Below are 68,343 nucleotides of genomic sequence, written 5' to 3'. Positions count from 1 at the left end.
GATTAGTTTATCCCCCCTTTCAAAATACTGTTCCCTGGTTCTAGGTGTTGGACATCAGGAATACAGTTCCCTGGTTCTAGGTGTTGGACATCAGTAATACAGTTCCCTGGTTCTAGGTGTTGGACATCAGGAATACAGTTCCCTGGTTCTAGGTATTGGACATCAGCAATACAGTTCCCTGGTTCTAGGTGTTGGACATCAGCAAAATACTATTCCCTGGTTCTAGGTGTTGGACATCAGCAAAATACTATTCCCTGGTTCTAGGTGTTGAACAGCAATATTGTCAGTGAGTGTGAGTTAGTTTAACATAGCTCACATTAATTATAACATTAGCTTGTTTGAAAACAAGAATCACAATTAAAAGGCAGATCGTTTCAGCTATTAAGCTTTTGTTTTCTGATGTTTACTGGCTTATGATGTCTCAGTAAATGGCATGTCCTCCTCTTGAACACCTATCATTAATGTTTGGTTTGGTTTTGTTAGATAAGTTAGCATCTGGAACAGCAGCCAAAGTGGCATTGCCATATCAGAAGTAAACTGAAGAAGAATGGCTCTTAGCTTCCCAAATTTTAGATCAAACATAGAGCAGTAAAATGCGTGATGATGAGCTGCTCTGGGTATTTCGAACTGAAAATCTAGATTTCACCTACTCCACCAAAATAAATCAACGCAATTGGCTAATTAAACCAATGCACCAATCAAACAAAATATAACGTCACAATGTAATGTGCCAGGAACTGCTAAGAATACATTGAACGTCTGATCCTGTGCTTTACAGAGAATTTGATTGGTTAAAAGCTACTGTCTATTTCTCCCCATTGGTTCTCACACTGTCAATCAAACCACTTAGTGATTATAGAAGTGTGAAGTGATTGAGAGAACAGAGGCAGACTCAAATAATAAATGCTTAATTGAAACAATATTAAAGAATCCATGATTTTTTTCATCCGTTTGAAAAGAGAAGGCCTAGCAGGTTCGCCTCTGATATGTGTGTGTGTGTGTGTGTGTGTGTGTGTGCGTGTGCGTGTGCGTGTGCGTGTGCGTGTGTGTGTGTGTGTGTGTGTGTGTGTGTGTGTGTGTGTGTGTGTAAGTGGTGATTTACTGAGCCGCTGCAGAAGGTTGACTACAATAACAAACGGCAGTTCTTCCTGCACATTCAGCTCCCGCTCCAAAGCACACAGACAGACACAGTCATAGAACACTACTCTACACACACACACACACACACACACACACACACACACACACGATGCATACAAACATTCACAAAAACCCACATATCAATAAATATAATATTTAGGAATTTACATGAAACAGAAGACATACAGGCAAATATTGATTTAATGTTGATTTTCTCTTGACCAATATGTTTCCTCTGACTGAAAATGGTACTGCCACATGGCCAAAGGTTGTAAGACAATATGGTAAAAACATGGAACCAAAAAAAGAGTTTTCATCTTTATGAAAAATGGCATGTCCAAAAGTATTAATTCCCTTTTTAAATAATCAATGGAAACATCTTTATTTGCATTCACAGCTCTCAAAATGTTTTTTATAATATCTACCAAGCCTCTCCATGTCTCCACAGTGATTCTAGACACACCTTTTTAGCAGCAATCCGGGTTTTGAGGCAGGAACGATTCTTTGCCATCACTCTGGTCTTGTGCTCACTTTTTTGACAAATTGAGGTCTGGACTCTAGCTGGGCCACTCTAAAATGTTGATATTGTTCTCCATTCCATTTATTATTTAAAAAGGATATTAATAATTTTGGACATGCCATTGTTCATAAAAATGTTTTAAAAAAGATGAAAACGCTTTTTTTATGATTGCATGTTTCTACCACATCGTCTTACAACCTTTAGCCATGTGGCAGTACCATTTTCAGTCAAAACAAGCATATTGGTCCATTAAACCACATTAAACCAATACCTGCCTGAGTTATAAATCATTTGTATTTCTCTAAAATAATATCATGATATATTCCCCCTAACTCTCTCTCCCCCTCTCTCCTCAACTCAGACAGGTGTGATGAACTCTATGCATGCTGGTTGCCAGTGACAGAGATACAGTACATCAATTGCTGATAGATGCATTTGTGAATATGTGTGTGTGTGTGTGTGTGTGTGTGCATGTGTGCGTGTGTGTGAGTGTGTGTGTGTGTGTGTGTGTGTGTGTGTGTGTGTGTGTGTGGGAGAGAGAGAGAGCACTTTGCTGTGTGTTGAATAAGAACTGTCTACATGTATCTGACCAATGTTTGTTTTTGTGTGTATTGACTGTGCATTTCTGCACAAGAGTGTGATAGTGTGTTGTATACAATAAATGTGTCTGTGTGTGTGTCTGTGTCTGTGTCTGTGTGTGTGTGTGTGTGTCTTACTGTAGATGGCCAGTAAGAACTTATATGGGGGTTTTAAGACAGAGACAAATTCAACAACCTCAAACTTGTAAATAAAAAACAGAGAAAAAAGCAAGCATGAGGTTTTTACACAAATAAAGGAAAACCGAAAGACTAGCACATGCTACAAAGCTGTCAACATTCACACACACACACACACACACACACACACACACACACACAGTATCCAGTGTTATGCCATGTGACGGTACTTTCCCTGTCATTTAGAACTGACAGGTGAGCAGGGTGAGACCACATAAGTGCTCAATACTGCCACCTTATGGCCACAGTGAGAAAAGTCAATTTATCATCACTGAGGATTCTACCGCAGTGGTTCTTAAAGTGCGGTCTGCAACCCATAACCAAGTGGCCTTTACCACACCTTAACCACACATACAGTAGACACACACACACATACACACACACACACACCTTGCCATGCCACATCTACCCCAGCCACTATTAAGATAGGGTGATCCATAGGGACAGCTTAACAACACACACACACACACACACACACACACACACACACACACACACAAACACACACACACTATTGTGTCCATAGGGACAACTTAACAACACACACACACACACACACACACACACACACAGACACCCACACACACAGTCCATAGGGACAGCTTAACAACGCATACACACAGACACAGACACACACACTATTGTGTCCATAGGGACAGATTAACAACACACACACACACACACACACACACACACACACACAGACACAGACACACACACTATTGTGTCCATAGGGACAGATTAACAACACACACACACACACACACACACACACACACTATTGTGTCCATAGGGACAGCTTCATCACAGGGCTCCTGGAGGTGGTTCCCATGCCACCTCCTCAGCTCTGGGAGTGTTGACCCATGAGTCTGCCTCATGCCCATGCTACACACACACACACACACACACACACACACACACACACACACACACACACACACAGTCTGCCTCATGCCCTTGCTATACACAAACACACACACACACACACCTAAGTATTGACCTACAGTACTGTATATGTCTGTCCCATGCCCATAGAAGGCTGGCATGCCACACTAAATATGTTGCATTTACATAGGCCTCCACGGGACTGTTGGTGTGTGTGTGTGCGTGCATGTGTGTGTGAGAGAATGAGAGAGTCTCAGTGGTGGCCTTTGTGATGGGTTCAGGAGAGTTTACAATGTGGCATTCAGTAGAGGGGTGTGTGTGTGTTGTGTGTGTGTGCGTGTGTGTGTGTGTGCTTGCGTGTGAGACTCAGTGGTGGCCTGTGTGTTGGGTTCAGTAGTGTAGTGTGTGATGTGGGGCACTTGGAGTATTCACAGAGGGGTGACTGCACAGAGGGGCATACCCTCTCATGCCCCCGATGCCCCCCTAATACCCCCTCAAACACACACACACACACACACACACACACACACACACACATTCCCACTCCCTCCCTCCCTTCATCTCTCTGCCACCGCCAGTGCGTCCCTGCCCCCTGAACCCTGTCGCCGTGGGAACAGCACCATGTCAGAGCTCTGGAATTTCACTGCTGGGCTGGAGAATTCCAAAATGTCTGCTGGGAGTTCTGGAATTGTGTCAGATTCCAGACATTCCAGGTGGCAGTTCTCTTATCGCTCCATCAGATGAGAACATGACACAAGTCATCAATCAGAAATGGGAGACAGGGTGACCTGATCCTGATGGCCCACCGAGGGTTCTGGTTTTACTGGGACACCAAAGCAGAATTAAGACATCCGGGATAAGTTACTGAGCTGTGCTCAATGAATCCAAAACAAGACACATCACATTGTCGCATGACAGATCGGGAATGGCGATATGTAAAAGTTAATTAATGATCACAAACGTTTACATAATGACAGTGGGTTTAGTTATATGTGATAACAATGTGTAGTGGAATAACTATTGGTTTCCGTTTGTGGTGACTGCTGACTGAGATAAGGGATAAGATTAAATAGATCCTCGAACTTAGCCTGGTCTGGAGCAGGCTAGCTCCACAGAATAAATCGCCATGGTGATTTATACCATAACATATCTTGCTGCCCCCATCCCGCTTTTGTGCAACTGGATCACGGATAAATTGAGCCAGGATAACCAAGATATCCCGGCTTAATCCCTTATCCTAGTTTTGTGCAATAGGCCCCTGGGGCCCGTTGCACAAAACTAGGATAAGGGATTAATCCTAGTTGTTATTTAATTTAATAACTTAAATTAAATAACATACTCGCCATTCCCGACCTGTCATGCGACAATGTGACGTCACGGGAGTGCCTAACCATTTCGCGCGTGGTGGTCGCGGCACTAGTTGCAATATTCGGTAACACTTTAGAATAACATGTGCTTATTAGGTATTAACAGTGCATAATAAGCAGTTAACAATTCATTACTAACAGTTAGTTAACTGTTGTTATCCTTTAATAACATTAACTAACTGTTAACATGCAGCTTGTAAGTGATAATAAGCAGCCTTTTAAGTTACTTACAAGCATATTTGTTAACAGTTGTAAGTGTTAACAAGCAGCTTGTTAATGCTTGTTAATGGTGTATAAGACAAAGAGGTGGATAACTAATACGCTTATAAGACCTTTCTTACCTATTTGTAGTAAATTTTGCAGCCCCCCAATCTAAAGCGAGGACCATGTAGCCTAAAGTTCCACAAGCCCAACCTTCTATCTCTCTATCTATCTTGGTTTAGCTGTGAGAAATACACCTTCAAAATTGTTGCAGTGAGCAGGAATCGAACCCCGGTCTCCCGCGTCAAAGAGTGCATTGCTACTTGTTGAGCTACACTACTGCTCCTAATTGGCTAGTGGAAAATATTCTGATGTTCTATATCATACTAGCTATGCTTTTTACAAATATGTTTCTGATGGAAAAGTGGTGTTTAATTTCCATAATCTTTGTCCAGTGAACGCATAAAACAGTTTGTCAGTTTGTCAGCAGTCTAAAGATATGCCAGCTTTGTATATAGTTTGGTTACCTAGCAACCGAGGCTTAAAGACGATAAGTGGGTGCGTTCAAAGCTCTGGTTTAAAGTTGCAAACATAGGCGAACGTTCGTGATCGATTTGAAACATGTTTCAGTTTGCCTTGAACAGAGGCGAACATTCGTGGTCTGTTTCTGCATTAATTAAACACCACTTTTCCATCAGAAACATATTTGTAAAAAGCATAGCTAGTGTGATATAGCACTTCGGAATATAGAATCAAAATAAACAATTTCATCAGCAGTACAAGAAAAGTAGTGTAGCTCAATAGGTAGCAATGCACTCTCTGATGCAGGAGACCAGGGTTCAATTCCTGCTCACTGCAACAATTTTGAAGGTGTATTTCTCACAGCTAAACCAAGATAGATAGAGAGATAGAAGGTTGGGCTTGTGGAACTTTAGGCTACATGGTCCTCGCTTTAGATTGGGGGGCTGCAAAATTTACTACAAATAGGTAAGAAAGGTCTTATAAGCGTATTAGTTATCCACCTCTTTGTCTTATACACCATTAACAAGCATTAACAAGCTGCTTGTTAACACTTACAACTGTTAACAAATATGCTTGTAAGTAACTTAAAAGGCTGCTTATTATCACTTACAAGCTGCATGTTAACAGTTAGTTAATGTTATTAAAGGATAACAACAGTTAACTAACTGTTAGTAATGAATTGTTAACTGCTTATTATGCACTGTTAATACCTAATAAGCACATGTTATTCTAAAGCGTTACCCAATATTCTCCTAAACAGAGGTGTTGCTGTTTGTTGCTGTTGTGAAAAGGCTATCGCTATCTACTTCACACCGTAGAAGAAGCAATGAAGCCGCTCTAGTTGCCATGGTGAATCAGTAAATCTGTGATCGGTGGCGGGGTCTATTTGAGGGAGGCGTGAGCGCGCACTTATCCGGGATAGGTTTCACCTGGCTTAATGGATCCGTGTCTGCTCATCCTGGCTTGCTCGTTGTGCAACCAATTAAGCCTGTATGCTCGTGTTTTGGATTCATTGAGCGCAGCTCAGTAACTTATCCCGGATGTCTTAATTCTGCTTTTGTGCAATAGGCCCCTGGTGTGATATTGACACAAACAATAAAATGTTTACATGACTGATTGATAACCACTCTGAATTTCACCTTTTTTCACACAATATTTATGGCGTTGTTTTGATTCCATATTTATGACTTGTTTATGACATGTTCATGACAGTGTCATGTAGGGTTGCCAACTTCCTCAACCCCAAATGAGGGACACTTCACGTCAAATGCGGGACCCCCTCCCCCCCCCAAAAAAAAAAAAAAAAAATATATATATGAAATTCAAGTGGTAATAATGACAAAGTAATTTTGTTTTTATTTTATACATTTCTTAAGAAAAACTACCGATTTGATGCTGTAACTCATTTACAAAGGGTGCACTGTCACTTTAAGAGCTTTTCTACACAGTATTCATAATATTTTGCCAGCTCCATTCAAATATAGCCTATGGCTATTCCACACACACTAACATTGTTTGTGCTCACCAATTCCATTACACAAAGGCAAAGACCACTCTTCATATCACAGTGCGTGCAGACTATGTCAAAGTGCCCTCACATTTTGTAAATGGTCAGTAGCATAGTGTGAACCGGATAATTGCGCAATCTCCTCGCGTTGTTTTTTATTGTTCTCATGATTTCCTTTTAAATGTTTATTATATTAAAAAGTTGAAATGAATTACCAACAATGACAAGCCAGCTGGAAACTTCCACCCTCTCACCCTCTCGTTCCCAATTAAAACGAGTAGCATAACGTTCAAGTTAGATCTGCTGCATAATGGAGACTGAGAGGTCCCAAAAAGTATCATCCTTATGTAAGATGCTGTTTTGCTGCATTTTGACATTGTAATCGTTCTCTAAGAAGAGTGAAAAGCAGTTTGCAGTAAAGCTTCTCTGGCTAAATTGTGGTGCCCCTTCTGTCCCTTGGTGTCGTGCGCACAGAGGTTGCAGTGGCACTGGACACTTTGTTCCAGGTGCGTTTACAGTAGCCTACTATTGACAAGTTAACAAGGCCGATGAGCTGTGATTGAAAATCGGGAATAGAGCTGTCCCTGACGGGACAAAATCACCCAAAATACAGGATGTCCCGCACAATTCGGGGCGGTTGGCAACCTTAGTGTCATGTCACTCTTATGTCGACACTGTCAAGTAAAGTGTAACCATGCATTCTCTCACTTTCAGTAATCAATCAATTTAATTACTTTAAATTTACGTTAATGTTAAAGTTACCTGAGCCAAAGTACAGCTCCAATCTTGCTCTACCCCACCCTCTACTTTCAGCATCCAATAAGGGTAGAGCATTACCCTCCCTTACAGAAATTTCAGGTTTCTGGAGAACAGTTTCCGCAAATTTGCGGCAAGGTCATATTTTCACATGCAAATTAGGTTTCTGGCAAACAGTTGCGGTTAACTTTTGGCAATGTTGCAGCACATTTGCCGCAATGTCATTATGCAAATTAGGTTTATCATCAGAAGTTCACTGTAAGTTTGCCATTATTGGCTAAGTGTAGTGGCAAATCACTGGTGAACACATTTGCCACTAGTGGCAAACTTCTAATTGTTGCCGGAACTTTGCTGGAAGTTTGCCTCTAGCGGCCAACATTGGCAAACTTCTGGCAATATTTTCTAGTGAACTTATTTGTTTCCCACAAATCACCCACAAGTTTGCTGCAAATCTTCCGCAAACATTTAATTTTTGTAAGGGCTGTTCTCATCATTCATCATTAGTATCATTAGTAAATCATCATGTGTTAATGACCCACATCATCATTAGTATACTCAGTGTATTAATGAATCAATACATCTCCTGGTTTAAGTGTATTACATTCAGCACACCTTCACAACCACACCTAGTGGCCTTATGAGAGTCCTGTCAGAGACACCATCAGCTCCATCAGTGCTGCTCTGCTGTTACTGAGGACTCACTGGTAAGATCCTCAGAAGAGAGAGACTACAGGCAGTATTAAAGTATGGAAACACTCTCTCAGTAAAAGCGTGTGTGAAAGTGTGTAGGTGTGTGTTATTATCAGGGTCAGAGAATGACAGTTCTCCTCTGTCCCAGTCCAGCTGCACTCTGATCCTCTGGAGTTTCTGCTTCACTGTGAGGAGAGTGTTGGGCCGTGGTGGAGCACATGCTTTATATTTACCATCATTATACCAAACAAACCACCGTCCACTCATAGATCCCAAATTTCCCTTCCTCTGGAGGGACTCTGTCATCAAACCCACAGCCCAAGTTGTGTTCTTCCCAACCTCCACATCCCAGCAGTGAGTCCCTGAGTTAAAGCCCTCAGAGCCCAGGACACTGGTAAATTGATCAAATCTCTGTGGGTTATCTATAACATATCTCACACTGGTCAGATCCTCAGACAGGATGAGATCTGGGTGTGCAGTGTTGGGATCCAGAGTCACAGGAGCTGCAGAGAGAAAGAACACACACATGAACATGTGTAGAACACTCATTTTCACACTGACATGAAATCTATAAAATATAAAATACTAATAGAATAGAATCAGAACAGAATAAATCTGTTCATAATAATCATAATTGTGGTGTATGTATGTGTCTGTGTTTGTGTGTTTATTAATACCGACCAATCATTCTCTTCCAGACTTTGACCTTCAGGTTGCCCAGGTGCTTTGCCACATTGATCAGAGGTTCTGAAACCCTCTCTGGATCCTGCAGTGTGCACTGGGCTCTGGAATAACATTCAGGAGTCAGTACTGCTGTGGGTTTGGGTTCAGAACACAAAGAGAAGAGAGAGATGAGGCAGATCACTCACCTTTCCACTGTGCTCTTGTAGTTCTGTAGAGTAACAAACAGATTAGGTCCATACTGTAGACTCATACATGAACACCAATGCCAAGTAATTACCCAAAGGCACAATTAGCTATGCTCAGTAATCATGCATGAATATATGAAAGAACATCCAGTTAGATGGTAACACTTTATAATAACTACACACAATTCATCATTTATTAAGCCTTTGTTACTTTAATTAGTTAATGGTTTGTTCATCATTAGTAATTTCCTGTTCATACATAATTTATCATCAGTAAAGCATTTGTTCACACATTTATAAATGGTTTGTTCATAGTAAATAAGCCATAAGTAAATAAGTTATTATAAAGTGTTACCAGTTAGATTTGTTCTTACCTGCAGGAATGTGACATCATCAGCTCCCATCTTCTCCTCTATGGCTCTGATTGTGTCTGAAAGAGATGAGATCTCTCTGCTCATCTTCTCAATCTTCTCCTTCATCATCTGACTCTTCTGCTCCTCTTCCTCCCTCAGTGTAGCTATCCTGGCTGCCTCTTCATCTCGTAGAAACTGGTGAAGCTTCTCAAACTCCTCCTTGATCTGCTTCTCTGTGTGCTGGGTCTGAGTCTGGAACAACACACATAATAAACCATCATAAAGGTGCAGTCTGTCATTCTTATTGAATGAAATGTATATTTAATTTGCACAGCCAATCAAATATGCTCCTCCCCTCTGTGCTCCTTTAGTAACATGCTGATTGGCTGAGAGTGTATTTGAGTGCACACACAGGATAGAGAATAGAGGGACCTTATTCACCTCCCTGCTGCTGGTCTTAGTCCTGGCACAACATGAATGACTACTGATATACAGTATGTGTTTAAGTAGATTGGTTTCAATTCCATTTAATTCAAATAACTTTATCAGCACATCAAGTGTTCATACAATTAGTTTTCATTGAAACACAACGGATGAATTCAAATCATGAATTTAAAATGACTACTAATATGATTGTAACATAGGAACAATCAAAGACATAAAAAGGATAGTATGCATGTTCATTCATGGCCCAGTTAGTTGACAATGTCTATGTATTTGATGAGGCTCTGAATGTCCTCTGCTCTACACAGCCCAGTTTAATGTGCTGTTAACAGGCCTCTAACTGTTACCCTTCCATTCCATGTCCTGCCAACTGTTACCCCCTCCATTCATATCACTCCATTCCACTACAGTTCAACACCAGTCAGTGTTACCCCCTCCATTCATATCAATCCAGTCCACTACAGTTCAACACCAGTCAGTGATGGTCAACAACACTCTCATGCAGCTGCTATGCACATTCAGGAGGACGTCACCTTCACGTGTTTCGCTGTTTCATCACAGGAGAGTTTTGCTTCTTCAAAGACCTTCAGCTTCTTCTGTAAGGACTCTAGTTTAATCCTCAGCTGCACCTGAAGTAAACAAAAAAACAGTGTGTGTGTGTGTACAGTATGTGTGTGTGTGTGAGAGAGAAAGAGAGAGAGAGAGAGAGAGAGAGAGAGAGAGCAGGTGTGTGTGTGTGTGTGTGTGCGTGTGTGTTTCATGACCATCAGTTTTTTCCCACGAACCACCTTTAACATCCTGATTCGGCTCGCGTACCCCCACCCAGAGGCGCACCTTGTCAACAGGCGAGGCAAGCAACTGCTTGGAGCCCCGAGCCGCTAGGGGGCCCCCGACCTGGTTTGCCGGTGGGTCAAGCGAGAATTTCGTCCATAGAGATTGAATGATGTATTTTGCGTGCTCCTGTCCTGTTGTACATCTGTACATATGTAGGCCCTATGCTATGGCCTTATAAACAGCGGATCTGTGTTCAAAAGAGTTCAAAGAATCCGCACATATTTGGGCTACTGTGGTAAACGTCAATCGAGGGTGCAGTGATGACGGAACATCGGCAAGGAGGAGTTTGGCAAGCCTACTCAATGAAGTTACAAATGTATAGTAGGCTAATGTTAATTGGCAAAAAGATTGAACATGGTTTGCTACATCTACGACCGTAAACTTCAGCTAGCTAGCGACAGTTACAACTAGTTAAGCAAGGAGATGGTTAATGTTATGTTTGTGTTAGGGCTGTCAGCCATAACATGTTAATCGCGATGCAGTAAGGACCAAGCATACGCGTTAATTTTTTAGAACCCGATTGACGCAAAGTGTGTCAAAAACACACCCTTCTTTGTTACATTGCTCCGAAACTGTTCATCGCAGCAAGATGAAACATACAGCGGAGAAAATAAGTATTGAACACGTCAACATTTTTTTCAGTAAGTATACTTCCAGAGAGGCTATTCGCATTACATTTTCTACAGACATTAGTATTAACTTAGGTAATCCACACATATTAAAAAATCCAAACATTAATGTCCCTAAGTAGAGTTATGACTAAAAATGTGTAATGGCACAGGGAAAAAGTATTGAACACACTAAGAAAAAACTGTACACAAAGGCAAGGAATGGCAAGGAACGAGCTGGAATCTATATATAGTTAGAGAGTAATTATCTCTCCTATCTGTGCAAATTAATGTAAGCTGGGTTAGTACATATTGATGAGCTATAAAAAGGTTTTTCGTTACCAAGTTGTTACACAAGAAACATGTCATGATGGGTAAAAGCAAAGAGCTCTTCCAAGACCTTTGCAACATTATTGTTGCAAAACATATCAATGGAACTGGTTACAGATGCATTTCAAAACTTCAGAATCATCCAGTAAGCAGTATTGGAGCCATTATCTGCAAGTGGAAGGAACATCACTGCATCATCAATCGGCCATGCACAGGATCTCCTCACAAGATTTCTGACCAGGAAGTCAGAAGGATAGTCAGAAGTGTAGCCTAAGAGCCAAGGACCACTCCAGAAAGACTGGGAGGCAGCAGGTTCAATTGTTACAGAGAAAATCATAGGTAATGCACTCCACCGCCATGGCCTCTACGCATGCTCACCCCACATGACTTTATTACTGAAGAAAAACATGTCGAAGCTCATTGAAAGTTTGCTACACAACATTTGGACAAGCCTATGAAATACTAAGAGAATGTATTCTGGTCAGGTGAGAGCAAAATTTAACTCTTTGGATGTCATACTACACACCATATTTGGAGGAGAAATGGCACTGTGCATCACCCTAAAAATACCATACCAACAGTGAAGTTTGGAGGTGGAGGCATCATGGTGTGGGCTGTTTCTCATCTCATGGTACTGGCAGACTTCATACAGTTGAAGAAATGATGAATGGAGCCATTTTTTCTGGGAGAATCTTGACATCCACCAGAACAATGAGGATGAGACATGGCTAGACCTTCCAGCAGGACAATGATCCAAAGCATTCAGCAAAGGAAACTCTCAATTGGTTTCAGAGAAAGGAAATTCAGGCCCTGACTTAAATCCAATTGAACAGTTTTGGAAGTTACCTAAAGATCAGGATTTACAAGTGGGACCCCTGGAATCTTCAATATTAAAAGACTGTTTAAAAGAATGGGCCAAAATCACACCTGAATACTGCGACTGATTAGTTTCGTCATAGAGGAAATGCCTTGAAGCGCTCATTACAAATAAAGGGTTTTCCACAAAGTATTTAAGAAATTTCAGTAGGCGTGTTCAATACTTTTTTCCTGTGGCATTCCACTTTTTTACTCATAACTCTACTTATGAACATTAATGTTTGGATTTTTTTATATGTGTGAATTACCTAAGTTAATACTAATGTCTGGTGAAAATGTCATACAAAAAGCTTCTCTAGAAGTATACTTACTCAAAAAAATGTTGACGTGTTCAATATTTATTTTCCCCGCTGTATATTGCGTGACAGAGCAGAAGTGTGGCTTTCTACTTGTCTGAAAAAAAAAGCATGAAATTAAATCAAATTGCATAATATTTACAGTCTATTCTTCTCTGCGTTCAACTGCGCACCCATTACTCTCGTTTGAATTACTTGTGATCGCATAGATATGGCAAGCATATCAGATGAAAGAGGAGACACCGGGCTGTCCATTGGTACCATGTATATCGATCCTTCTGGCTTATAAAAACAGACGAAGTGACTGCAAAATAAAAACGTCATGTAGGCTACACAAACCAACGCTGCACACCCATTACTCTCATTTGAATTACTCGCGGACCCATGATCGGATAGTCACAGATATGGAGCGCAGAAAGGACATTTTTCATGTAAATAAAAAAAAATGCCATTTATTTCTGTAAGGCGCACACCACATATGTCTGTAAATTGCTCAGCCCCAGAGAATCCCTCCATGATATTGCCAGATTCAGGACAGTCTGCTCTGCACACACATGTAAGTCAAGTCGAGCTGCCAGCTTGCAGTGGTGAGACACATGTCAAAATATAAGAATTTTTATAATACGCTTTTTGTATTTTTATTATTTAAAATAATAACCTAATGGTGATATAACATAATGGTGATAACACTTTTCGGTTGGGCCCCATTGGAATTTTTGCTTGGGGCCCCCACAGACTCTAGAATCGCCTCTGCCCCCACCATCCGACACATAAAAACGCAACACATTCTATTGACGCATTCCGGCATCGTGTTTAATTAGCCGCCCAACAAAATCAAAATGGGCAACTGGTCTATGAGCTTGCACGCTAAAAAACAGTGTGGAGAACAACATTAGACTGGTTAGATAGCACCTCACTGCAAACCATGCACTGTGGATTTGGGCAGTCAGTCTCCCAATCCACGTGAAGCCTAGGCCTATATGCCTCATCATACTTTCGTTTTCTTCACACAGTCTTTTCTGTCTCGTCCTTTCTTTTATCCCCCTGCTCTCCACTTCCACCTTCATCTTTCTGCCCCCCATCCCATCGTTACCTGTCTCCTGCTCTGTTTCTCTCGCTTCTCCTCTTCGATCACTTTAATTAGGCCTTTTGGACAGTGTCCCTGTTTTTAGCCAGTTTTCCATGTTTGTGTAGCCTTCTACCTAGCCTATATTTCCACAGAACTAACACGTCAGATATTCTGTCTGCCTGCAGGAAATCATGTGCGTTGTGGGTAGCTTATTTTTAATGAAAACATAGCCTACTATAGAGTTTACAAATTATTTCCTTTAATTTCACGTTTCCATATCATTATAATCCAATTAATATTATTACATTATTAATTAATTAATCATTTTTAACTCCTTTCCGACATTGCCCTTTTCATCTCGCGTACCCCCTAGTGGCAGCTCGCAGTTTGGGAATCCCAGCTGTACAGTGTAAAGACTCCACCTGGTGGTGAGTGACATTACAAATACATGGGCAACATACGGCCCGCAGGCCACATCCGGCCCGTGGGCTTTCCCTGACCGGCCCGCGTAAGGTCCGTGAAAGAACAAATAAAGCCTAGCATAGAGATAATGCACGCAAATCAATATCTTTGCTTTTATTTTGAAAGCGACTGCTATTTGTACGCCCATACATTTGTGCGTGGATATATACGATGTAAACACCCTCACTGAATTGTGCTGGTGGATAGAATGTATGCTTCTGCGTCGACACAATGCAGTTGCCTTTAAGTCGGCGTAAACCTTTCAAAGTTTTGTGTGTCTTATGTCTGCGTCGCTCACCACCGCAAAGGTTGTCAGAACGAACTCCTGCTGTTTGTTGGCGATACGAAGTGTTAATTTCAAAACGTTACTGGCAGATAGATAGTGTACATTCGGATAACCCCGTCATTGTAACCAAAATATGTCTGAGTTTATTTGCAAAGCTTATGTTAGCGAACTTGTATGATGCTACTACCCACAGGTTGCTTGAAGCAGCCGGCTCAACACACAGGGCGAGTTGACCAATCACAGTTTTGTGCATAAAGTTAAAGCAAAAACATAGCCTACATTTTTAAAATAGTTTTCTTTGTGCATGTTGATTAACTAATGACCGCCTACTATTGTCTGCTCCACATTTTCATAGTCTAATTCTGCATAAAGTTAATTTAATGATCGTAATGATTCAATGATGAAATATTGCCAGGGTTGCCAACTCTCACGCATCTGGCGTGACACTCACGCTTTCAGCACCAATCTCACGCTCTCACGCACACTCAAGAAATGTCACGCCAAATCCATTCTTTTTTTTTTTGCAATCCGTTCATTTTTTGTTGATGACTAGACTAGCCCACAGCATTGTTTCTAAATTACAGGATACGAGTTTAAGGTATACCGGTACATATGTCTAGACCAACAGCAGGTAGGTCTAATATCCGCCTACAACGTTCTCAGCGCAGTTTTCTCTGATTGTTGATTCGCTGACTAGGGTATTTTAATCCGGTCCGCGACACCTTCACGGAACCTTTTACGGAACTCACGGAACTCGCGAAGTAGCCTCACAGACATCACATTAAATAACTTTTTCTCATCTTTTATAAGGTGCTATAGCCGCTATTTGCTGCGATAAACGGTTCGCGAGAAAAATAAATTAACTTTCAAGAAATAATCATATTAGGCTACTATAGCTCTGCGCTCATTTCAATTCCTATAGGAGGAATATCTCACAAACTTTTCGTTCCACACATGACAAACCGTAAACCAGAATAAACAGCAGACCTTACCGAACACAAAGGTGTAATGCAATCCCCTGTACAATAAGCCATTCCAGAGTAATCCGGTTTTGAAATGGTAGCAAATTTCTATATGGTCTCCAATTTTGGGCTTTAAGTGTCTTAAAACTGAGCTGTGCTTAAATACCTACATATGTGTAAATATTAAAATCTGAGGATATAGCTCATGGCTAAGAGTTTGTCGATGTAGCCATAATGATTTGTTTTCACAAAATGCTAAGCATGCATTTAAGTGTCTTAAAAAAGTGTGCTTATATTGGTCAATGCATAATTTCATAACAGGCCAAATAGAAAATAAATGTTAAATGTTAAATATACTGTAGCCTAGACATAATATTAAAATCAGATGATGTAGGATAGTATAGAGTTAGAAGTTGGATGGCTCCAGAACTCACACCAGTGGATTGGGTCTTAAAGGAGCCACACCACTTTTATGACACTATAGCTGTTCTGTTGACCTTTAGATTTGTTGCTACTGGGCATGAAGGGCAGGCCAATTATGAGTTCTGTCCAACATTGATGGTAGGTTTAGAAGAAAAGTCAGCACATTTTAATCATATTGCAATACCAATAACCGTAATCATTTTGGTCATGATTTTTCATCAAATGTTCATACTGTATCTCTAGTGGCTGGTAGACTTTGGAATCCACCAGCCACAATGGTAGGTGGAAAAAAATATTTTAGGCTATTTCCATCCCTGATACATACATACACTCATACACACATTCATAAGTCTCAATCTGTCCATTTCTTTCCACAAAACTCGCCAGAAGTAATCATTTAAGGGGTTATTTTTCATTTTTTTCTACTGAGCTACTACCTTTTTCAGGTGGGCAGGGGGGCCCTTTTCATGTCTGTGCCCAGGGGCCCAGTGGCTCATAATCCTTCCATGCCACGGGGTTAAAACACTGGCCTTGTTTTCAAGTGCAATCAATAATTTAATTGTACATTTTGAAGAAACTTAAATCAGGGATTATACTGTACATATCAAAAAAGTCAGGGGACAGACATTTTTAAAATTAGGTTTAGGGAAAAATGTAACGCACACGCACTATGACTTCACAAAATCTCACTCCAGCCAATCACCCAAAGTTGGCAACCCTGATATTGCTGAGTGTTGATGAAATGGTGGTACAACAGGCCTATGGTTGTACTGACTCCTTCACATTTTCATGGCCTAGCCTAATTATATAGATATTGTAGTACTTTTTTATATCAGTCTTTAAAAACTGAAAAAAAAAATGTAAATGTCAAAAAACAAAAATTTCATTTTCGAGAATGAGGATTAAATACTGGACATAGATTAAATAGCCTATTTCTGTTTTTCCTTTGTCTCCCTCACATTTCCATCTGTTCTTAAGAGTAGTAAACAAAACCATATGATTTACTTAATGTTATACAAGAACAGAATAGAATTGGACAGAATTGAGTTCAGACTTGAGTTCGGTATTTTGGGTCCGGCCCTCCTCAACAGTCCCAGTTTGTCATGTGGCCCCTTGGGGAAATTAGTTGCCCACCCCTGCTCTAGACAGTGGGAGGACTTTGCACTTTGACTTTGTAGGTGTTTATTTGCAATTGTTTTTATCTTAAACATAATTGCAAAGTGTCAAGAATATGACTCACCTTAAGGTCATATGCTGCCTCATCTAAAGGTTGGAACTTGTGGTTGGTGTGTTTTCTTGAGTCTCGACACACCACACACACAGGCTGTTTATCCTCCAGACAGAAGAGCTTGAGTTTCTCACTGTGCAGACTGCAGAGCACCTCAGACCCTGCTGAAGCTTTCTGACTTCTCTCCTGTAAGTAAACCTCACACAGGTTCCCTAACGCCATGTTAGTAGGATAGTGTGCTTTTGAGCACTTCCTCCTGCAGTAGGGACATTCTCTGTGTCCTTTGCTCTCCCAGAACTGCTGCAAACAGGCTTTACACACACTGTGAGCGCAGGACAAAAAGACGGGATCCTTGAAGATGTCACAGCACACAGGACAGCAAAGCTCCTCTTCAAGCTTTGAAGCCATTTTCTCCCGTGAAAATCTTAACTCTTCTGGTTAGTTTTTACTTTCACTTTCAGAGGGTGAAGAAAGAAAAGGTGGTTTAGTCTAAATGACCCGTGTGTACCATTTCCTGGCGTAGATTTTCCACCTCCAACACATATGTTAACCATAAGAGTTTACATCTCACTCTGTAATGACATCTGTCCAAACAAAAATCTGTATCACTCCTGTGAAAACAACCTGCAGTTGCTCCGTATCTCTCAGGTAACTTCCTCATTCAGAGATGTGGGGCAGGCAGAGGGTGGGGCTTGGTTCTTTTCAGGGGAATCTGATTGGCCAGTCTCAAATGAAGACTCTTTTCCCATTTCTGTTGGCGCCAGTCATTCAAATACTGACCAGGGTGTGGGTGTAACTGACTTTATTTACACAGATTGTGGTTATGAACAGATTTAAACACAGTCTTGTTCCTCACAGATTTAAACCTGAAATCTTCAATGTAAACATTAATGTTACAGAATAAGAGCATTGTGTCTATATCTCTTATGTGGACTGTACTATAGACAAGTTTATGATTAAAAATTGCAGACAGTTTTTTTTTGTTTCCAGATTAATAAAGTGACAATTGCACAATGAAATACAGCACAACACATGAGAAGGACACATAGGTTAGGGAACACCAAGGTCTTCCCATAATGTAGAACTGCACAGTTTGCAAGATGACTTTAACAAATAAATGAATAGGCACAGGGACAAAAACATATACATTATAAGTATGTTTTTTTTCATTTTCTATCTACTGCGGTTCTTGGTGACCGCCACTAGATGGCACCCATTCTTCATGAATGTTTCTTCTGGTTGATCATTCAGTGCTGGGATTCAACTGCTGGTTGTGGCACGTTAGTTAAGTTGAGCGCTCAGTGTTCAGTCTGTGAGCTGTTGTAGTGGACTTGAGCTGCTCAGCTGTTCTTGTGGATTTGATTTGTAAGTGGACACACTGTCCATTCTGGACCCATTCTCCTGAAGCCTGAACAACCTTTGACCCTACAATTAGATCCTTATTGTACAGCTCCTTGCCATTGACTTTTGAAGTCCTGGAGAGACTGATACTAGTACATCTCAGTCTTCAGTTAACCACCCTCCCTAGATGCACTGAGGTGTGTGTGTGTGTGTGTGTGTGTGTGTGTGTGTGTGTTTGTGTGTGTGTGTGTGTGTGTGCATACATGTCTGAGCAGTGGATAAGCAGCACAGGAGCACCACTGGGGACTCGACTCTCACCTTTCCACCTTTCTGCGCCATACACCTCAGACTTCCAGTACATATGCAGAGTTTGACATTTGTGCCAATAAAAAAAAAAAAAAATTAACGTCAGTCGGGCTGCTTCAAGGCCTACCACAGTGGGTGAAAACATATTGATATTATGACAATGAATATTGATGTAGGAACGTGCTAAATAAAGTCTTTCACATCAAACTTTAAAGCACATTTTCACATTGAAAGATGTCCTATTGCAGATGTTATCTGCATTGTGTTGACCGCACACCCTGCACTCACCTGGACTTGATCCAGTAACTTGCAGGACTTCAGATTAGGAGTTTGGCGCACTAGCTAAGTGAGCCAAGATCACACTGACCTGGTTGTGAAAGCCCACATTTTTATACTGGTCTTACTGTAAGAGAGATCATACTGGCTTGGTTCTGATGGCCCACATTTTTATACTGGTCTTACTGTAAGAGAGATCATACTGGCTTGGTTCTGATGGCCCACATTTTTATACTGGTCTTACTGTAAGAGAGATCACGCTGGGCTGGTTCTCATAACCCACTCTGGGTACTGGTTTTAATGGGTTAAATGGTTCTGAAGGTCCACATTCGGTTCTGGATTTAATGAGATTGCAGAATATGCAATCAGTCAGAGATGTGTAAGAGAGACACCCAGACATATTGGTCATGATGGCCCATGTTAGGTCCTGGTTTTAATCAGTGTAAGGGACAGTAATGTGTATACAGGCTTCAGATTCATACTTCTGTCAGTCCCCTAAGAGATTATCCCTCCATCCTCTCCTCCTCTGGTGTCTCACCCCCTCCCCTCATCCACCTGCCAGTTCTACTACTTTATATCGTCCCTGTGTCCTCTCATCCACCAGCACTACTCCTTTATATCGTCCCTGTGTCCTCACATCCACCAGCTCTACTCCTTTAAAGTATATCGTCCCTGTGTCCTCACATCCACCAGCTCTACTCCTTTATATCGTCCCTGTGTCCTCACATCCACCAGCTCTACTCCTTTAAAGTATATCGTCCCTGTGTCCTCACATCCACCAGCTCTACTCCTTTATATCGTCCCTGTGTCCTCACATCCACCAGCTCTACTCCTTTAAAGTATATCGTCCCTGTGTCCTCACATCCACCAGCTCTACTCCTTTATATCGTCCCTGTGTCCTCACATCCACCAGCTCTACTCCTTTATATCGTCCCTGTGTCCTCACATCCACCAGTTCTACTCCTTTTCTTTGTATCTGTGTCCTCTCTCCTTCGTCCCTCTTTTTTCCTTATTTCCTCCTACATCCTCCTCCTAATTATTTTAGCCACAAGCACTTCGCGATGGAGCATAGGCTACAGTGTGTAAAAATTGCAGAATATTTAAGAGTGGCCTTTGTTCTTGTGTTAACCTTTCTGTCTGAATAGAGAGAGGGAGAGAGAGAGAAGATAGAGAGAGAAAAAGTTAGTGATTGCACAGGAGTGTGTATGAATCAGTGTGTTTGACACAGAAATACAGTGACATACTTCTGATCAACTTTTATTGTAAATAGTCATCTGTAAATTGTCATCAAACTGCATTGTTCAAAAAAGGTGAAATTCAAAGTGGTTATCAGTCATGTAGACATTTTATTGTTTGTGTCAATATCACACCATATCACCAGACTACACAATATTTGTCTGTTGGCACACATTTTGAAATACGTGGCTTACATAGAATACATTCTCTCACTTTCAGTAATCAATCAATTTAATTACTTTACATTTACATTAAAGTTACATGCGCCAAAGTACAGCTCCAATCTTGCTCTGCCCCACCCTCTTCTACTTTCAGCATCCAATCAGGGTAGAGCATTACTCTGTTCTGTCAAATGCATCCGTACCACATTCAAGGTTCAAATCTGACCTACGGTCATCATTAGTATACTCAGTGTATTACGTAATGATTTCCTGGTTTAAGTGTGTAACATTCAGCACACCTTCACAACTACACCCACTGGCCTTATGAGAGTCCAGTCAGAGACACCATCAGCTCCATCAGTGCTGCTCTGCTGTTACTGAGGACTCACTGGTAAAATCCTTAGAGAGGAGTTAGTGAAGAAGTATGGAAACACTCTCTCAGTGAACGTGTGTTTGAGAGTGTGTAGGTGTGTGTTATTATCAGGGTCAGAGAATGACACCTTTCCTCTGTCCCAGTCCAGCTGCACTCTGATCCTCTGGAGTTTCTGCTTCACTGTGAGACGAGTGCAGAGCTGAGGTGGAGCACATGCTATATATGCGTCATCATTACATGCCACACACCACAGTCCACTCCTGGAGGTAAAGTCTCCCTTCCTCCGGGCAGACTCTGCCATCACACCCATACACCACAATGTGCTCTCCCCAACCTCCACATCCCAGCAGTGAGTCCCGGAGTTAAAGCCCTCAGAGCCCAGGACACTGGCATACTTATCAAATCTCTGTGTGTTATTTTTAACATAACTCACACTGGTCAGATCCTCAGACAGGATGAGATCTGGGTGTGCAGTGTTGGGAGCTGCAGATAAAGGAACACACACATGAACATGTGCAGGACACTCAGAATTCCACACTGAAATGAAATCTAAACCAGATATAAAATCGTTATAGAATAGAATCAGAATAGAATAAATGTGTTACTGACCAATCATTCTCTTCCAGACGTTGACCTTCAGGTTGTCCAGGTGCTTTGCCACATTAATCAGATCTGCTGACACCCTCTCTGGATCCTGCAGTGTGCACTGGGCTCTGGAATAACATTCAGGAGTCAGTCCTGCTGTGGGTTTGGGTTCAGAACCACAGAGAAGAGAGAAAACGGAGGCAGATCACTCACCTTTCCACTGTGCTCTTGTAGCTCTGTAGAGTAACAAAGAGATTAGGTCCATACTGTAGATTCGATATCTGAATACCAATGCCAAGTAATTAGCCAAAGGCATGATTATCTATGATCAGTAATCAAACATGATTATATGAAAGATAAATTATCATCAAAATATTTTTACCTGCAGGAATGTGATGTCATCAGCTCCCATCTTCTCTTCTATGGCTCTGATTTTCTTTGAAAGAGATGAGATCGCTCTGCTCATCTTTTTAATCTTCTCCTTCATCATTTGACTCTTCTGCTCCTCTTCCTCCCTCAGTGCAGCTATCCTGGCTGCCTCTTCATCTTGTAGAAACTGGTGAAGCTTCTCAAACTCCTCCTTGATCTGCTTCTCTGTGTGCTGGGCCTGAGTCTGGAATAACACACATAATAAACCATCATAAAGGTGCAGTCTGTCATTCTTATTGAAGGAAATGCGTATTTAATTTGCACAGCCAATCAAATATGCCCCTCCCCTCTGTGCTTCTAAAGTAACTGATCAGCTGATTGGCTGAGAGCGGTGTCATTGTGTTTGTCCTGGAGTGTATTTGAGTGCACACATAGAAAAGAGTTCTATTTGAGTGTACACCATATGAACCCTGATCCACCTCCCTGCTGCTGGACTCAGTCCTGACTGACTACTGATATAGTATGTGTTTAAGTAGATTCCATTCAATTCCATCCATATTCCACCTTCACAGCCAACATGGTTCTCTTCCTGAGATGTGTCTAGTGCATACAATTACTTTAATTGAAACACAATGAACAATTGTTTTACCCAAATCATTTAAAATTACTAATAATATGATTGTAACCTAGGAAAATCAAAGCCATAATAAGTACTGTATGCATGTTTATTCATCACCCAGTTAGTTAATGATGCTGTCAGAATGAAGGACTTCTTATATGTCCTTATTTACAAAGTAGTAGTGTTATAGAACATGAATATTACATATAATACATTTTATAGAAAATAAGGAGTTCAGTGTCTACACAGCCCAGTTTAATCTCTGGCCTCTCATTTCATATCACACTACAGTTCAACACCAGTCAGTGTTACCCCCTCCATTCATATCACTCCGGTCCACTACAGTTCAACACCAGTCAGTGATGGTCAACAACACTCTCATGCTGCTGCTATACACATTTAGGAGGACGTCACCTTCACGTGTTTCGCTGTTTTATCACAGGAGAGTTTTGCTTCTTCAAAGACCTTCAGCTTCTTCTGTAAGGACTCTAGTTTAATCCTCAGCTGCTCCTGAAGTAAACAAAAACCAGTGTGTGTGTGTGTGTTTCATGACTACCAGTACATCCATTGTGTAATAACAATGCAATAGAGTACAGAGTAAACACTCCACCTAGTAGTAAGTGATGAACATTACAATTACTCCAGACAGGAGGAGGACTTTGCACTTTGACTTGGTATATGTTTTTTACACTTATACTTCTTTTTAACACAAATTATTGCAAAGAGTCAATAATGTGACTCACCTTCAAATCAGCTGCTGCCTCATCTACAGGTTGGAACTTGTGGTTGGTGTGTTTCTTTGAGTCTCGACACACCACACACACAGGCTGTTTATTATCCACACAAAAGAGCTTGAGTTTCTCACTGTGCAGACTGCAGAGCACCTCAGACCCCTTTTTCTCCCAGAACTGCTGCAGACAGGCTATACACACACTGTGACCGCAGGTCAAAAAGACTGGATCCTTGAAGATGTCACAGCACACAGGACAGCAAAACTCCTCTTCAAGCTTTGAAGCCATTTTCTTCTGTGAAAATCTTCTGGTTAGTTTTTCACTTTAACAAGGCAAAAAAAGTGAATTAGTCTAAATTACTATTGTGTGTGGTGTGTACCTTCAGTAAAGTATCCCCTTCCAACACTGTAATGACTTCTGACCTAACTAAAACCTGTATCACACCTTTTCAGAGAAAATAACCTGCAGGCATTCACCGTCTCTCAGGTAACTCAGCTGATTGGCCAGCCCCTATCAATTTGACAAATGAAATCACTTCTCTTATCACTTCTGGGGCTTGTCATTCCAGTTCATATGAGTGTACTTAGCTGTGCCTCTGCCTCTGTACTTATGCTGCCTTCATGCCCGCCATAAACTCGGAGGACTCGTCTTTACAAGTCCCCACCTCTGAAAGTGTGTTCATGAGATCAGCTCTGATGTTAAATACAGGAAACGCATAAATAAGTTATTAAAAAACGGCTTACTATGGTTGAGCTAGACGGAAAATGTCTCTGGTGAGTGTTTCTATCTGTAGTGTCAATTTCATGATAAATTACCTTACCTATCTGTAATGAGAGTGATATTCACCTCTTTTGTTGTTGAAAGGGAGGCCGCCGTGGTTGGAGAATATGATAGTGACGTCAAGTCAGATTCCTTGGGGCACAAGACTTTCGCACGAGTCCCCAAGCAAAAAATCCAACCCAACTTTGCGTTCAAGTCAGTTTTCCTCTATCAAAGGTCGAAATTGTAGGGGGCAGCGGTGGCCTACTGGTTAGCGCTTTGGACTTGTGGCCAGAAGGTTGCCGGTTCGAACCCCGACCAGTAGGAGCGGCTGAAGTGCCCTTGAGCAAGGCACCTAACCCCTTCCTGCTCCCCGAGCACCGCTGTTGTTGCAGGCTGCTCATTGCGCCGGGATTAGTGTGTGCTTCACTTCACTGTGTGTTTCACTAATTCACGGATTGGAATAAATGCAGAGACCAAATTTCCCTCACAGGATCAAAAGAGTATACTTGAAATTTCTGAATATCTGATGTGGCATGAAGGCACTATTAGATGATTAGATTTAAACACACGTGTTCAAAATAGATTTTACCATGAAAACTTTAATCAAAACATTAGTATTACAATAGAAACATACATTTTTTCAAACAAATCACCACTTCCATGCCACAGTACAATACAGAGTCCTCAGTCTCATTCCAGTGTGGTCCGAATCTGCTGTAGACAAGCTTATGGATAAAGTGACAAACTGACAATTGCAGCACAACTTGCCAAAAACGAGAAGGACAATAGCAAGTTTGCTATATAATGTATAACTGCACCATTTATAAGATGACTTAGATAAAAGCACCTGCTAAATCGATAAATATATAGGCAAAGAGACAAAAACATGAACCACATGACTTTATACCAATACTGTTGAAATATACTGAACAAAGAATCTAGTGTCTTTCAAACCTCCTGCAGTTCTTGATTATCTCCACTCGATGAAGCTATTTTCCACAAATGTTTCTTCCTGATTGACTATTTAATAGGCCTCTGAAGTTCACCTAAAAAAAGCTACCATCTTAGCCCATATAAGGAGATCCGGTATCTTGAGATGGGAAAATAACATGGGGATTTTGAATTATCGTACCTGTTAAACTCTTGCAGGGAAGAAAAAATCGGAAATGCAAACCTTTTGCTCTCTACGCTTGTGTCCTCTGCCTTCGAGTGGATACTGTGGTTAAAATCTCCAGGCACACTCAGGTGTGAGAAAACACTGCAGGTTTATTCACGATACCAGGAGCAGTTCACTGGCAACAGCATGTTCCAGTAACACGACTCAAAGTTCTCTAGGGCAAGGCCCCATCTTATACATGTTAGTTACATCATGGTAATAAAAATCACATGACTACAATGTTCTTTTCCAAAACTCCTCATACATGCAAAAATACAACAATACATGGACACTTCTTGGACATATCATGTGATCCGTGCACCATACACAAGTCATGTGGCTACTCCAAGTAAGATAATTGGTCAATACAATACATATACATCCCTCAGCATTTTCTAGTCATAGTATATTCTCTGTCAGGATGTTCCTAATATTACTGCATCAGGCAGAATACCCTTAACTCGTGACAAAAGGGGTCGCATGACCTTTATTAGAAAGTTGTGACATGGAGAAAGCAAATGACAGACAAAGCAAAGTTGATGCATAGAATTGTACAGAAAAGCATACAATATATGAAAATGTAATGTTAATCACCTCTATGGATATAGTATTCATTTCTAATGCATATAAATGTATTATTTATCACTTCTATTGCATATAATTTGTTATTAATGCAAAATGTCTGCCACAATACTGTGATATCTGGTACATCAAGATGGTACAGTACACTTTGATTTTTGCTACCTCAGAGCTAACTTGCAATGTAACTTGCCATAGGTAGTCAGCTTCAATTTACACATTTCAATTTACCCATTTTCAGATGGGTAGATGTCAGCTTTGAGTACTTTTTGTAAGCAAACTTCAGAGGTCTATGCTGGGACTCAGTTGCTGAGCGTGTGACTATATAGCTAAGTTGGGCTAATACTCTGTTCCAGTGTTTCCCAAAGTGTGGGCTGTGGCCCCCTGGTGGGCTGTCACGGTGTTGCAGGTGGGCTGCGACAGGTACAAAGAAAAAGTGACGATCCGCACACTGGAGAGCTCCCCAAAAAGAGACTGGGCTGCGAGAGGCATTTTTTTTCTTTTGTAAGTAAGGTTGAAATACTGAAAAGTTAATGATTAAATAGCTTCCATTCAAAGCTAGATATACTGAAATTAAATTATAACAAGCTTAGTCTTCAAACTGACATTCATTTGATGGGATTGTAATTGGCAGATTGTGGGTAATGCTACACTAAAGTGTCTTATAATGGAGTGGTGGTTGTAATTATTGCAACACGATGCATGTTCAAATGCCATTAAATAAATTAGAAGGAAATACTTTATCTTAAAATGAAATTGGGCCTCAGTAGTCATTTCTATTGTGTTTGTATTGTATTGTGTATTCTGCGTAAAAGACTGAAACAAGACAGTTCGCTCTGAAAACACTCATATCATGCATGACATATCCTGGGTGTAATACAACACCCAGATCAAGCATGATTTAAATTGAGGATTCCGCGCCAGCCCCCTCTAATTCAACATAATTGGAAGGAAACAGTCCAAACCGGTGGCAAGTTCTTTAATTGCCTTCTGTTGGGCCTGCCCTCTGATCCCTACTTCCTTCAGGAGCCTTGTGGTGGACCTGGCTACAAAGCCTCCACAGCCGACCTCCACTGACCACACCTTCTCCACTGGCCACACCTCCACGTTCCAGCCCCGCCCCTCTGCTTCAGCTGCTAAGTTGGCATATCGCAGTCTCTTCCGTTCATATGCCTCATCGATGGTATCTTCCCATGGGACGGTCAGCTCAACGATGAAGACACAACGGCAGGATGGACGCAATGCTTACTGGTTAGAAATTCTGTCCGACTTCTGTCAGCCGGGGAGGGACTTACCACCGTGACACCATGTCACATGACCTTAAAATATCGCGGGAGTCCTAGCCTGCAGACAGATCTTGCAGTTGCCTTCCACGAGCTGCACGAGCTAAAACACGCCCTCATGATGTCAGTTCAAAAGGCGTGTTCGACTTGAGGCAGATCTGTGCAGATCTGACTTGATGTGATGCATGCTGGGTTGAACACAATGCATACTGGGATGGACGCAATGCTTGCTGGTTAGAAATCCTGTCCGACTTCTGTCAGCCGGGGAGGGACTTACCACCTTGACACCATGTCACATGACCTTAAAATATCGCGGGAGTCTTAGCCTGCAGACAGATCTTGCAGTTGCCTTCCACGAGCTGCACGAGCTAAAACACGCCCTCATGACGTCAGTTCAAAGACGTGATAGGGCCATTTGGGAGGAATCTCCTCATGACGATTTTGACAGGAGTCTCATACTGCTTCCTTATGTTGGAATATGCGAAAATAAACAGAAATCGAAGGGATACCTTCTTATACGTGATTTCTGCAACAATGGTAGGCTAGCCTACTGAAAACGTTTGGATATTCTGTTATTTTCTACTGTTGGTTAAATAGATAGACACACATATAGGGAAAACACTTGATATTGAATTTATGTGCTACAAAGCAGGCCTGTTAACTGTATGACAAGAGTGGTTTATTTAAACAACATCATAAGAATCTATTTCGTCAGTCATCATGCTCATTTTAATGAGTAAGAATGAAAGTTCTGCTGTGTTTATTGCAAACAAAATTCTGCGATAACTCCCGCGATGTCTCCCGCGAGTCACGTCAGGCAGACTGTAGCCTGTCTGTCCGGGATGAGCTGCCCTCTGTTGTAGCTCCTCCCGGCTAGCCTCTGAAGATCACGTTTACGTAGAAAGCCAGACAAAGTCAGACTCAGTCGATCTCAAACAAGCCTGATGAGATAGTACACAGGAGAGGCTGCTGTTGGTTCCTGCAGAGTATTTGCTCACTGTGAGCAAGTGACACACATACACACACACTCTTCCTGGGGGATATTCCATCAACCTCGCTAATGAAGGCACTTAACAGAAATAGCCTGGCTTGAACTAGCGTAGACTTCCACTTGGGGCTGAAGCCGTTCCATTAACTCAAGTTAGCGGCATCTTGGTCTCGTTTATTCAAGCGAGGTTAAAGTCGCAAAACAGTAGACCAAAACAGTAGATTGACGAAAAGAGGATATATGTCGTAAAATTAAGACAATACTAGACGATTTCTGTTCGATTTGGCAAGCGCCATCTACAGGATTTTCATCGAAAGTCATCAAATTTAACATCGAGAGAAAAAAATAGATTGCCTACAGAAATGGGAGAATAATGAAAGCATACATTTAAAACAACAATGCTAATGGTTTTGAAATCAATTGCAAGTTTGATTGGCTTCACTCTTGAACACATAGGTCTACAGTCTATGCTTAACCTCATTAATGGAACAGAATTCTCACTAAAATTAGCGAGACTTATCGAAATAAGCCAGGTTTGGCCTTTAGCGAGGTTGATGGAATACCCCCCTGGACTCGACTTTGATCACAGTAGAATGTTTGAGAGAGAGATATTTTCACTGTGCCCCTGTGATTATTGCACAGGAGTGTGTATGAATCAGTGTGTTTGTTGACAGATACGTCTGATCTTCTTGTTAAAGGTCATCTGTAAATTGTCAAACTGCATTGTTCAAAAAAAAATTGTGAAATTCAAAGTTGTTATCAGTCTTTTATTGCTTGTGTCAATATCACACCAGATCACCAGACTACACAATCAGTGTCTGTTGGCACACATTTTGAAATAAGTGGCTTACAAAAATTGCATTCTCTCACTTTCAGTACTCAATCCTTTTAATTACTTTAAATTTACATTAAAGTTGAAGTTACGTGAGCCAAAGTATGGCTCCAAGCTTGCTCTGCCCCACCCTCTTTTACTTTCAGCATCCAATCAGAGTAGAACATTACTCTGTACTAAAGTGACACAGTCTGGGGGGAGGAGAAAATGCATCCGTACCACATTTAGCGTTCAAATCTGATCCACGGTCATCATTAGTATGCATCATCGGTGTATTAACGACACACCTTTACAACCACACCTACTTATGAGAGTCCAGTCCGAGACACCATCAGCACTGCTATGCTGTTAGTGGATAGTCACTGGTAAGACCCTCAAAGGAGAGAGACTACAGGCAGTATTAAAGAATGGAAACACTCTCTCAGTAAAAGCGTGTGTGAAAGTGTGTAGGTGTGTGTTATTATCAGGGTCAGAGAATGACAGCTCTCCTCTGTCCCAGTCCAGCTGCACTCGTATCCTCTGGAGTTTCTGCTTCACTGTGACGAGAGTGAAGGGCAGTGGTGGAGCACATGCTCCATATTTACCATCTTTATAAAACATACACCACCGTCCACTCCTGGAGTATAGGTCTCCCCTCCTCTGGAGAGACTCTGCCATCACACCTACACCCCACCATGTGTTCTCTCTAACTTCCACATCCCAGCAGTGAGTCCCTGAGGTAAAGCCCTCAGAGCCCAGGACACTGAGATACTTATCAAACCTCTGTTGGTTATTTTTAACATAACTCACACTGGTCAAATCTTCAGACAGGATGAGATCTGGGTGTGCAGTGTTGGGATCCAGAGTCACAGGAGCTGCAGATATAAGAACACACACATGAACATGTGCAGACGACTCTCCAATTCCACACTGAAATGAAATCTAAACCAGATATAAAATAATAGAATAGAATCAGAATAGAATAAATGTGTTACTGACCAATCATTCTCTTCCAGACTTTGCCCTTCAGGTTGTCCAGGTGTTTCACCACATTGATCAGATCTCCTGAAACCCTCTCTGGATCCTGCAGTGTGCACTGGGCTCTGGGATAACATTTAGAGGTCAGTGCTGCTGTGGGTTTGGGTTCAGAACACAAAGAGAAGAGAGAGATGAGGCAGATCACTCACCTTTCCACTGTGCTCTTGTAGTTCTGTAAAATAACAAATAGATTAGGTCCATACTGTAGACTCATACGATATCTGAATACCAATGCCAAGCAATATCCTAAAGGCACAATATATGGTCCGTAATCATGCATAAATATATGAAAGAACATTATCAACTAGATTTGTTCTTACCTGGAGGAATGTGACATCATCAGCTCTCATCTCCTCTTCTATGGCTCTGATTGTGTCTGAAAGAGATGAGATCATCTTCTCACTCTCCTTCATCATCTGACTCTTCTGCTCCTCTTCCTCCCTCAGTGCAGCTATCCTGGCTGCCTCTTCATCTCGTAGAAACTGGTGAAGCTTCTCAAACTCCTCCTTGATCTGCTTCTCTGTGTGCTGGGCCTGAGTCTGGAATAACACACATAATAAACCTCCTCATTAAAATGCTGCTTGTTTGTCAGGATACTTTTTCACTGATTCATTTTAAAAATATGAGCTATGAGTGTGTTATATATTCCATCCCCTAATTCTGTTTAGAGCCTATTGTATCTCATATGTATCTCAGAATAAAGGAATAAAGGAATACTTCATATTACTCTAAACCATCTTCTGTAAATCAACTGTATACTACTGTCTACATTGCACTATATTTCTTGACCTGTCTGTATATTTCATCACCTTTCTATACTTAGTTTGCATCACATTGCATGCATACAGCATCACAGCTAAGATCTTTGGTTGCTATGAAGGCCAGTCGTTTTAAATGGATGGTTGCTATGGCCAAAGGCCAGTTCTATCTCTGCCGTTGTCAAGCGGGCATATTCTGATTAACCTTATCTTATTTGAAACATTTTACTTAGCCGTCTTCCATACAGTGGGTCCCATTACGAATTACTGTATTCTAAATACCAACTATTTAAATTGTAACTGTAACGGAATGCAGTTACTCATAATTTGTATTCTGAATAAGTAACGCTGGTAGGCCTACATGTATTCCGTTACTCCCCAACACTGGCTGCAAGCAGCAAGCAGCAAGCTTGTGTGCAGCAAGCACACTTAATTAAAATGACATTATATACAGATTAGAGATTACATTTTAGAGTTCAGTGTGTTGGTGGTGGTTAGTGAGGTCCCCCCTTCCCTGTGAAGCGCTTCGAGTGTGAGAAAAGTGCTATATATGTCACATGTATAGTCACATGTTGTTGTTTGATGAGGCTCTCTTCCTCAGTGGGGTATACTATGAACCTCGTTGAACATAACCAGGCTTTCTTTGGATAACCTGGATCGACAAATACGAAAGTTGCAATCAGAGTTGAGTGGCATCATGCTGTTACAGATTCAGGAGAACGTCACCTTCATGTGTTTCACTGTTTCATCACAGGAGAGTTTTGCTTCTTTAAAGATCTTCAGCTTCTTTTGTAAGGACTCTAGTTTAATCCTCAGCAGCTCCTGAAGTTAACAAAAAACTGTGTGAGTGTGTGTGTGTGTGTGTTGACCAATCAGTACATCCATTGTGTAACAATGCAACAGAGAGTAAAGACTCCACCTAGTGGTGAGTATTCTTTGCACCTGTTCTTCTCTTTAATACAAATTACTGCAAAGTGTCAATGATATGACTCACCTTAAGGTCAGATGCTGCCTCATCTAAAGGTTGGAACTTGTGGTTGGTGTGTTTTCTTGAGTCTCGACACACCAAACATACAGGTTGTTTATCCTCAACACAAACAAGCTTGAATTTCTCACTGTGCAGACTGCAGAGCACCTCAGTCCCTACTGAAGTTTGACTTCTCTCCTGTAAGTAAACCTCACACAGGTTCCTCAACGCCATGTTAGAAGGATATTGTGCTTTTGAGCACTTTCTCCTGCAGTAGGGACATTCTTTGGATCCTTTGCTCTCCCAGAACTGCTGCAAACAGGCTTTACACACACTGTGAGCGCAGGACAAAAAGACGGGATCCTTGAAGATGTCATAGCACACAGGACAGCAGAGCTCCTCTTCAAGCTTGGAAGCCATTTTCTCCCGTGAAAATCTTAACTCGTCTGGTTAGTTTTTACAAGATGAAGAAAAAAAGTAGTTTACTCTTAATAAACCCTTGTGTTTACGATTTCCTGGTGTAGATTATCCACTTCCAACACGTCTGTTAACAATACAAGTTTACATCTAACTCTGAAATGACTTCTGACCAAACAAAAAGCTGTATCACTCTTGTGAGTGAGAATGACCTGCAGGTGATCTGTGATGCTCAGAGAACTTCCTCATTTAGAGAAGTGGGACGGAGAGGGTTCTTATAGGGGAATCTGATTGGCTAGTCTCAAATGAGGTCTCTTTTCCTATTTATTTTGGTGCTAGTCATTCAAATACTGACCAGAGGGGTATTCCATCAACCTCGCTAAAGGCCAAACCTCGCTTATTTCGATAAGTCTAGCTGATTTTAGCCCCAGCTGTGGCGCAACTGGCTGGGGCACCTGCACCGTACGCCGGCGACCCGGGTTCGATTCCCGCCCCGTGGTCCTTTCCGGATCCCACCCCTGCTTTCTCTCCCATTCGCTTCCTGTCACTCTCCACTTTTCAAAAAAAGTCTTGCTGATTTTAGTGAGAGTTCTGTTCCATTAGTGAAGTTAACGTGAATCCCAGCTTGGTAAATGGGAATTTATGCCACAGAACTAACCTGGTCCATAGCAGCAACTTTCAAGCTAAATTAAGCTGTGCTGCAAAAAACCCAATCAGTCGGAAAACAAGTCAAAAAAGATGGTTCCGTCAACCTGTGCTTTCGTCACCTGTAGCCTACTTCAAAAATAGAAGTAGAAATGTTTTTTTCTGACAGTGTCACCAAGATCGTAACAGGATGCAGCTGCCTGGCTCACCTGGTGCTTAACTCGCTCTGCTCTGAGTGGCTCTGGGCAGTTAACTGCGAGCCAACTGCGAGCCAACCGCGATGGCCGAGCCCCTTTATAAACTGGGACTTTTCTTTTGGCAAGTGACGTCACTGGCACGCAATGCGTGTGTTGTTTACCCGTCCAGTGATCCGACGTTGGCCTTGGTTATCCGTTCCACCTTAGCGCCGCAGGTATGACTAGCTCCGTTTCTCCTTCCACCCATTTGACTTCGTTACATGGGCTTATAGGAATTATTTTGTGTTGTAGACTCCCCTGTGCTACAGCAACCCCTTTCACCAGCTGAGTGTGTGCCCTGCTAATCAGCAATCAGAGCTTAGGGCCTGTGACTCAACGCTGTTACACAGGTATGTTGCCACTCCATGTGTCAGTTAAATGATTAATGTAAGGCACATTTTAAAGTAGACATTTTATGTATTTCAGGGAGTGCTATTTAGCCGTGGTGCGACCGCCAGTCGTGTGTGCGCGGTGTGAAGCGGAAGGGGAAGCTGTGTGGCCGGGTGATGTCCATTAGCGGGATTTGTAGGGAGGCCGTCTTGGTCCCCTGTTTGCTCCCCCTTGTAACTTGGGGTCGAGCGTCATTTTGCTCAGGGTGTCGAGCAATAAGATGTTAGAATATTTGGCTTTTTTTCCTGGAACTTGCATCAGTTGCAGAGGTTGGCCTACTGACCACTCTGCTAGTGTTTTGCGGTCTGTCCCACTGGCCAGGCTGTCATCCCTCCCTGTGTGTTTTGTCCGGTAGCAGCGTTGGCCTACCGACTAAACTGCAAGCCCTCCCTTGTTTTGTCCTGGTAGCAGCGTTGGCCTACCGACCAAACTGCAAGCCCTACCCCTATGTGTCTTGTCCGGTAGCAGCGTTGGCCTATGGTGAAACGAAAGACGTCTTTCAACTCTGTGTGGTATTCTGAACACCACTGTGCTACCAAAAGCAGGACAGATGCATACCATGCATTTTGTAAATTGTGAAACAGATATTGATGTCAGCTCCAGGGATAAGAGTGCCATAGAGAGGCACGCTCTCACAGGCAGGCACAAAGAGAAAGCCAGATCTGCCGGGAAATCCTCTGTGGCACCGTTTTTGCTCCAGCAACAACCACAGCTGCAGAGCTCACCAAGTTATTAAGTGACTAGTAAAAAGTTATTGGGTTAAAAAGGTGGGTTTGTTGACTAATAAAAACAACAAATGTTGTTGAAAAAAACAACAAATGTTACTATAACTAGATGTACCGCATAGCGGTACAAAATATGACCGCCGCTCAGTCCTGTACATCCGTTCCGCGAAAAGAAATCACACTTCAATTTGTCTCCATATTTTACTCCATCCCCCACTCTTGAAACTTTTGTGTATGCTTGTTTGGCATGCCTGAGTGTGTGTGTGCGGCTGCACAGAAAGTAGCCTACTGGTGCTGAAAAGGTGAATAGATTTCAGAATAGCCAAAGAAGATGTAGCATTGTTATAAAACCTTTAAAATCTCTAAACAATCACAAGTAGGGCAGTTCATCACAGTTCTTCCATGGCAACTGGATTGATGAAAGGTCACTTACACCTACATTGTATTTGGGAAAAGCAAAAGGTATCAGCATAATGTTATTTATTTACTTATTTATTTATTTATAAACAAAAACATCTCTGTCAGTTCCATGCCGTTTTCAACAGCAATCAAAAACAAAGGTCATTTTTGGATGGATGGATTTTTTGTGAATGTTTCTTCTTCTACATAAGATTTTAGTCATCTTTAGTTCATGTGATACTTTATTGTCAATGCACAAATTAAGTAACAGTAGTCTGAAACGTTATTGTTAATGCACAAATTAAGTAACAGTAGTCTGAAACGAAATGCTGTTTTACATCTAACCAGTGGTGCAAATAACTGACATGTCCAAATGGGCCTTGATGAAATGCGTCGCTAGACTGTTCATACACATTTTAACGGGCCAAAGTTGAAGAGCTGTTGTCTGTTATTGTTCGTGCTAATATAGGCTGATTCATGTTCCCTTGCATTGTGTAACTGAGGTCCATGGCTAGTCTGGCTTTCACCAGACCAAGCTCAATCTTTTAAGAAATCAAAAAATAAATAGCGGGCAGATCAGGCTGGGTTCACCCAGCCTAGTCCATAGGCGCCCGATATTGTTTAATTTTCCGATTGAGATATCCACGCTCTGGCTATTCTAAATGCAAAAATGCATCAGGGAGTTATGACAAAACTGTAACTAACAAACTAGATCCTAATAGAAAGCTGTTAGCTTCCCTAAGCTATAAGGCTTATAAGGTAGGCCTATTTACAACATAAATTGTCAATAGGCTATGCTGGCGACACAAATAAAATCTCCTTTGGAAACCAATGGCTTACGCCAATTACAGTATCAAGCGGACTTAAACTCGTGGCGAAAAGTTGTAATAAAATTCACGCAGCTCCATGAGTCAAGGAAAGCGCGAATGAAGTAGCCACTTCTAAATGGGACCCACTACACAGTAGCTTAAGGTGTGTTGCTAAAGCAGCCATAATGAAATGAAGGTGTCATTGTTTGGATACTTCACACACACGTGCTTTTTAATTTCACAGACTACAACTACCAAGCTGGAATCAAAGCACATCGATTCCCCTCTCACACCCTGCACGCACTTAAAACAAAATAAACAGGCGTCTCAGTCGCACGCATGCATAGGCAAAACTGTATCAGACCGGTGTAACGTTGGTAAATCTTCCATTGCACAGAATGATTTTTGTAGCACGTGCAACAAATGACAGTCGAAAGATACAATTACAGTGCTGCTATCAATTTGCTTGGTATAACCGCATTTATAGTTTTCTACAAATGCAATCAATCAAATTGGCCTCCATCACTCAACCAACGCTAAAACATTACCTAGGTCCTTATTGATATTATAAGATTAACGTACCTGCAGTAAAAACCAAGCATTACCGATAAACATCCTCAGATTTATTTCGGCTTCAAGAAGAAATGGGAATTACATTTCATGTGAACATCGTCCTATCCTTATTAGACGTTCTCTGCGGTAAACTAGTCCTTGTAGGAAGCGTCCATTGTTTTTTCCAACCCACTTTTAACTTCCAACAAAATTACGTCTCACTGCCTATGCTCACTGCAACGATGCGCCATCTAGTGGACAAACGACTACTTATCGCCAATACTGGAAATGCAGCCATGATGATGATGATGAATATTTATTTTGGCTTTCTTTTAATCCTACTGAATTTGTAATTATGTATCGGCCGTTCTAATACCGATAGTATGTGGGTGCCTGTGTGTGTGTGTGCATGTGTATATGTGTGCACCGCCATCTACAGGCCAATGAGTGTACAGTCACTAAATGTACACATAACCTAATTTTTTTTTTTTTGGATGAAATTCTATGAAACTTGGCATACCCCCAGAGAATGCCAGGTCAATCATACACATACAATTTGGTGCAGTTCTGAACATCTTAACTGAAGATAGGGGCGATTAAAGCAGAATAATATTGCATTTTCATTTTTTACCGGGGGGGTGCAAATCACAAATGAGTGATTATGGGCCAGGTTGATGTGGGCCGTTGAGACCAACATACCATAAAAGATTCTTCATCCTCAGTGCCACGGTTCAGGTAGTTATTTAGGAAAAACTGCTTTTTTTGCGGTTCGGGGGGCCCAGCACGGGGGGGGAGTGGCCCCCGGGGACGAAACGAAATTTTTCCGTAAAAGTCTAGTGGGGCTACATACCCACCAAATTTCATGTGCCCCGGTGGTTCGGTGTCCCGGGTATCGTTGACCAAAAATTCAGGAAGTAGATGACGGGGGGGAAAAAAAACTTTGACAATCCCTATAAATTATGTTATAATAAATAAGTGCCTTCTATAAAAATAGTTTATTTTCTAATATTATTTCCCATATGTTACTCTGATTCCGTATGTGTCCTCACTTTTGGACCTTTGTCCTAACTTTTGGGCACAAGTGTCCTCATTTTCAGTGTCATGGTGGTGGTCACCCTATCTGCAGCTGTGGTTGTTGCTGGAGCAAAAACGATGCCACAGAGGATTTCCCGGGCAGATCTGGCTTTCTCTTTGTGCCTGCCTGTGAAAGTGTATGGCAGAAAAGTTTGGTAGAAAAGTGGTGTTCAGAATACCATTGAACGTTGAAAGCTGTCTTTCGTTTCGCCATATGCAATTTAAGGCTCAGCAACGGTGTTCATTCATTTAGTCACGAGGGGAGTTGTCACATTGACTGCTTCGCGAAAAGGAAATTGGTGGAGTTTTGTGATGTCCCATGCTATGGTGGTGATGGAGGGTCAGAAATGATGTCACGTAACAGAGATGAGTTAGCCTAGAAATCTAGACGCACCCTAGTGGCGGCAAATTAATTTGCTCAGCCTGTACGTCTAGTAGCAAACCATAGGGATTTCTATTGGCTGACGCGTGGACGTCATCCAATCACAGCGCTCTATTTTGTTAGAGAGTCTTAAGGCGGGCTTAACAGGATGACGACAGTCCTGCGACGGTGAACAACAAGGAAGGTGGCTATGGCGAACAAGGAGCGTTTTTTTTAATCGGCGTTGGCGTCAACTTTGGAGGAGTTGGACTTTTGCTTTTCTTTGGAAGTTGAGCAACACAATGCACTTAAGTCATTCCTTTCGAAGAAGGATGTATTTGCCGTTGCTCTTTGTTCTGATTGGTCGTAGCGCTGGCCTATTGCATGCCTAGGCAGTTTGAAAGACAATTCTCTGCCCGCCCCTTAGATTAAGTGAGGTGAATGGGTCGATTCCAGACTATACATTTCAATGATATAGGATGGCCCGCCAGGCTAGAGATGAGTAGCTTACAGAGGCCTTGAAATGAGGCCTTGAAATGCGGACAGATGGCCGCTCATGACAAAAATCCGGACAAATGTCCAAAAAGGAGGACACACACTCTCTGTCCGGACAGAAAGCTCAAAAACTGGACTGTCCGGACGAAATCCAGACGGATGGCCACCCTACTGTTGTGTCGTCTACTTCCACCCTTTGACACGGCACATGAACGGGTAGACAGAGAATTCTCATCGCAAATCAAAATTCCACTGGAGCTCCAAGCGGATTTGTACACGCAGCAATACAACACTGTTTACAGCTCTTCGAGTCACGGTAAAATGTCATTTTTGGTACATAGCTAATTTAGATACACTAATGGTGTGGGTGCATGCGTTTCTTTAGGAATCCGCCGTCTTGGTTTGTATAGAAATGAAAATTAAATGACACATACACGCAAGAGGACGGAAACACGGGACTGGTGGTAATAGGGGGCGTTCCGATATATCTGGATTATTCCATGTGTGATTCATCTACTCCTTTATATCGTCCCTGTGTCCTCTCATCCACCAGCTCTACTCCTTTTTTATCGTCCCTGTGTCCTCTCTCCCTCGTCCCTCTTTTCATCCAAGCACTCTTTCCTCCTGCATTCCTCCTCCCTCCCAAACTCTCATTCTATTCTTTTTTCTCTTTCCTTATCCATAAATTCACTCCCTTATTCTCTCCTCCTCTCTTCTCTTCCATCCCCATTTCCTCCAGTGTCCTTCTATTCTGTGTAAAACAAACACAAAACACAAACGGATGAGGCACCCTCTGAATTTAGATGAGGTCATCAAAGTGAGACACCACTTCCTGAAGCACTGCCTGAGTGGCTGCTGTTGGTTCCTGCCAAGTATTTGCTCACTGTGAGCAAGTGACACACACACACACACACACACACTCCCTGGACTGTACTCTGATCAGGAGAATTTTTAAGAGAGAGGCCTTTGTTCTTATGTTATCCTTTCAGTCTGTATAAAGACAGAGAGAGGGAGAGAAAGATAGAGAGAGCTAGAGGTGTTCACTGTGACCCTAAAGATAGTGATTGCACTGGAGTGTGTATGAATCGGTGTGTTTGACACAGCAATAGAGAGACAGATACTTCTGATCCACTTTTGTTGTTAATAGTCATCTGTAAATTGTCATCAAAATGCATTGTTCAAAAAAGGTGAATTTCAAAGTGGTTATCAGTCATGCAGACATTTTATTGTTTGTGTCAATATCACACCATATCACCAGACTACACAATATTTGTCTGCTGGCACACATTTTGAAATACGTGGCTTACATAGAATACATTTTTTCACTTTCAGTAATCAATCAATTTAATTACTTTACATTTACATTAAAGTTACATGCGCCAAAGTACAGCTCCAATCTTGCTCTGCCCCACCCTCTTCTACTTTCAGCATCCAATCAGGGTAGAGCATTACTCTGTTCTGTCAAATGCATCCGTACCACATTCAAGGTTCAAATCTGACCCACGGTCATCATTAGTATACTCAGTGTATTACGTAATGATTTCCTGGTTTAAGTGTGTTACATTCAGCACACCTTCACAACTACACCTACTGGCCTTATGAGAGTCCAGTCAGAGACACCATCAGCTCCATCAGTGCTGCTCTGCTGTTACTGAGGACTCACTGGTAAAATCCTTAGAGAGGAGTTAGTGAAGAAGTATGGAAACACTCTCTCAGTGAAAGTGTGTTTGAGAGTGTGTAGGTGTGTGTTATTATCAGGGTCAGAGAATGACACCTTTCCTCTGTCCCAGTCCAGCTTCACTCTGATCCTCTGGAGTTTCTGCTTCACTGTGAGGGGAGTGGGGGGATGAGGTGAAGCACATGCTATATATGCATCATTACATGCCACACACCACAGTCCACTCCTGGAGGTAAAGTCTCCCTTCCTCCGGGCAGACTCTGCCATCACACCCATACACCACAATGTGCTCTCCCCAACCTCCACATCCCAGTAGTGAGTCCCTGAGTTAAAGCCCTCAGAGCCCAGGACACTGGCATACTTATCAAACCTCTGTGGGTTATTTTTAACATATCTCACACTGGTCAGATCCTCAGACAGGATGAGATCTGGGTGTGCAGTGTTGGGATCCAGAGTCACAGGAGCTGCAGATAAAAGAACACACACATGAACATGTGCAGGACACTCAGAATTCCACACTGAAATGAAATCTAAACCAGATATAAAATGACAATAGAATAGAATAAGAATATAATACATGTTTTAAAGGATAATTCCGGTATTTAGCACTTTGAGTCCCTTTTCAGGTTTGTTTTAGATGAAGAAATTTTGACGATGGCTCCTATCTCGGATTTTTTGAGTCTGAGACAGGACAGGACCCATCGTCAAAATGTCTGTGTCCACCACCCTAGTTCATCCAAAACAAACCAGAAAAGGGACTCAAAGTTAGCCTGGGAAAAACCCAGACGTACTTTCGGCAAATTCGAGATTCGCTCTGAAAGTCTGTCTGGCCAAGAACCCATTCTAGCCCATTTCCAATTTTCCTAGCTCTAGGCACCAATCAGAACCCTTGAGGCGGGCTTTACACGATGATGATAGCGCACCCTGTTGAAGAAGCCGGGGTTTAAAAAAAACAAAAAAACATCAACGATGGCTGCTGCTGCTTGTTTGAAGCTGCTATCACGTTGGTTTAAGACAGGGAGTTAGAAGTTTCTTAACTGCTTCCTTATGTTAGAATATGCAACATTTTACAAACATGTAAGGGATACCTATGTGATATCTGCAACAGTGGTAGGCTACTGAAAACGGTTTGATATTCTGTTAATTTATAGGCCTATAGTAGCTGGACACGTAGCCGACAGAAAACACATAGGCTACTTTTGAATTGGTGTGCTATGCGAGCATAACTCGAATGCTACACTTCAGTCTTTGCCTTGAAACAATTCCGGCATAATTGCTTTGAACGTTTCTCTCGTCCCCCATTCCTGCTTTATATGTCCCGGTCAGCCAGAAAGGACGAATTAAACAAAATGCTCGTTTGAACGTGAACGGTTTTGTTCAGAGCTGAAAATGCAATTGTGTTTGACAGAGGGCAGATGTAAATTGCTAGTGACAAAATATTAGCTTTCAGTGTGGCACTATGTCTTTGTAAATTAGCCTACGTTTAATTAAAAAGTGGTTAATTCTTCCTGCTTCTCCCTACAACCAGACAGTGTTGCAAATGTGTGTTTCCGTCACTCTGTCTCTTTCGTTGCTCTGATTGGTTTTTGGCCTCTCTTATTGCGTCCGAGGCATTTTGATCGGCGTCCGTTTGGGAACGCCTTTTGGAAATGGGCTGTGAACGAACCTTCCCCAGACCCACTCTCAGTTACGACTGAAAAGGGTCTGGTTTCAACCGGGCTAACTCAAAGTGCTAAATACCGGAATTATCCTTTAATGAATGTGGTATATGTATGTATCTACATTTGAGTGCACGTACCGACACGGGAGAGGTATGACTCAACTCGTGAAAGTTAAGGTAAGAACATATATTACTACTGACATTAGGTGGCGTGTTCCTTTAAATCCGCTTAGCATCATTAGCATGCTGCACATATTTGTTTAAAACTCTTGCATGAAGTTGACTGATCATCTCAATAGCAATGTTTCCCAAAAGGGCCTGTACCGAGAAGAACAAGTATTACCTTGAAACTTAAACACACATGGGGAAACTGAACAGTCCAATCAGTAGACTATGAAAAATCAAGGTTTGAATTGAACCGTGGGTCAAAAATCGTGATACACCAACCTCACGATTCGGTTTGTATCGTTACAGCCCTAGTGTGTGTATGTTTGTGTGTGTGTGTGTGTGTGTGTGTGTGTTGGGGGGGGGGGGGGGGTTGAAGTGCCCTTGAGCAAGGCACCTAACCCCTCACTGCTCCCCGAGCATCGCTGAGCAGGCAGCTCACTGCGCCGGGATGCTGAGTGTGTTTCACTAATTCACGGATTGGGATAAATGCAGAGACCAAATTTCCCTCACGGGATCAAAAGAGTACTTATACTGTGTGTGTGTGTGTGTGTGTGTGTGTGTGTATGTACTGTATTATAGTACTGACCGATTATTTTCTTCAGGTTACCCAGGTGCTTGGCCACATTGACCTTCAGGTTGTCCAGGTGCTTGGCCACATTGATCAGAGCTCCTGAAACCCTCTCTGGATCCTGCAGTGTGCACTGGGCTCTGGAATAACATTCAGGAGTCAGTTCTGCTGTGGGTTTGGGTTCAGAACCACAGAGAAGAGAGAGAGGAGGCAGATCACTCACCTTTTCACTGTGCTCTTGTAGCTCTGTAGAGTAACAAACAGATTAGGTCCATACTGTAGATTCATACATGAACACCAGTGCCACATAATTACCCAAAGGCACAATTAGCTATGATCAGTAATCATACATGAATATCATATATTTATCATCAAAGGCAGAACTCTTCTTACCTGCAAGAATGTGATGTCATCAGCATTTATCTTCTCTATGGCTCTGATTGTGTCTGAAAGAGATGAGATCTCTCTGCTCATCTTCTCAATCTTCTCCTTCATCATCTGACTCTTCTGCTCCTCTTCCTCCCTCAGTGCAGCTATCCTGGCTGCCTCTTCATCTCGTAGAAACTGGTGAAGCTTCTCAAACTCCTCCTTGATCTGCTTCTCTGTGTGCTGGGCCTGAGTCTGGAATAACACACATATTAGACTGCACCTTTATGATGGTTTGTCATTTTAATTAAAGGAAATTAGAATGACACATGCACATGCACAGCCAATCAAATATGCCCCTCCCCTCTGTGCTCCTTTAGTAACGAGCTGATTGGCTGAGAGCGGTGCCATTGTGTTTGTCCTGGAGTGTCCTGCCAACTGTTACCCTCTCCATTCATATCACTCCAGTCCACTACAGTTCAACACCAGTCAGTGTTGCCCCCTACATTTCATATCACTCCAGTCCAATACAGTTCAACACCAGTCAGTGTTACCCCCTCCATTTCATATCACTCTAGTCCACTACAGTTCAACACCAGTCAGTGATGGTCAACAACACTCTCATGCTGCTGCTATGCACATTCAGGAGGACGTCACCTTCACGTGTTTCTCTGTTTCATCACAGGAGTGTTTTGCTTCTTCAAAGACCTTCAGCTTCTTCTGTAAGGATTCTAGTTTAATCCTCAGCTGCTCCTGAAGTTAACAAAAAACAGTGTGTGTGTGTGTGTGTGAGCGAGCGAGAGAGAGAGAGAGCGGGAGTGTGTGTGTGTGAGTGTGTGTGATTGTGAGAGTGTGTGTGAGTGTGCGTGTGTGTTTCATGACCATCAGTACCTTCATTGTGTAATAATGCAGCAGAGTACAGTTTAAAGACTCCACCTGATGGTGAGTGATGAACATTACAATTACTGTAGATAGACAGTGGGAGGACTTTGCACTTTGACTTTGTAGGTGTTTGTTTGCAATTGTTTTTCTCTTTAATACACATAATTGCAAAGTGTCAAGAATATAACTCACCTTAAGGTCAGATGCTGCCTCATCTAAAGGTTGGAACTTGTGGTTGGTGTGTTTTCTTGAGTCTCGACACACCACACACACAGGCTGTTTATCCTCCAGACAGAAGAGCTTGAGTTTCTCACTGTGCAGACTGCAGAGCACCTCAGACCCTGCTGAAGCGCTTTGACTTCTCTCCTGTAAGAAAGCCTCACACAGGTTCCTTAACGCCATGTTAGTAGGATAGTGTGCTTTTGAGCACTTCCTCCTGCAGTAGGGACATTCTCTGTGTCCTTTGCTCTCCCAGAACTGCTGCAAACAGGCTTTACACACACTGTGAGCGCAGGACAAAAAGACGGGATCCTTGAAGATGTCACAGCACACAGGACAGCAAAGCTCCTCTTCAAGCTTTGAAGCCATTTTCTCCCGTGAAAATCTTAACTCGTCTGGTTAGTTTTTACTTTCACTTTTACAGGGTGGAATAAGGTGTGGTTTAGTCTAAATTACCCGTGTGTACAATTTCCTGGCGTAGGTTATCCATCTCCAACACGTCTCTTAACCATAAGAGTTTACATCTAACTCTGAAATGACTTCTGTCCAAACAAAAAGCTGTATCTCTCCTGTGAAAACGACCTGCAGTTGCTCCGTGTCTCTCAGGGAACTTCCTCATTCAGAGAAGTGGGGCAGGCAGAGGGTGGGGCTTGGTTCTTTTTAAGGGAATCTGATTGGCCAGTCTCAAATAAAGTCTCTTTTCCCATTTCTTTTGGCACAACCAGGATTGTTAGCCTGATATCCAATAATTGCAGTATTTATATATATATATATATAGTATATATTTATATATATAGTGAAATGAAATACAGTGGGAGGCATAGGGCAGATAACCCCAAGGTCATTTTATAATGTGTAACTGCACCGTTTCCAATATGACTTGAATAAATGAATAGGCACAGGGGAAAAAACATATGTAATATAAGTAAGCTTTTTTCATTCTCTATCTACTGCAGCCTTTCAAACCTTCTGAAGTTCTTGGTGACAGCCACTAGATGGCACCCATTCTTCATGAATGTTTCTTCTGGTTGATTATTCAGTGCTGGGATTCAGTTGAGGGTTGTGGCATGTCATACCCTGGGAATCCAGAGTTCTCGTGGACTCGAGTAATGATGCACGTAACTTTTGCCCCTTGCATCGCGGGGAACCAATCATATCTGTGTATGTGATATAGGCGGGCCTGAGGCGATCTAAACAGATGACAGACTTAGTGTTATCCAATTGCGTTGAAGTCCGGATCAGTCAGTTAACATTGATCGTATAGTGTTATCCAATTGCGGGCAGTGAGATTTTCAAATTGCGTGCTTGTTGCTGCCCCTCGAGTTGGGCCATTACGTTATTCGTGGCCAGACCCTTAATCTTTCAGATTGGGTCTGGTCCTCCAGGCTAGGCATGTTAGCCCTCAGTGCTCAGTTTGAGGGCGTTCTAGTGGACTTGAGCTGCTCAGCTGTTGTTGTGGACGTGATTTGTAAGTGGACGCACTGTCCATTCTGGATCAATTCTCCTGAAGCCTGAACGACCTTTGACCCCACAGTTAGATCCTTTTTGTGTACAGCTCCTTGCCATTGACAATATCAGTCCTGGAGGATATTGGTACATCTCAGTCCTCAGTTAGCCACCTTCCTAGACTCAGTTTGTCTACGGCCTCGAGTGTGTGTGTCTGCGTGTGTGTGTGTGTGTGTGTGTGTGCAGGTGTGTGTGTGTCTGCGTGTGTGTGTGTGTGTGTGCATACAGTACATGTCTGAGCAGTTGATAAGCAGCACAGGAGCACCACTGGGGACTGGACTCCTATCTTTCCTCTTTGTGCCAAACAAAAGAGCCTAACAGCCAGTTGTGGAGATCTGACATAGACAGGCTGCTCAACATCAACTTAGTCTGAAACATAACAAAATGTGGAAAAAGTGAAGCTCTGTGAATACTTTCCGCATGCACTGTATGTTTTTGGATTTGTATGTGGTCTGAAATTGCAATACAAGAAATAACATTTCTATGAACGTGTCATTATCAATTTACATAAACATTTGCATCAATTTAGAATAAACTGACATTTCTGTACTATGCTGACTATTTCTAAAGGCATAAAAGTATTTACCAGTGACATGCAATACAACAGAGCTACCTAGTGGCTAGCTGAATTAACATTAGACTGAGCACAAGGGCTCTGGAATTTCCCATGAATGTGGCCATCAATCGAATTACAAACACACCACATCCTGTACATTCTATAAGTCGTAGGAAACATGTCTAATAAGGAAACATAATATCACATCCAAATGCTAACATAGGGCAGATAGGCAGCAGTTTACATTAATCACAAACTATAAGGGGTTACAAAGTGAAGGTAATCTCTGAAAAGACTATTCTATTAACAAGCTCTAAACATGTATCTAAGCAAACTACATGACAATACTCAAAACATATCTGACACATAAAGTTCAAAGGCATCTAAACATATAGGAATTACACAGAATAACTCACTTTGTAGCAATGACACACATTTTACAGATAACTGTTCTCTCTCTCTCACTCCGCTGCTGCATCCAACTCAAGGTGAGGTCGGGAAATGTTCATACTGACGCACGCACGCAGGCAAGGTCTTTCCAACAAAGCCGCCCCAACATGTGGGTCCACATTTGTAGCATGGAAAGGCCTCATAGGCAAGGCAAGGCAATAATGTGCATTTCATACCCCAGGTAGACACAATGTGCTTTATATAGCTAGCAACAGGTATGAAACATATCACAAGTATAAAATATATCACAGTAGTAGAGTAAGTAAAAACATAACAATAAAAATAAATTAAAAACAGGAAAAAGCCATAGAGAAGAGGGTGGTCTTCAGTTGGGTTTTAAAATTGGCAATGGTTGGAGCTTAATGTGATCAGGGAGTTTGTTCCATATCTGGACTGCATGGTACTGTAGCTGAAAGCAGCTTTACCATGTTAGGTGCAAGTAGAAGGTATGCATAATACCTGGCTTTTCTGTGGTCTGAGGTGGATGTAAAATGTAAATATGTCTGATATATATGTTGGCCCCATCCCATGTAGTGCTTTAAAAACCAGTAGCAGTACTTTAAAATCTATTCTAAAAGAAACTGGCAGGCAATGCAGGGACTTAAGTATAGGGGTGGTATGTTCTCTTATTTGTTAGGACTCGTGCTGCAGCGTTTTGAACTAATTGAAGTTGTCTAATGGTCTTTTTTGGAAGTTCTGTGAAGAGGCCGTTGCAGTAGTCTAGCCGGCTTGAAATAAAAGCATGGACAAGCTTTTCCAGGTCAGACTGGGACAAAAGGTCTCTCAGCGTGGCGATATTTTTCAGGTGATAAAAAGATGTCATTGGGTCCAATCAGGCGTGTGATAGGTCGGGTGCATACTCTGTCCTTTAACTAAACTTTAACAGTCCTCACTCGACCATCAGGGCCCGGAAACACCTTGGTTACTTTCCTATTGGCCTGGCCATAATGACCGTGGTAACTGGTGGTTGATTAGCATCACCACCATACCGTCTTTGATGTCAGGAGAAGGATTCTGGTCTGCAGCCCAAGCTGGTTTGATGAATGCTGTCCAGAACCTGTCTGCCAACATCTGGGAATGTCACCATCTCCTCTTGCCAAACAGTTCAGATCATGTCCAGTGTGAAGTGCATGCTGAAGAATGTGTGTCCCATCATGCCTGTCATGTTACTGTGATTTTAAATTCTATGGTATTTTGGACAAGGCTCTTCTTTTGATATTTCTCTAGTGAAAATATATATTTTTCTAAATTGATATGTCATCACACTCTAACGTTAACATGTCACATCTTGGTCATTTGAATGACAAATATAATATCAAAGAAAAAACATCTGAAGTAATTCCAGTGAAAAGAGGGACTTAAAATACTGCTCATACTGTATACAGTATATAACACATTTCATATTTCTTATTGAAACTATATAGTACATATAATACTTCTGTCTGTAACAGGCCTGACATAAACATATTTAAATTTTCCAGTTGAAAAGGCATTTCAGCATTAGGAGGAAACAAAGACTTCATCGTCAGAAAAGGCAGATCTGGCTCATGATCAGTGTATAAGACTTGAGATCCCTACACTGATAGGACAGCTTGTGTCCCTGTGACCCTCACAGATAATAGGCAGAGGAATGCATTCTCTGGAAATGTGTGTGTGCGGGTAGTTTTTACAACGAATTTCATCCTAATCAGGAAATTTCATCCTATTCAAGCCACAGAGTTGCTGCAAAGAACCAAACCTGTTTGTTATATTTCATAACCTTGCATGGAGAGTGAGGGAGTGAATGAGCCACATTCTCAGATCCTGCAGTTCAGTGTCTCCATAACTTCACACAGAGGCATTGGGATTGATTTTTTGACCAGAGAGAAGAGTGCCATTTACTGGCCAGCCACCTACACCATTTCCAGCAGCAACTTCATTTTCCAAGGAGGTTGATTCAGGTTCAGTGTGTGTTGCAAAGTATTTGTTTGTCAGCAAAAAGCCACAACGAAACGGTAACAAATAAATATAAAGAGATTATCATGACGTGGAGTTTATTTTTTCACAAGTAGGCGTATAATAAGCAAGCAACACCCCTTCGCCCGCACATCGGGGTCTGGATCGCCCTGTCTTGTGTCCCTGTGACCAGATAATAGGCAGAGGAAAGCATTCTCTGAAAATGTGTCTGAGCTGGATAGTTATTACAACGAATTTCATCCTATTCAGGAAGTGGGTGTGTGCAGGTTAGTTATTACAAAGAATTTCATACAGTTCAAACCACAGAATCGTTCTCATCACTCCGTAAGTAGTCCGGTCATTTCTTGCAATTGAACTTCATTCAACAGTGATCTGCTGTGCTCTAAAAATTCAAGTTCAGCGTGTGTTGCGGACTATTTGTTTCTCAGCAAAAAGCCACGATGATGCAGTGACAAATAAATGTAAAGAGACATAACATTTTTTCGTTTTGGCAAGTAGCCGTATAATAAGAGGGATAATGAATGGAACGCCGATAATTATCGGGAAAAAAGTCCCTTCAGGGCGATGCAAGACCCCTCCGCTGGCCGTTGGGGTCCGGTTCACTCTGTCGGGACTTATTTTCCTGATAATGACTTTCCACATTATCCCTCACATAACCATAAATGCCATATATGGTTTTAGTACCATACAATTATGCTCTTTATATCGTATATACGTTGGCCATTATCATGCATACATTATCAATCTCTCTCTCTCTCTGGTGTTTCTGTGTGTTTTATCACAGATCTGGCACATCACAGTGGTAGTGATTCAGGGAATGCAGTTTAACCAGCCAAACTGCTTGTCTGAAAAGCTGTCCTTCTGTGAGTGGGTATGCTCCCTGTCCTGACTATCTCTCACCTACAAGATGTCAGAAGTAGTTTAGGATCCAGACATGCTTTGTTTGTGAAATTGTTACAAAACAGTTTTGAGTGTTTGTGAAAATGTCTAAATAAAGTTTCAGTATTACCCTACAGTACTATTCCCTATCCACCCCCCTCCCTCTGTCCCCCTCTGCATGAATGAGGAAATAGGCTGCAGCTGAGTGGAACAGACTCTTTAGCTCACCAGTCCACCTGGGCTTATTCTCTGGGGCATGATAACTTTATGATATGAATTAGCTCATGGAAACAGACAAGTCATTAGCATAAGAGGGGAGTAAACATATTTAATCTCTGCAGGGATCAGAAGAGAAGAGAGAAGGTAGATAAGATACTTAAACATGTACATTTATGATATAAATTAGTTCCTGGAAACATTTATTTTTGTTTTAACCTGCATATATCATAACTAAGATAAAACAAGTAAACCATCTACACATACAATAGAAACTTTAGCACCGTAGCACCTTATCCCCTGCAGCACTACCTAATCTGAATTCTGCCTCCCTCTGATCAACAAGATAAACAAGTGAAAACATAAATACAAAGGACTAAACGTACCACATTTCTGCAACGATCAGAAGAGAAGAGAAGTAATGTATAAGGTACTGTATGTCTCCTCTCCTCTTCAGATTTCTTATCACTAGTAAGTTACTAACACTCAACAACTTCTGAACTCCTTTCCCGATGGAACATGTCTGTAAGATTTATGTTGAATTCCAATTCAGTTGTATTTAAATACATTTATATGTATTCATTTAGCAGACACTTGTATCCCAAGCGAAGAGGAGACCGTAGAATTACAACTGTATTAGTCAATACTATTACTAAAAAATTGCAGGTGTATAACAACAAAAACATATGAATAGGCTTAATGCACATTAAAGAGCCCAGCTTGGACCTGAACTTTACTTTGAACTCATCAGTGTGATAACAAACATAAAATAAAATATGTATATACTGTATGTATATGACCTTGCAGAAGTAGGTGTATCATCAGAGTATTGTGCATGACAAGTGTTATTCCTACAGACTTTTTTTCAGATGCAGTAAGTTGACATGGCAGAGTACACCGCAAACCCAGTTAAGGACGCATTATTGGGCACCATAGAGAACCTCAGCGATGCTGAATTCAAGACGTTCAAGCACCATTTGAAGTGTGACATTCCATGGTCAAAGCTTGAGAAAGCTGACCTGGATGACACCATAGTTTTAATAATGCAAAAATATACTGATGAACATTCTGGGAAGACCGTGGTTCACATCTTAAAGAAGATGAATCTCAATCAGATGGCCAAGGACCTGCAGGAGGTAAGAATCCACTGACTACTTCTGGATGGGTTCTAAAAGAGGTCACAGCCATAGAGTGTTTGAATGTGTGTTTGGGGGGTCATTGGGGGCATATTCTATGTAATGGCATTGATTAGGGATGAATACATTGAAACCATAACAATAACGATATGAACAAAAACCTATGTATTGCAGGGAATTAATTTAGAAATAAATAGCATGGTTCAATGTGATCATGTGAGCAGTATTAAAAATAAATTGTTTCTCAGAAGTGCCATCACTCAAGGCCACCTGTAAATAAGCCAATCTGCAAAACACTGCACTATGTACAGGGCCTACCAGGGTCTTCTTCCCCATTTTGTTTTTGGTTAGGTTACTTTCAGTCAGTCTCTGACCGGCTGTGATCTATACAGGCTGGGTGAATTAAAGTGTCAACACATCAGGCAGAAAGCAGTGTGTGTGTGTGTGTGTCTGCAGCTTAAATAAGTTTACAGATGTTTAGAACATAGCATCATTGTAGCATATGACGGCTTGCACCTTGGGGCCGTTTTACCACCTCAAACGTGCATTTCTTTCTGTGAACCGAATTCTGTGTCGTCCATTATCCCTTACTTATTCTTTGACAAATAAATTACTCCATGCAATGTGTGATTTTAAATAATATCCACTTGTTTTGATGTAGAGTACTGTGGCATCTTGCTATGCTTATAGGATATGTTTATGTGTAACCTGCAAACTTTGCAAATTGACCAGATTCTGTTGTCAGTTCAACTCATATTCAACAGTCAAATTATTACATTAGGAGGAAACAAATATCTTTGTGAGGTGTTTTTCATGGTCAATGCATGAGAGTTGAGATCCCTGCACTGATACAACAGCCTGTGTCCCATCAGTCTGAGGAAGGCAGAGGAATTTATTTATCAGATGTGTTGATTTTCTTTCTCAGACATGCCAATACTCAAGTCCAATTGGAAATGTGTGTGGGTTAAGACAAAGCATTTCCCTGAAAATAACAAAACCTGTTTTACCACATTTTCATAACCTTGCATGCACTGTAAAATAATAGAACTTTTGTTCTGCCAAATAAATATGACTCAAATAATCAAAAAGATGTGGTAAACCAGAAAACAAATATCTCAACTCAGTTTTATAACCTTGAATGTAAATTAAGTGATAGTAGCAGTATTGGCTTGGCTTGGTGTTACAACATTAAATGTCCCATCAACTAATGATGGGAACATTAACGCATCCTAACTCTACACAATGGACAGCTGGATAGTTATGTAGGCCCATATAATTTATTCTAGTTTACAACTGTTCTTTTTAGTTTGTGATTACATCTGCAAGTGTATGGAATCAAAATGCACTTCTATGTTTTGTACAATAGTATAAGTATAGTAAGTATAGTATACTCTTTTGATCCCGTGAGGGAAATTTGGTCTCTGCATTTATCCCAATCCGTGAATTAGTGAAACACACTCAGCACGCAGTGAGGTGAAGCACACACTAATCCCGGCGCAGTGAGCTGCCGGCATCAACAGCGGCGCACGGGGAGCAGCAGGGATTAGGTGCCTTGCTCAAGGGCACTTCAGCCGTGCCTACTGGTCGGGGTTCTAACCGGCAACCCTCCGGTTACAAGTCCGAAGCACTAACCAGTAGGCCACGGCTGCCCCTGGTTATACACATGTATAAAACGTAGAAGTGAATTTTGATTCCATACACTTGCAGATGTAATATGTAATACATGGTCATCAGAACATTATGATGCTTAGGTGCTTCTGGCTGTGGCAGCAGCCCAGGGTCTAAAGCCAGATGATGAGCTTTGGTTGGCATTTGGTACTGGAAAGAGTTTTTGATACCTAGCAGCCTATGACACTTCAGCTGGGCTTGGGCCTGAGAGGGCATGTGTTCTTCCAGTGTTTCATTCTTTGACCGGCTGTGAGTGACACTGTATCAAGCTTTACTGGACATAGGAAAAAGACTGCATTCGCTGTCTTTCCATAGCTTACAAATGCCCTGTAAAACTGTCTTCATGGCATTCCACAGGAGGCAATGGCCACGATAGGAAGGTTACTGTATGACCGAAACAGCACGTCCACAGAAATAGACCAAGAAGGAAGTTACAGTATTTGCAAAGAGGAAAAATGTGCATTCAATCCCTTCAACAAAGTCTGCCCTAAGTGAACCTGGGAGGCCATGTATGAAGTCAGAGTCTGGTATCAACATCCGAGCTACCTTCACCAGAGACTTTCTAATGAGGAGAGACAGCACTCAAAGAATCCTCCAAATGGTTAGAATGAGTTAGTTTGTAACACCAATATGGCAGTAGTCTGCACATATCCTTCTTGTATGCATCCCCATTCACTTGAATAGAAAAATAGCTGCCCGATAACTGCCCAAAGTGTGGTACCAAGATGGCCGCAGAGTGAGGGACTTGGCCTAAAAGGATTTTGCCTTCACCCTGTAAGAGTCCAGTCATTTTATGAAAAAAGGTTGAACACATTGCAACAGAAGCAAACTTAACTGATTTTGTATCCTCAATATGTCCCGAGTAAGGGAAAAAAAAGCCCCGAAGAATCCCAATAGGGGAAAGTTTAGAAAAAGACCTAAATATACCCTATTCATGCGCCTATACAGTATTTTTCTCACGCGAATAGGGAAAAAAATTAACCTTCACATATCACCTTGAAAATTACTGAGTTGATTACTTACATCAAGACAAACAAAAAATGTATTACAAGTTTTTTGAAATTGTTTGTTAACATGGGCAAACAGGGCATAATGTAATTACATATAGCTAATTTGACATGATAATGTCCAAATTTGACAGAATGGTGCCGATGGGATAACTGCAGGTAGCCTCCAAAAAGGTGACTCTATTGTTTTGACATCTGGCAAAAAGGTGCATGCTATACTAATAAATATAGTTTAAGATTAATAATTAACAATGCATGCCTACTGTATGCATGGGTCATGGTTTAGCCAAAGTCATAGAACAGTCAAAACTATACATATTCTAAAAGCATGCACTGTACATGAAATATAGCATTGCATGCATAACACATACTCCTCTATTCTGTATAGGCGAATCAAGTAAACAGCTGATACATTTTGGCCTGCACTATAAAGGGAAACAAATTAAACACCCTAAACTATATATTTTCTGAAAGCATATACCCTCTAGAGGAGATATAACATCATTTAAGACATTTCCCATCTTCCTCCATGCCATGCACAATACATTGCCCACTATTCTGTAAAGCTGAATCTAGTGTATTGTGGATACATTTTGGCCTATACTGTCCAGGGAAAACAAATTAAACACCATAAACTATATATTTTCTATAAGCATATACCCTCTAGAGGAGATATAACACCATTTAAGACATTTCCCATCTTCCTCCATGCCATGCACAATACATTACCCTCTATTCTGTAAAGGCGAATCTAGTGTAAAGTGGATACATTTTGGCCTATACTGTCCAGGGAAAACAAATTAAACACCATAAACTATATATTTTCCCTCCAGAGATATAACACCATTTAAGAGATTTCCCATCTCCCTCCATGCCATGCACAATACATTGCCCTCTATTCTGTAAAGGCGAATCTAGTTTAAAGTGGATACATTTTGGCCTGATACTGTCCAGGGAAAACAGATTAAACACCCTAAACTATATATTTTCTAAAAGCATATACCCTCTAGATGATATATAATACCAGTTAAGACATGTATTATCTTCCTCCATGCCTTGGACAATTTGTTTGTCAAATGTTGCAATAAGTTTTGGGTCAGACCTTACTTTGCCTATTCAGTACCTATACATAATTACATTATCAATATCATATTATAATCAACATTTATAAGAAAATTCAACTTAAAATTTTTGTCAATGGTGGCCATTTTAAAAAATGCACAAAGTGCAAAATGTTTTCACAAACTGCACAAGTATTGTGAATGTTCCAGCTACGCCGCTCTACTAGTCTCTACAATAAAGTATGCTTTCATTACAGAAGGAGCAAGATCAAACTGGAGAAGCAGAAGACCCTTCAGAAATCAAAATTCAACTGTGAAAAAACAGAAGAGCAAAATACGGTGATATATAAATCAGACTGTCAAGGGAGAAATCCAGCTGATTTTAGCTATATCTTGATCACTAGACGTCACCGAGTATGTTAATAAACAAACTAAATCGGCAGCCAAACCAGAGTTGCTGCAGCTTAAGGCTAGTGCTGCCAGTGAGCTACATAGTGTTGCCATGTTCATGTTGCACAGAACTTTTAATGACATTTTGTGTCATATAAGAGGAACAAAGGCACTTGTTTAGAACATGTCCCAAGACCTAGCTTTGTAGCTCACTGGCAGCACTAGCCATTAACTGCAGAACTCCAGTTTGGCTGCACCAATTATGTTTTTTTTTCTTTTCGTATCAACGTTACTTGTGACGTCTAGTGATCAAGATATGGGTAAAAATATTTTTATTATTTGCCCAAATTATGTCATTTAGTGTATGTGATATTGTTTTTGCAGAAATATATAACATCTTTTTTATATATGTAACTGACATTTCATCATCATGTATACAATTCTGATTTGTTACATTTTATTTAGGCTCTGGCCATGTACATAGAGAAGCAGATGAAGAAAGAGTTTGAGAAGCTTCACCAGTTTCTACAAGATGACATGGCAGCCCAGATAGCTGCACTGAGGGAGGAAGAGGAGCAGAAGAGTCAGATACAGCAGCAGAACATTGAGAAGATAAACAGAGCGTTGTCATCTTTAGCCATGCAGGACCAGATGACAACTGATCATGACACATTCCTGCAGGTAAGAAAACATTTTCCTTTTGATGATAATCATTTTGGCTAATTAATGATTACATTGGCATTTAAATCAACAGATTTGTTACCGTCTGATATCTTGAATTTGCTTCATAAATTATGTCAATAATGTTATTATAGCCATCAACTACTGTGCAAAAGTTTAAGCTTGTATCTACTTTAATTTATGAGATGGCTTAAAAAACAGGGTCATGAGTCTGATGAAATAGCGTTTGCTTAGTAGGCTATCATTATTGACATAAAGTATGAAGGAAATCCAAGATGGTTAGGCTGGAAACATCTGTTGATTTTGCATAGAATGACCCTATTTGCTATACTGTATAAGGAGAATAATTATAATCTAATCTCTCTTTATTATTTCACAGAAGAGAACAGCAGAAAGGTGAGGGAACTGCAGGTTTGCAACAATCATGGAAATCCTGGAACATTCATGATATTTTAAAAAACCCTTTTCTAGCCTGTCTATTGCCAGACTATTCTCAATTGGCCCCGTGCCGAATAAGTGGTTATGACTGATTCCTGGATATTTGGTGATTCAGCAACAACTATAATAGTCTAGACACCAGACTGGTCTGCAGAGCAAATTCAAATGAGTAAGCAGATTAGTCTGGGTTCATCCAGGATACCAATTGCTGAACCATTCAGTACATCATTCATTGATGCAGGTCATTCAGTACACCATTCATAAATGCAGGTCATTCAGTACATCATTGAATTGTTTGGAAGTCATGAAATTCACCCTACATAGAATTAAATTAATTATATTGTACTATTTATTCCATGGATGATATTAAAATGTTGTCTGTCTCCTCTCTGTAGTTCTGAACCCGAACCCACAGCAGCACTGACTCCCGCGTGCACACTGCAGGATCCAGGAGCTCTGATCAATGCAACAAAACACCTGGACAACCTGAAGTTGAAACTTTGGAAGAAATTGTTGAAAATGATCGGTCAGTATGATAAACACAAACACACACACTTACTTCTTTTTCCACATTAACACACCCCAACTTGAGTATATCTGGTTTAGAGTTCATGTCAGTGTGAATCTCTGAGTCTTCTGCACATGTTCATGTGTGTGTTCTTTCTCTCTGCAGCTCCTATGACTCTGGATCCCAACACTGCACACCCAGATCTCATCCTGTCTGAGGATCTGACCAGTGTGAGATATGTTAAAAATAACCAACAGAGATTTCATAACAACCGATGTGTCCTGGGCTCTGAGGGCTTTACCTCAGGGACACACTGCTGGGATGTGGAGGTTGTAGAGAAAACAGCATGGAATGTGGGTGTGACGAGAGGGTCTGTGCGGAGGCAAGGAGGGAACATCTGGTGGATTGGTATCTCATATGTAAATAACGGTTTTGTAGCACACACTCCAAACTGGATTAATCTCACATTGACACAGAAGCCCCAGAGAATCAGACTGAAACTGGACTGGGATAAAGAAGAGCTGTCATTCTCTGACCCTGATAATAACACACACCTACACACTATCAAACACACTTTCACTGAGAAAATGTTTCCATACTTTGAAACTAACACCTCTCTGAGGATCTTACCAGTAAGTCGTTAACAGGACAGCAGCACTGATGGAGCTGATAGTGTCTCTGACTGGACTCTCATAACATAAGACCAGTAGGTGTAACGAGGGTGGAGGTCAGATAGGACAGAGTAGATTAGGAATAAAAAATAGCTCTCAGGTTAATTAGATTAGATTAAACTTTATTGTCATTTAGCAGAGTACAGGTACAGAGCCAATGAAATGCAGTTGACATCCAACCAGAAGTGCATTAAACACAGAAGTGGAGGTTGAGTACAGTGCTCTGTGCAGTTAATGAGGTGAGGTGTGTACAGTAATTTAGAACAGCGTAGAAGCAATATCATGGGTCTTTGCTATAATGTGGCTTGCTATATATACGGTTGTACACATTTATACTCACATGACCAGGCTTGGAATTTCACCATTCTGGGGGCAAGGCCACTTGGCCTTCAGTTGGGCATATTTGGTGGGGGGCACAAAGGCCAAAGTTAACTATACAGTAGTAGACTATAAAAATGATCAAAGTTGTATTTAGCCTATTCACTGCAGTAGACCTGCATCACTGTATGAAACATTACAAAAACATGAAACATGACATATTACATAGAACTGTAAATCATCTGATCATCTAATATTTACAGATATCTAGGCTATATATAACATTTATTTTATATTTGGCCTGTTATGAAATTATGTATTGAACAATTTAAGCACAGCTCAGCTTTAAGAAACTCAAATAGCCTAGATGCATGCTTAGTATTTTGTGATCATTAAGGCTACTTTCACAAACTCTTAGTCAGCTGTCCTCTGATTTACCAATATCTAGGCAATATTTGTAACATTTATTTTGTATTTGGCCCGTTATGAAATCATGTGGAACAATTTAAACACATTGCAAAACATTGCAAAAAAAAAAAATTGGAGACATCCATGTATGTCGAACTTTACTGCAAATTCAAAACTGGATTACTCTGGAACGGCTAACTGTACAGGGGACTGCTTTACACCTTTGTGTTCGGTAAGGTCTCCTGTTTAATCTGATATATGGTTTGTCATGTGTTAAAAGAAGGGTTCGTAAAGTATTCCACCGAGATGAATGGGTAGGGAGATCATGGGACGCAAAACCAGAATAAATTTAATTATATTATTTTCTTTTCTCGCGAACCGTTCAACACAGCAATTGTCGGCTAACATCGTTTAAAAGCTGAGAAAAAGCTCTTTCATGTGATACTTGTGATGTCTGTGTGATGAATAGGCTACTTCGCGAATAGTTCAACTGAGAATGGGTGAATTTGGACGCACTTTCTTTCTTGCGGTCACTTTCTCCACTGCGTAAAAGACTAAATTAATTTGCGCTGTGAATGCTAAGATTATTTTGACAGGCCATAGGCTAAATAAAAATCGCTATTAGTAGGATGCAAAGCAGAATATTGAAAGAAGGGGGCACCAAGGCCACCGTGGCATGTAAACCTCTGATTTTCAAAGGGGCCTCACGGCCAACGCAAGGGCCTACGATGGCCGTCGTGGCCACTGTGAAATTCCTACCCTGCACATGACACTATAATTATACAGGATTTTAGATGTTTCTGTTTCTTTTCTGTTTTGATTTACAAATATCATTTATGAATCTTTGTTTTGGTGATGACGACTTGATTTAAATAAAGCATAGTCACATAACACTGTTACTATACATGATTTCTGTATGTTTCTGATTTAAATAAAACATAGTCACATAACACTCTAACTGTACAGGAGTACTGTATGTTTCTGATTTAAATAAAGCAGTCACATAACACTAAGTATACAGGAGTTCTGCATGTTTTTACAAATTATATTGCTTCACTTGATCCCAAAAAAGAATATGAGGTCAGACAAAATTGTTTTTTTTTTTAGACATTAGTGGTATTTAATCCTCCTGCACAGCTCACCAAAAAAAAATATTCATTCATGATATTCAATCTGTACCTTTTAGGTACTGTGTTAATGTAATTCAGTGCATGGGGCTGTTTCCTCTAACCTGACATAGCAGGTTCTACAGAGGGACCTGACAGTGTCTCAGTCATGTGAGTTCTACAGTGAAACCATAACCAGGGTCATTCCTTGCCAAATCAACATATTGTAGAAGATGTCCCACCTGGCAATTTTGGATTTGCTTCATACTTTATGTCAATAATGTTATTATACACAGGACATTTGCCTGATTTACTCCAATTGAGTTGGAGATTTGATAACATCTGGTGTTTTGGTGAGCTGCTTCTATGGATTATTGGTAAATGCTACTTTGTTCTAATATTTATTTTCTCTTAACAGATTATTGTGGCTTCTCGAGATATGCACACTGTTGAACAGGTGATGGGCAAAATTGTTGTGTTGATTTTCAGAATTATGGTCAGAAATACCATTAACCCTTGTAAGGTGTCTGGGTCTGTGGGACCCGTTTTCAATGTTTGCTAAAATAAAAATTGGTATTTATTATATCTTATAACTCATACTCATTGGCCTTGGCTCATTTTCTGTGAAGAACATAAAAAAATAACTTTAGCAGGGAAAAAAAAACAAGGAGGGCCAAGACGAGACCGTGACCCCAATCATGTAACCTGGAGCCTACCCCGGACCATACGGGGATAAACATTTCTGATCATCCTTTAACACCATGCCAGTTAAGTGTACTCAGCCTGATCATCCTTTAACACCATGCCAGGTAAGTGCACTCAGCCTGATCATCCTTTAACACCATGCCAGTTAAGTGCACTCAGCCTGATCATCCTTTAACCCCATGCCAGTTAAGTGCACTCAGCCTGATCATCCTTTAACCCCATGCCAGTTAAGTGTACTCAGCCTGATCATCCTTTAACACCATGCCAGGTAAGTGCACTCAGCCTGATCATCCTTTAACACCATGCCAGGTAAGTGCACTCAGCCTGATCATCCTTTAACACCATGCCAGTTAAGTGTACTCAGCCTGATCATCCTTTAACACCATGCCAGTTAAGTGTACTCAGCCTGATCATCCTTTAACACCATGCCAGTTAAGTGCACTCAGCCGGATCATCCTTTAACACCATGCCAGTTAAGTGCACTCAGCCGGATCATCCTTTAACACCATGCCAGTTAAGTGCACTCAGCCGGATCATCCTTTAACCCCATGCCAGTTAAGTGCACTCAGCCGGATCATCCTTTAACACCATGCCAGTTAAGTGCACTCAGCCTGATCATCCTTTAACCCCATGCCAGTTAAGTGTACTCAGCCTGATCATCCATTAACCCCATGCCAGTTAAGTGTACTCAGCCTGATCATCCTTTAACACCATGCCAGTTAAGTGTACTCAGCCGAGGACTATCCTACGTCCCTACAAACAAAGTAAATGCATTCAAATTGAAAGTGAACTCATACACATTTTTCAGACAGTTGCATCTTAAAAAAAATTAAATAATTCTAAACCTTCTAGTGACACTGTGAATTATGTGGCAGACCCTCTGCATACATTTAAGAAAAAGTACACATTTATGCCCCCTGGTGCTCAGAATGCCAATGGTAGAGAAGGATTTGAAGAAAATGACAGTGTGCAAGAGAGAAAAGGAGATGGAAGTTTTGCTTACTGAAAGATGCTCTCTGAGGGCAGAAACTGATGTTATTGGTTCAATCAGGCTGTCACACCGGCACTGGGCTCTCCCTCAGCCACGCCCCCTTCTCACTCTCCACTCAATCAATATCATCACTCTCAATCCCCAGCCTATTAGTCCTCCTCAGCTGTTCATGGTTTTGAGCTCGTGCCTGCTCCAGTCCCTAGTCTTTGTCTGACCTCATCTTTACCTGACATATGGACTCTGTAGTGTGTTACTACTTTGTTGTTGTGAACTCCATCGGCTTTTTCCAGTTTGAGAGAAGTTATTTAATCTTCTGAGCTTTGGACTTCTGTGTTTGGTTATCAGTTTTGCCTAGAATTCTCCTGAGTTTTTGATATCCCTGGATTTTTGGACGCTGCTTGTTTTGCCTTTTGCCCTGTGATCTTTTGTGTTTTTGTGCCTTTCTGGATTTTGATACTTCTGTGTCTGAGCTACCTTTTCAAATTAAAACCTGCCTGTTGATGTCAGTCTGAGTCTGTGACACAGGCAACCAATCAAAACAAAGGAGAGGCGGGCTGCAGGCCTTCCCTGCTAACACACGATGCTGCAGCAACATCATCATAAAGTTGTCATTTAGTCACCGTGACATTACCTTCTGGCTACGTTGTTGCAATGTTGCCAGATGTTGTCATTTGGTACCATTAATGACATTGCAGCAACGTTGCGACCTGGTCAGCTGATGATGTTGCCATTTGGTACCGTGAAGAACGTCAGATGTTAGTTTTTTAAGCATTTCATAAGGTAAATATTATAAGGACCACCTTAAGCCGGCCTTACATTGTACGATTTTGGAGTGTTTTCACAGTCGGGGACTAAATTACCAAAGTCGGATAGAAATCATGGGAGCTGTACTGGAGTTGCAACGTGCTCCTGTCAACTAGATCTTTTAGTGTAAAGTTGACCCTTTAGTTGATGACGTAGAGGGGGCCTTGAGGGGTGACCTGGAGGAATCCGACCAGGAAGTCACCATGGGTACATCTCTCAAATCTGATCTGGAAACCTGGGCATGTCAGTTTCAAGTCATACACAATACCACAGATGATTTCTTGAAAATTCTGAAAGGTCATGGCCACAATGACCTGCTGCACTCCTCCAGAGCACTCCAAAACACCAAGGGAGGTTCAGACAACACACAAGTCTGGCATGGAATATGTGCACTCCAAAACACCAAGGGAGGTTCAGACAACACACACGTCTGGCATAGAATATGTGCACTTCCCATTGAAAGACATGTTGAGTAAGAATCTGCTGGAGTACCCAGCAGAACAGGTTCCGGACTGCATTGACCTGTCATTTAATATTGATGGCTTACCTTTATTCAAGAGTTCTGGAAGAACAATGTGGCCAATTCTCTGTGCCGTCCACCTGAAGCCCATCTCAGTGTTTCCAATAACACTTACTGTTGGAGATTCGAAGCCAAAGGATTTTCATGTCATTTCCTGGATGACATGGTGACCGACATCAACCACCTGCTCTCCAGTGGCCTACTTTTACTTTTTTGGTAAGATCAAAGTCTTGTTAAAATCATATAAAAAGGGTGTTCAGCCTTATTTTGTCAGTGATTTTTCAAAATCGTGATATATTTGAGGCCGTTTTTGGTATTGCATGTTCAAATACTAGTAAACATCACTGGAAGACAATTAAAAAAGATTTACATGTGACTAAATGGTACTGATAAATTTAGCATGGCCTAAAATGAAAAAATGTAAATGTACCAGAATTGTAGTTACATAGGTAATTAGTCCTAGAATGTGAATTGAATGTGTTGAAACCAGCTTTTTATGTCTTAAACCATGAACAAACATGTGAAATAGTGTAATATTGAAGACTGCACATTCTGTCATACTTATACATGCACAAAGATTATGCAATTCACTGAAATAATATAAAATCGTAATTTGAACATATATACAAATTTAATATAAAAAAACTTTATATTAAGACACGCATATTCACTATTAATTAGCTGCTTACTAACATGTATATTAGTAGCATAGTAGCCATTTGTTAGTCATTATAAGTCACTAATTAATACCTTATTCTTCAAGACCTTATTTTACCCTTACTAGGATGTACTCGAACGACGCCAAGTTCCAGGAATGAACTAATATTTTGTTAGTAGTACCAGTTTGCAACAATTATTAGTTAACACTAAGTTGTAAATGTTTGGGAAAAACGTTGGATATATCAAAAAACTATTTCAGTAACACCAGGTGGTCGCGCGAGATCCCGCACAGAGCACATCTATTGCCGGAAGTGACTACCGGTAAAGTAGTGAAGTAGAAGGAGCAAGAAGTGAGAGAACAGCAGAAGAGTTGTTAGCATCAGAGGTTGAAGTTAGCATCGAACGCTGAGTGGCTCAAGTTCGAATGTCACCCGTACCTAATCAAGCCTGAATACATGGACGAGGAGCTACAAGTCATGGAGGAAAATTGGACAGCTGCAGAAGAGGCGGCGGAGATTGTGGAGGTCCCAGACACACCAAACAGACGTGCAGGGGACTGGTGGTGTAGCTGTGGACAATGTCAGCCCATGGCTACAGAGGAGTGTTTGTGTTGTCGGGAGTCGGACGTGTTTCTCCAAGGACTGGAGAAGTCCAAGGCACGCTGTCTTACAGCAATGGATGACTTTCTGGTACTAATAAATATACACATTTTTTCACGTGCCTAAAACCAACTGGAAGAAAATACCTGTTCCAGAGGGACCCAATGGCCAATTATCTGCCAAGTAAGTAGACCACTACCAGTACTTATTTTCTTCAGTGCCTCAAATGAAGTTGTGTGAATTGGCCAAATTACTAAATATCGCTGACTCTTGATTGCTCTTGCTTTCTTATTTCCACCCCCAGACAGTGTAGATTGGTGGCACATCGGATCGTATTGGAGTGGGGCTTACGAGGTGAGTGTCTCGGTATGGACATAGCTACCATTGAGGACACTGAGGTCATGTCCTCGGTATTTCTTTCTTAAAGTTTCGTTTCATTTTAATGTGAAAATAGCCGACGAGACAATTATCCTTGCATCTACGGACTGTCACGTGACACGTACTTGCAGATACCACTGCCGTCTCAAAACGAAAGTAGTCGGCTGTAGCGGAGTGCTTCCTAAACCAATTAAAGAACGCAACGCAGTGTCTCGCACATCTCACATAAACTTCAATACCCACAAATCCATTGCTCAAAATAAAGTTGACGCCATGTTCATTTCTGCCTGTGATTTTCATTCTAATGACCGAAAATGAAAAGGCGGCAACAAACTAAATTATCGTTTGGAATTAAGCCAGCAGAAGATGAGCAGACAAAGAGAAGGAGGGAAGGTGAGAAAGTTAATGGTTATGCAGCAAATAGCCTACAATATGAGATGCAATAGGGCTACCAATGAGATTCAAAATGATATGAAATGCTGATATCCAGTGGCTAGCTAATCTGCACTGACAATTTATTGCCATTGACCACAAGACTGCAATCTCCAAATGTGGACATAAGTAAGTGCGTATAAAGAAGAAAGAGAAGTGGCTGAAGTTATAGAAAGCCTACGCAGTGAGGAGAGATACAGCACAATATATCAAAAAGCAGTGCAGCTGGCCAGCACCATTGATGTTCCCTGTGAAGAAGAGAATAGCAGTAAAACAACAACATAGAGGCAATGTACCTGCAGAATCAGTTGGAGAGCATTTTAGGCTGAATTTATTTCTTCCATTCTTTGACCATGTCACCACAGAACTGAGGACCAGATTTGCTGAATCCAATGAACCGGCCCTGTTTGCAGCCTTCTTAGTGCCCAAAGCTCTGCCACAGCTGAGTGGAGAGAAAGAAGACCTTCTCTTGTCATGGTACAGAGAGGACCTGCCTCAACCTGATGACACACATGGAAGCATCGTTTCCAGAAGTACACTGAGCCTCTTCCGGAAACTGCACAGGAAACATTGCAGAACATAGACATGGATTTCTATCCTAACATAGAATGCATCTACCTGACGTTGCTAGTCACCACTTGCTCTTGTGAAAGGTATTTTTCGGCATTACGTTGTCACGTCGTTAGGGGCAGCCGTGGCCTACTGGTTAGCACACGCCGGTTCGAACCCCGACCAGTAGGAACGGCTGAAGTGCCCTTGAGCAAGGCACCTAACCCCTCACTTCTCCCCGAGCGCTGCTCACTGCGTCGGGATTAGTGTGTGTTTCACTAATTCACGGATTGGGATAAATGCAGACCAAATTTCCCTCACAGGATCAAAAGAGTATATATCAAAACCTGGCTTCAATCTACTACAGGTGATGAGAGGCTGTCTGGTCTTGCTCTCATGAATGTCCACAGAAACATGGAAGTGGATCCCAAAAGAGTCCTGCAAAGGTGGGATGCTTCTGGCCACAGAATAATAGTTACTTGTTTTGATAAAAGGTGAGACTGAATTACTGAAAGCTAAAGGTATTCTTTATTATTTTATGTATTGTATGTATGCATTGCAGTACAGGTGTTGTATCAACTAACAGTTTAGTCAACTGAACTGATAATGGAAATATTTTTCTATCCATTACAGATAGTGGTGAGAACCCAAATCCATTTCAGCAACAATTCACACCCAGATACAGGAAAACACACATACACACACAAGGTGCACAGTTTGCACATGTTGTTATTGAAAATGAATATGTTGTCAGCCAAATTCAAGGAGAGAAGAGTCCTGGCCACCATTAGGACCAAATACCCCTCCTCCACCGGCGAGTATAAAGGTTTTAAAGAAGCAGAGGAATTAAGAGACAATTCTCTGATTTTGTAAATGTTATGTAAATAATGTAAGTTTATACCATTGTGTAAGGACAATGTAAATATGTAATAAGTCTTTTGTAAGATGTATCATGACTCGTTTATTGAGATAATTACATACAGAACTATATACAAACAAATGGAAATGTAAAATCTAAACAATGGATTGAGGGACTGTCGTCCACAACAAAACTTCACTGCGACTTGAACCGAGATGTGGATTGTTTTAACAACTCTGACTTGTCAGGCCTGGGCACAGGGGCAATGTTCTTTAGAAGCCTTTTCTGGCGAGGTGGAGGAGGGGGCCAATCTTCAAGGTTACGGTCATCCCTCATCTTCAGAGTGTGTTCCATGAGGTCTTGGCAGAATGGCTCTCTCATACATGGGCCTGGCAATCCACTGACGAGTAGGCAAATGTGAATTGGGGTTTTCCTATCAAACACATAATATTATAACAAATTATGTAATAACACAGTGTACATATGTTAAAGTATTTGCACAGAAACTGTTGTATCTATTGTTTTGTTCTGCAGCTGACAATCCAAAAACACTGACCTTAATTTTCAGGTCTTACTCAGATAATTTTAGAATGGCAGAGACGTTAGAAGGTGTAGGTCTTTACCTTCCTTTGTTTTGGCCTGTTTCTTGCCAACATTGGCATTGTGGTCCATGACCGCAAGTTGTGTTCTGGCCAGCATTGTGTCGTACGGAAAGTGAAGCATTTTCTGTGTATACTTCAGCATTGCTGAATGAAAAATTTCCAGGGACCTGTGTAGGTGCAATGCAACCCCATACAAAAATTAGCCAAAAACAGGTGATAATGTACTGTTAAGTGATATTTACAAGAGCCTCTTTTCAGTGTAGACCTAAATGTCTTTGAGTGGGAAAGTGCAGTACCATTTCTGTTGAAGTAGCATGTTGCAAAATAACTTTTGTCATAGATATAAAAAAAAAAAGGTTGCGTGAAAGGAAAGGAGATCTTCATTGAAAATTTACCTGATTGTTTTTGTGCGGTGTTTGGTCCTATAGTACAACTGCCCAATGATGACAGAAATATGTTCTTACCTCGCTATCTCCGTGACTGGCGCTACAAGACCAGTATAAGTGATGGCTTATAGACTCCAGCCAGGTCAGCAACTTTTTGTTCTCCCTCTTATTTGCTACTAGCTTCTTCTTGACACCTAAATGAAACAACAAAGAGGGATGTATAAAAGATTAGCATTTTAAAAACGGCAAAAGTGGGCAAAACATGGGGTAAAATTGTTGGTTATTCTGGTATAGGCATAACACTTACTCTTGTTGACGTGCCACGCATCAAACTCATGCTGAATGTCGTTGTAGGTCTCCCTCATAATTTTTCGAATAGATGGAGCTTTATCAGTTGTGACGACACCGACATCCGCACCCATGGTCAGGAGATGGTCAAGGCCTCTTTGAAATCACATCAGCTACTGAGCTGGTAGTCTCCGTAACCTATGGAATAAAATGTTCAGAGTTGACAGACCATAAATGCTGTGAAGCAAGCTACTACCCACACCTTTTTGTTGATAACTTAATTTAGTGAATAATGTATGCATGTTGGTTTACCTGAACTAATTCAAAGTCGACTATCTCCTTTGTGGCATCATCTATGAAGGAGTATGTTGAATACATTGCACTGAAACCTATAATGCAAAAGTATTGACATGAATACAGATGAACGCAAATTAATATCAATGTTTTTATGCTTTTCAAAAATGTACAAACGTTACTCTTTTTGCTTACCAGGGCTGTCACACCGCTCCAGCCAGAGCAACTTCTTCTTCTGTGTTAGTGAGTTGTTTTAGGCGTTCAATGATGCGGCCCTGATGATTTTGGTACGCACGGTTGATGACTGGCATGAGATACAGCGTAAAACTGAGGTTTGCCAGGGATTTGGAGGTTTAGAAGAATTGCCCAGTCTCTTATATCAGTATAGGTTGCTCCGGTGAATAATATTGTGGCAGAGGTGAGTAAATTGTTTTGGCCCATCTTCCTCTGGTCTATGCAATAATCATCATACAGCAGTCGCGAATGGAGAATGTTTCAATGTGTAGCTCCAATTTGTCGATTTTATGGACGATGGATCTTGCGTTGGTCAGGAAGAGGCTAGGTAGGGGAGGTCTGCTCAGCTGTTTCCTTAGCCTAGCTAGCAGGCCCGCTCTGCAGCCTCGCTTTAGTTCCCTACACCGTCTTTGTCGCTTGCTTGGGCCGGCCACAACCCAAGGCGACTCCGCCATCTTGGAATCCACACATATCTTGTGTGTGATGCCCCTGCAAAGTAGCCTAGAAATCTAGACGCACCCTAGCAGCAGTAAATGTAATTTGCAGCTAGGATAGTCTAGCAACTCTTCATTGGCTTGCGAGCTAGAAAAATCAAACATCGGTCAGGCCAATCACATCGTGTATCGAGTTGGTGGACGTGCTTAATATAATGATAGCAGAGTTGGGATGGTTCTGTGTTAATTCCCAGCTACAAATAAGATGGATGCTGCTGCTGGCGAACAGCACGACTCGAGTTAAGCTTTTTTTTTTACGTTTGATCAACTAGCCAACTAGCTCCGCTGGTAGGAAAACGCATGGGACTCATGAGTTGTAGCGCTATCCTATTGCGTGCAGAGGGAATTTGCCTACATGCCTACACTTTGCACTGCCTACATCTAGATAGATAGATAAATAGATACTTTATTGATCCCCAAGGGGAAATTCAGGAATCTTGATGTGGGTCTGGCTCGTCAGGCTACCTGCAAAGGCTGTTGTTGTCAGGAGAGTAGTGGAGTAGTAGAGATGTTACCTGTGAACCCCCTGCTTCGAAGCGTGTATCGAAGACATGAACCAATTACTTTGTATCGGAGCTTGATTCGTTTTGTGATAATCACGTGATCAGTGACGTCCGAAGCTTTGTTTCACACACACCTACGTGACTGCTTCGAAATTTAATTTAAAGCATTAAAGTTGTGCGACACGGGGGGCGCCATTGTGGGTTGTTGAAGAAGGAGAGCCAACAGACTCAATAGTGCTGCTGACACGAAAGCTCGGGCCCGGGCTTTTAGCTCAATTATCAGCACGCTCGACTCCCGTTCTAAAGTGCGTCTGTTTTGCGGGTTCGAGTCCATGCGTGTGCAGGACTGAATCGCACAGTTACAACACAACCCAGATTACAATTGGTCTAGGCTACGTACTCGATATAATCACAGAAAATTGTGTGCAATATGCATGCCCATTCTTTATTCATCTCCCTTCTAAATTAATGTTTACGAATACAAGAAATGTTCACAGCCAAAATACTACCTTTTTGTTTTTGTAGAGAAGGTAATTACATTTATATTTATGCAGGGTACAAAATAGGCTTAGTTAGGCCTATTTATGACATTATTTATTTATCCATTAATTCATGCTCAACATTTATCCATCTTCGACTCAAAGACGTTCATGGCTAATGTCTGAAACACTTCGTGACACAATGCTATCCTTAAAGCAACACC

The 68,343-nt window shown here is 41.4% G+C and overlaps 4 protein-coding genes across 7 annotated transcripts; 1 reads left to right on the top strand and 3 right to left on the bottom strand.

Moving 5' to 3' along the window:
* Window positions 1–7,617: 7,617 nt before the first annotated feature.
* Window positions 7,618–23,710, bottom strand: LOC143099847 (E3 ubiquitin-protein ligase TRIM7-like). Its single transcript, XM_076262759.1, has 12 exons — window positions 23,414–23,710; window positions 23,085–23,180; window positions 22,065–22,295; window positions 21,896–21,963; window positions 21,707–21,810; window positions 21,114–21,580; window positions 17,417–17,833; window positions 10,564–10,659; window positions 9,608–9,838; window positions 9,234–9,256; window positions 9,046–9,149; window positions 7,618–8,867 (listed from the first exon to the last, which is right to left on the bottom strand). Exons 1-12 carry the CDS (start codon window positions 23,687–23,689, stop codon window positions 8,362–8,364), a joined length of 2,619 nt encoding a protein of 872 aa, XP_076118874.1. The 5' UTR covers window positions 23,690–23,710; the 3' UTR covers window positions 7,618–8,361.
* A 6,703-nt stretch (window positions 23,711–30,413) lies between these two features.
* On the bottom strand, window positions 30,414–32,071 carry LOC143099846 (E3 ubiquitin-protein ligase TRIM17-like; the record flags this gene model as incomplete). Its single annotated transcript, XM_076262758.1, has 3 exons — window positions 31,771–32,071; window positions 31,503–31,598; window positions 30,414–30,557 (listed from the first exon to the last, which is right to left on the bottom strand). Coding segments are annotated over exons 1-3 (447 nt in total), but the record flags the coding sequence as incomplete, so codon positions are not given.
* A 6,978-nt stretch (window positions 32,072–39,049) lies between these two features.
* LOC143100237 (E3 ubiquitin-protein ligase TRIM39-like) lies at window positions 39,050–44,003 on the bottom strand. 3 transcript variants are annotated; one of them, XM_076263217.1, is made up of 6 exons: window positions 43,361–44,003; window positions 42,944–43,039; window positions 42,314–42,541; window positions 42,144–42,196; window positions 41,939–42,060; window positions 39,050–39,988 (listed from the first exon to the last, which is right to left on the bottom strand). In XM_076263217.1, exons 1-6 carry the CDS (start codon window positions 43,754–43,756, stop codon window positions 39,495–39,497), a joined length of 1,389 nt encoding a protein of 462 aa, XP_076119332.1. In that variant the 5' UTR covers window positions 43,757–44,003; the 3' UTR covers window positions 39,050–39,494. The 3 variants fall into 3 exon arrangements, with proteins under 3 accessions (XP_076119332.1, XP_076119333.1, XP_076119334.1); XM_076263218.1 differs by having other exon boundaries at window positions 42,144–42,166; XM_076263219.1 differs by lacking the exon at window positions 42,944–43,039.
* A 4,949-nt stretch (window positions 44,004–48,952) lies between these two features.
* Window positions 48,953–58,249, top strand: LOC143100236 (zinc-binding protein A33-like). 2 transcript variants are annotated; one of them, XM_076263215.1, is made up of 8 exons: window positions 48,953–49,097; window positions 49,297–49,380; window positions 49,808–50,086; window positions 54,080–54,161; window positions 54,678–54,893; window positions 55,273–55,289; window positions 55,727–55,857; window positions 56,005–58,249. In XM_076263215.1, the coding sequence occupies exons 5-8, from the start codon at window positions 54,687–54,689 to the stop codon at window positions 56,481–56,483; spliced, it is 834 nt and encodes a 277-aa protein (XP_076119330.1). In that variant the 5' UTR covers window positions 48,953–49,097; window positions 49,297–49,380; window positions 49,808–50,086; window positions 54,080–54,161; window positions 54,678–54,686; the 3' UTR covers window positions 56,484–58,249. The 2 variants fall into 2 exon arrangements, with proteins under 2 accessions (XP_076119330.1, XP_076119331.1); XM_076263216.1 differs by lacking the exons at window positions 48,953–49,097; window positions 49,297–49,380 and adding an exon at window positions 49,456–49,475.
* The last annotated feature ends 10,094 nt before the right edge of the window (window positions 58,250–68,343 follow it).

The sequence above is a fragment of the Alosa pseudoharengus genome, unplaced genomic scaffold (genome assembly GCF_046254945.1).
Source record: "Alosa pseudoharengus isolate Yale_2024_CS ecotype anadromous, Long Island Sound unplaced genomic scaffold, YU_APseudo_1.1 YU_APseudo_1.1_scf_3, whole genome shotgun sequence".
Taxonomy (NCBI): Eukaryota; Metazoa; Chordata; class Actinopteri; order Clupeiformes; family Clupeidae; genus Alosa; species Alosa pseudoharengus.
The sequence above is the reverse complement of the archived record's forward strand: the minus strand, read 5'-3'. Positions and strand labels throughout refer to the sequence as shown.

Bases quoted from the DNA above. Each gene is read 5' to 3' on its own strand.
- LOC143099847 (XM_076262759.1), bottom strand. From the start codon at position 23,689: ATGGCTTCAAAGCTTGAAGAGGAGTTTTGCTGTCCTGTGTGCTGTGAC. The intron at 21,581-21,706 runs GTCAGTAACACA...CTTTATCTGCAG, and splicing joins CGTCTGGAAGAGAATGATTG to CTCCCAACACTGCACACCCA. The intron at 8,868-9,045 runs GTCGGTATTAAT...TTCTCTCTGCAG, and splicing joins AGTCTGGAAGAGAATGATTG to CTCCTGTGACTCTGGATCCC.
- LOC143100237 (XM_076263217.1), bottom strand. From the start codon at position 43,756: ATGGCTTCAAAGCTTGAAGAGGAGCTTTGCTGTCCTGTGTGCTGTGAC. The intron at 43,040-43,360 runs GTGAGTTATATT...TGTTAACTTCAG, and splicing joins AGGCAGCATCTGACCTTAAG to GAGCAGCTGAGGATTAAACT. The intron at 42,061-42,143 runs GTGAGTGATCTG...ATGTTATTCCAG, and splicing joins TACAAGAGCACAGTGAAAAG to AGCCCAGTGCACACTGCAGG.
- LOC143100236 (XM_076263215.1), top strand. From the start codon at position 54,687: ATGTACATAGAGAAGCAGATGAAGAAAGAGTTTGAGAAGCTTCACCAG. The intron at 55,858-56,004 runs GTCAGTATGATA...TTCTCTCTGCAG, and splicing joins GAAATTGTTGAAAATGATCG to CTCCTATGACTCTGGATCCC.